At 43.8% G+C, this 72,089-nt stretch overlaps 1 long non-coding RNA gene across 1 annotated transcript; it reads right to left on the bottom strand.

The window, feature by feature from the left end:
• Positions 1-28,813: 28,813 nt before the first annotated feature.
• On the bottom strand, positions 28,814-55,980 carry LOC146079426 (uncharacterized). Its single transcript, XR_014474523.1, has 3 exons — positions 55,834-55,980; positions 34,281-34,410; positions 28,814-29,303 (listed from the first exon to the last, which is right to left on the bottom strand). It is a non-coding gene; the product is annotated as an uncharacterized LOC146079426 (long non-coding RNA).
• Positions 55,981-72,089: the final 16,109 nt, after the last annotated feature.

A 72,089-nucleotide genomic window follows, 5' to 3' on the forward strand; every position in this document is an offset into this window, starting at 1 on the left:
TGTGTACAGTAAATGTACGGTGCTACTACCGCTCGATCGGCGAAAGCACTGTTCATTTCGGACACAAAACAGGCGGCCGCCAACCGCCACCTCAGACCACCCCTACAGATACCGCATGAGAGCGGACGGCTGGGTCTGCTAATTAACGCTGATTACTACTGAAACACATACACCTGAATGTATTAAGCAATGCTGCAGCCTATTAAGTCCAAACCATTATTTCACTACCTGCAAGCCACACACAGCACTCAAACACATTGGAAGCATATCTTTCTACACTTCTCTACATGTAAAGGTTGGTTTCATTTAAGGTAAGAATCATTTTAAGACCTGCTTTGCCACCGGGAGCTCACTATCCATATTGGATATCCCCCTGACCTCGGCCACATCAATGACATCCAAGGCCTCCTGCTCCAGGGGGGTATATTCCAAGCTCTCTGGCATAGGCCCCCTCCCGGTGGACTTGCTGTGGTTGTACCGGTCAGTCATCTTCCTCTTCAGTACAGTTTTGAAGTCTGACCACCTACAAAATCAAAAATTCAAATATCAACATGACATATGTGCACCACTGTGCTTTTGAACATCATGACTACGTTACATTTCCTAGTGTGGGTGATCTTATGTTTTTGATGCATATGTTTCCCACACACACATTAATGTCTCCATTATGAGGCATTTCAGTGTCTCATCTCATTCATTAGGCCACTAAATGCACATACATATATCATTATGCAGAAATGACATAATCCATGGCCAAATTATGCACCTCCACCTGCTGTGAAACTACACATCCCACCATAGCTTGACAGTGTTGATAATATGGAGTTAGTTAACTATGGGAAGGCATGCTGGGATGTGAAGTTTCACACCAGCTACATGTGCACATTTTTTACATCCTTGTTTCAGTAGCATCATCTGGAACTTGTTACTACAACTCTTTTTCAACTACACACTTTCATCACATACTTCACATGAGCAGAACTGTGCACATAACCTCACATCACACCAATGGTGCATGTTTCAGATATAAATGTGGGTTATTAGACATGGTTGTGTTCACATGTGTCATTGAAGTGTAGCACTATCTACAAACACACCTTTCTATTATTCTCCAAACATACATGTAACATATGTACACACATATGACATTATCAGGGGGAGAAACACACTTGCCTTTTCTTCACTGATGTCAAATCTCCGACCACTGTTGACACCTGGTTCACTTCCTCTGTGATCTTCTCCCAAAGGTTTCTCCTTGCACTGGCACCCGGCTTTCTGGTAGGTAATTCTATCCATTCTCGTGCCCTGGGAACTAAAATACGCATTTCTGCCTCTAGAAATGCAGGGTTTCTTTTTTTGGTGGTGGTATCCTGCTCAGTACTCGGCCTAGATGGTGCAGGTCGATTTCTGGTGGCCCCAGTTCTCTCACCATGCAGTTGCTGGGTCACACATGTTTGGAAAGATGCAACCTCTTGTTCTGGCTGGTTGCTTGGCCCTTGTGGAGTTGCTGGCGTTGTTAGTGAGGGCCCCCCTTGCTCTTGGGCCCTCCTTCTCCGCTCCTGCTCCCTCTGCCTCAAACTTTCAAGCAGGGATTCTGCTTGTGCTCTTTGTAGGGCGTCCTCAGCTGCGGAATCATCTGAGCTAGACATGTTTGCAGCAATTATGGTCAGCATCTGACTGCAGTGGCGTAAGTTCATACCAGGTGCCCGGAGGCGACAAAGATTGCAGTGCCCCCCCCCCCCAGCATCTATTAACCGCTAACATGGGGACAGTAAGCAGTAGCTGAGACTAGGATCTCTGTCACCCACCAGCACACAACCTCCCCCCGGTCCCCGTCAGCCTGTCTGCATGTGTGCAACTGCGTACACAATATACATAAAATCACACATATATAGTCCCACATATGCATACATACACCTATGCATACATTCAGTCATATATACATAGTCAAACACCAGTATGCATACATATACAGTCACACTCCTATTCACAGACAGTCACACCCATGCACATATACAGTCACACACCTATTCACAGCCAGTCACACCAATGCACATATACAGTCACACACCTATTCACAGCCAGTCACACCCATGCACATATACAGTCACACACCTATTCACAGACAGTCACACCCATGCACATATACAGTCACACACCTATTCACAGACAGTCACACCCATGCACATATACAGTCACACACCTATTCACAGCCAGTCACACCAATGCACATATACAGTCACACACCTATTCACAGCCAGTCACACCCATGCACATATACAGTCACACACCTATTCACAGACAGTCACACCCATGCACATATACAGTCACACACCTATTCACAGACAGTCACACCCATGCACATATACAGTCACACACCTATTCACAGCCAGTCACACCAATGCACATATACAGTCACACACCTTTTCACAGACAGTCACACCCATGCACATATACAGTCACACACCTATTCACAGCCAGTCACACCAATGCACATATATAATACAATAGTTACACAGATAAATAAATACATAGAGTGCACCTTGTCACACTCACCATTCATCCTGAGGGCCTGCCGTTTGGCCCCGCCCCCTTTTCGGACTGTCCAGCTCCTCCAGAGCCTCAGCCTGCTGACTGGTTTATTAAACCCTGTGGAAAGGCTGGTGAGGGGTGTCAGGGGCTGAGAATACTAGCCCCATCTTCATCTGGCTGCCGGGTGCACGGACAGCACTACAGGGAAGAAACTGAAAATAAATGATATTGTGTTTACTTTCAGTTTCATGCCTGCAGTGAGTGCACACAGGACCCGGCTGCCGTAGCAGCAGTGACTGTAAGTGCTGCTGACTTTGATCTGGCTAGGCTCCCACAGTTTTGCCCCCCTAATTTTTGCACTTGCTCCTTCTCTCCTGCTGTGACTGCTCTGCGTTGCCGCTCACTGCAGAAGCAGAAGGACAGGAGATGCCTGGTTCTGGCTCCTCTGTGCCCCCCCTAGTGGCTAACGCCCGGCGGCCAATGTCTCCATTGCCTCCGGGAGTTACGCCACTGTCTGACTGGATATTTATATGGTAATCTCCCGCCTTGAACAAGGGGGCGTATATTTTTTACCGCAATGTAGTAGCTAATTTTCGCCGATATTTCCCACCGATATTTCCCGCCGATAATTTCCGCCGTTAATTACCGCGGAAATTACGCAGGTCTCAACGCACCTGAGCATTCACCTGTCCATGCACATACACAGGTTGTTGACCATTGTGTGCTACATGGTGAAATGTGTGCACATGTTATTCCAATGATGAGTGTTTTTAGGTGGTTTCTGTTGGCAGTACATGTATGCTTTCTTAAACAAATGTATCAACATACCAACATTACAATGCTTTCCTTACATTTGTTATGAGGATAAATTTGTCATACACCAACATGTTGTATGTGCCTTGTTATCAGCGTATGTATTAGTAGATGGTTGCGTGTATAATTTTTCGCACACTGTATATACAGTACGTCTCTCTCTACATTGAAAGCATACTGTATGTTATGGTGTGTATATCGGAACGGTCCGCAAAAGTTTATATTCGCATACATATTGTTAATGTAAGATGGATTAATAAAGTTAATACTAAAAAAACTAGATTTTAGACCAATCAGCAACCACCAAAAGTTATATATATATACCTGCAATTAATAACTGCGCCATTGCCAATATGTCTTCAACAAGGGATAACCCCTTTTCAAACGAAGAGCTGGTGGCCTTGGTAGAAATCATGGACTGGCGCCTGGGGCCCAAGGGCCCATATGTAACAAAAAGGGAGAAGCGGCGGGTGTATAATGCTGCCCGCCGCTTAATCTACGCCCGGACCGGCGTCCGCAGAAGCCTGGGGCAGGTGGAGCGGCGCTGGTCTGACCTGCGGCGGAGGCAGCCACACCTGCTATGCTCCATACGGCGCCATATTGCCCGATGTAAGTATATAATTTACAAATATTTATGCGTTTTGTAGCAATGAGTTCTGTAGTTTTAAAACATGTGTATGAGTATGTGGGTGTATATGGGGTGTATATGGGGGGTATATGGGGCATATATGGGGTGTATATGGGGGGTATAGGGGGGGTATATGGGGTGTATATGGGGTGTATATGGGGTGTATATGGGGGGTATATGGGGGGTATATGGGGTGTATATGGGGGGTATATGGGGTGTATATGGAGGGTATATGTATACCCTCTGATTTGTTAGCATGATAAATGTATTAAATATAACTGAAATGATCAATTGTAATGTTATGAGCATGACTAATGTGACTTTTTCTTTCCCCCATTTTCATGAAACCCAACCTTCGATTTCTATACCATCAACATGAACATTTCAGTACGCGCCAGGGCACGCATGGAAGCCCGGGAGGAGGCAGCCCGGGAGGAGGAAGAGGAGGAGGAGGCCGCCCAGGAGAGGGAAGAGGAGGAGGAGACATTGGGGCCTGCTGGTGCCCACCCCATATCAACGTCCCCTTCCACCAGCCACTCCCCTACCCCCACCCACACCCCTAACCCCACCCACACCCCACCCCATTTCCAACCCCCCTACAACTCCCCACCACCCACCCCCAACCCTTTCCAATCCCCACTCCAACCCACTACCTCTATCCCAACTCCAATCCCATCCCCCTTTCTCCTGACCCCCCCAACCACCAACACAGGACACCCAACCAGCGGCGAGCAGGATGTCTCCACTAGCCGTAAGTAAATAATGTGGCTAATGTTTACCTTAACATTTCTACACATAAACAATCACAAAAACCACATATGTGTATACAACATCATCATTAGTTGCAACATATCACTGCAGGTCGACCCTGAGGTGTGGCCTGTCCTTCTTCAGGAACAAGGGTCCCCTTGGTGGATTTTTTGAGTGTGGCCATGCCTCACCCCTTGAATAATTGACATAACAGTACATCCAATGACATATCCTACATTAGTGGTGTTGAAGTTATGTGGGTCCAGGTGTTGTGTAACTCCACTTCCCAGCATGATGTGCAACATTAATTTATAGATTGGTTTGTTAATAGTGTGTGAGGCCATGCGGATGCATGCTTTACAAACATAGCTGTAGGCCTATAATTTGTACAACAATGTCCTACATTTTAAATAGTACGGAGTGCTTAAGCCGCAACAATGTCATTACCCTTAAATAGCACAGCCTAATTGTGAGGTTAGAGGTGAGTTCAACAACACAAACCTACCATTTGGGATACAGCATACATTCATCCAAGAAGGAGGAATTTATTTAATGTTATGTAATATGTACAGTATGTATGTGTACAAATATTAGTTTTTAGTACTGTGTTTACAGCAGACCCATCTTCAATGTAGTTGAAAAATGTATGTGGCCTTCACACTTAACTCACAACTTGGTATTATGTAAAAATACAACAAACATTTGTGTATATTATATATATATTTTTTTTTCCCTTCACTACAGACACTGAACAGCACCAGGAGGAGGTGGCACGGATCATGAGGGATATATTCCTGACCCTCCTGTATTTAAATATACTTTATACTTCATCTCCAATATGCTCTCTTTATTTCTGTGTTATGCAAACTCTTGTATGATTTGAAAAGTTCTGATTTAATGAATTGTTTGTAATTGTTATTACTTGTTTGGGGAAGTTGTTCAGTGAAGCATAGTTTAGTGTTGCATTCTGCCTGATGTCTACTCAAACACAGTGCAAATTATCTCCTTTGACCATTTGGCCATTAGTGTTCAGGTGTAGCCTGACCTGAACAGACTCACTATATTCTTAGAATTAGTGACCTGCAGCTTTTATGAACAGTAAAAAAAATAAAAACAGACATTGAACAACATCATCAAACAGGTAATTTCAACTTTAGATTTCGATTTTGTACTGTATGAACATGGCTAGGAATAACAGATGCACAGGCAAAATTTTTAAAACTATGTGTGCAAACGCTAGAAGCCTAGGAGACAAAATTCCTGATCTAATCGCAATAATGACAAGGGATGACCTAGACCATGGGTCCTCAAACTGCGGCCCTCCAGATGTTGTGAAACTACAAATCCCAGCATGCCTTGCCATAGTTTTGCTACAAGGGAGTGTTAAAAGTGTTGCAAGGCATGCTGGGATTTGTAGTTTCACAACATCTGGAGGGCCGCAGTTTGAGGACCCATGACCTAGACATTGTGGCTATCACAGAGACATGGTGGAATGAGAACAATGGCTGGGACGTAGCTATACCAGGATACAATTTATTTAGGAAGGACAGAATGGGAAGAATCGGAGGAGGGGTAGCAATGTATGAAAAGAAAAACATAAATGCTACTTTTATACAAAACATTGAAGAAAAAACTGAGGCCCTTTGGGTGACCATAGAAATGGGGGAGAAGGACATTATTCGTACTGGGGTCATCTATAGGCCACCAGGCCAGGTGCAGGATTTGGACAGGAGCCTATTGCTTGATGTCACTAAAATGGCTTTAAAGGGAGAAGTCATAATCATGGGAGACTTTAATCTACCTGATGTGAATTGGGAGGAGTCTTTTGCAAGATCATCTACAAGTGGCAAATTTCTAAATTCCCTACAGGGAGCCTCTCTCAAGCAATTGGTGAGGGAGCCTACTCGCAAAGACTCAATATTAGATTTAATACTCACAAATGGTGACAGGATATCAGACATATATGTGGGTGAGAACCTGGGATCCAGTGATCATCAAGCAGTATGGTTTAGTATCAAGGCGGGGTCCAACTCCAGTCACACAAAAACTAAGGTGTTGGATTTTAGGAAGGCTGACTTTGCAAAAATGGGGAGATGTTTAAGCGACTCATTAGCGGATTGGATGAACTTGAAAGGAGTGCAGGAGAGGTGGAGAAAATTAAAAAGTGCAATACTAAAGGCAACGGACCTTTGTATCAAAAGGGTTAAGAAAAGTACCAGGAAAAGGAAGCCAGTGTGGTTTACAAAAGAGGTATCAACTAGTGTAAAAGCAAAAAAGATGGCCTTTAGGACATACAAGCAGACTCAAAATAATAATGACAAAGAAGTGTATCTTGCCAGACGCAAAGAGGCTAAGAAAGTGATCAGGCGTGCCAAGGCACAAGCTGAGGAGAAAATGGCTCAGTCGGTAGATAAAGGAAACAAAACTTTTTTTAAGTATATAAGTGAAAGGAGAAAATCAAATGGAGGAGTAATAAGACTGCGGACAGACACTGAGAATTTGGTGGAGGGAGACCAGGCAATTGCAGATCATCTAAATAATTACTTTTGCTCTGTATTCACTATAGAAGGAGAAGGGAAGGGACCACAGTTAAGTTGCAAGGACATTCATAAAAATAAGGTAGATGGGGGTACATTTACTAGGGAGAAAGTCCTAACAGAACTTTCAAGACTGAAAGTGGATAAATCAATGGGGCCAGACGGAGTGCATCCAAGGATACTAAAAGAACTAAAAGATGTGTTGGTAGCGCCATTAACAGATTTATTCAACCAGTCACTAGATACAGGTGCAGTTCCAGAGGACTGGAGAAAAGCAAATATAGTTCCACTGCACAAAAGCGGAAGCAAAGAAGAAGCAAGTAACTACAGACCAGTGAGCCTTACATCAGTAGTAGGGAAAATAATGGAAACACTATTAAAATAAAGAATAGTGGAATATCTTAAATTAAACAACTTACAGGATCCAAAACAGCATGGTTTTACTGCAGGGAGATCATGCCAAACAAGTCTCATTGACTTTTTTGACTCCGTGACCAAAATACTAGATGAAGGGGGGGCTGTAGATGTGGCATATCTAGACTTTAGTAAGGCATTTGACACTGTCCCACATCGCAGGCTGCTAAATAAACTTGAAAGTGTGGGATTGGATTATAAAACAATTAAATGGATAAGAACCTGGTTGCAGGATAGGAAACAGACAGTTGTCGTAAATGGAGTGCATTCTATGGAGGGACATGTTACCAGTGGAGTACCCCAGGGATCTGTACTTGGACCAGTGCTCTTTAATATCTTTGTTAGTGACATTGCAAATGGTATTGAAGGGAAAGTATGCCTTTTTGCAGATGATACAAAGATATGCAACAGAGTAGACACACCAGGTGGGGTAAATCAAATGACTGATGATCTAAATAAACTTGAGAATTGGTCAAGAGAATGGCAACTACAGTTTAATGCTAAAAAATGCAAAATTTGCACTTGGGATTCAAAAACCCAAAGGCTCAATATAGTATCAAGGGTACTATAATGGAAACTACTGAGGAGGAAAGAGATCTAGGAGTCACTATTTCAAGTGACTTAAAGGCAGGGAGGCAATGTAACAAAGCAATGAGGAAGGCTAGTCAGATGCTTGGTTGCATAGGGAGAGGAATCAGTAGCAGAAAAAAAGACGTAATACAGTAATGCCACTTTATAGGTCATTGGTACGACCTCATCTGGAATACTGTGTCCAGTTCTGGAGGCCATATCTTCAGAAGGATATAAATACATTGGAGAGTGTACAAAGAAGGGCAACTAAAATGGTTCATGGCCTACATCACAAAACTTACCTGGATAGACTAAACATGTATAGTTTGGAGCAGAGAAGGGAAAGGGGGGACATGATAGAAATCTTCAAATATATCAAGGGTTTTAACATAGTACAGGTGGGAAACTTTCTTCAAAGGAAAACAAGTAATAAAACACGAGGACATGCACTGAAACTGGAGGGAGGTAGGTTCAGGGGAAATGTTAGAAAGAATTACTTCACAGAAAGGGTAGTGGATAAGTGGAATAGCCTCCCATCAGAGGTGGTAGAGGCTAAGACAGTAGAACAATTTAAACATGCTTGGGATAGGCATATGAATATCCTTACAAAGAAATAAGGATTAAAAAGGGTTGAGTTTACCTAAAGGGTAAAAAAGGGGCAGACTAGATGGGCCAAATGGTTCTTATCTGCCGTCAAATTCTATGTTTCTATGGCCCTTATTCTGATCGGTGCGGATATATCCGCGTGCGTTCGGCCCGCCGATGTTTTGTGTCTGCGCATGTGCAGAGGCGTCTCTGCGCATGTGCGAGCGGGGCGTACGGCCAAATCCCGCATGATATGTGAACACTCCGAACAGGGGGTGGAGAGGGGCGTGAAGGGCTATTTGGGCTCATTACCATATGCATGCGCCCCGCGTTTCATGGGAGTTCCCATGAAAACGCTGGGCGTACGTATGGTAATGCGGCCGTGACGCACGTGTAGGGGGCGGACATATGACATCGCCGGATGTCAGCTGCCCGCCCAGATCCCTGCTTTTGCACGGAAAAATGTCCGTGTGGTCTGAGGTTGCGGGTGCTGGTGGAGCACACGGTCCTGCATTCGATGGTCTGCGACCATCGAATGATGGGGGAGGTTCCCTTAGATGGAGGAGGCGTATTCCGTGAAAAATACACGTGCGGTCCGTTCGGACAGCTTCTTACCGCATACGGACGGAGTTGGCGATCCGTATGGAAGGCGGGGTTTCGCACGCACGGCCCTGGCCGCATAATCGGCTCCGGCCGCACCGATCAGAATAAGGGCCTATGTTTCTATGCCCAACTTGAGGCCCTCATTTAATTTTTTTTGTTAAAGTTTTAACGTTTGTAAAAAAAAAAAAAATTGTTACAGTTAGAAGTTGCCTGTGTTGTTAATCCAAAATATGTTTGAGGGTTTGTAAGGGCAGGTACATACAGATGTGTAATTTCAGTTATATTTGTATTTTGAGGTGAGGGGTAACGATTGATGTGTGAATGTGTGTGTTTTTGAGTAAAAAAAACACAGTGAAAATGCATGAATGTTTAATGTTGTTAGATGAAATCATCACACATAACATCAGGGTAGGTATACATGTAAAAAAATCGGAACAAACTAATTATGGACATAATTCAGTACATACACACAAACAACACCATGATTTTATTTAAAAGTATAAGCAATGTGGGGACACAAATATAGTGATTAAAATGCAACATTATAACATAATAAATATACATGTAAGGAGGGGTAAAATGTATTTTTATTAGGGTGTTCATTAAAGTAGACAATTGATGTAATATAAAACAATAATTGAATAACAATTTGAATAATTCATTTCATTGTCTTAATCATAGTTGAAAGGCTAGATTAGCAGGTCCATATATGTGAAGGGTATGCCAGCGTGCATGGACGTACGCTCACTCTCACGATCGGTGACAGACACTGAGTTTTCCATTGTAAACAATAGAGAGCCACCGTGCACGGTGGCGTATGCTCAGATAGCCGCAAGATGTTGGTGGGAAAACGGACGAGAGACGTCCGTAAACGGTGGCGTACGCTCTGTTGTACGCCAGTTGTTGGAGTCTAAGCGGTGATCCGTCCGTGTACGGCGGCGTACGCTCAACTGTACGCCACTCCCCTTTGTCAGTGTTTGTGAGCGTCCGTATGCAGATGTTTTGTCGGTGGACTTTCGCTCACCGGCCGCGAACGGGTAATGTACGCTGATACGGAACGTACGTACGTTTGGCCGCCGCAACCAGAATAAGGTCCATAGTGGGGTAGCGGGTCCCATTCAGCAGGACACGCTGCGGCACAAGTTGCCTGCACACAGGCTCCTATGCAGTCGCCCACACATTAGCAACAGGGCCCTTGCCGCCAGGTCCTTCCGCAGCATGCTGCAGTTGGACCGGACAGCAGGATAACCAGATTTCAAGGTGAATACATTTAATGTATGTGTTCACACAGTGCGGCTGTTCCACACTGTGTTTTCCTTGAAATCCGGTTGGCAATGGTTGGATCCTGTTCTGCAGGATCCGGCCACCCCCCTTCTCCTTGTGACCAAGCAGGTCCCACTGAACAGGACCCATTTGACTGCATTGTGTGGCCCAAACCTAATGCAATTCCAAAGAGACAGATAAATCATATTTCCATTGACAGCTGTATGTCTCAACCAAAGATTCAAACCAATATATTATTTGGGCTGTAAACCTCTATTATACATATGTCACACTGGCCTTAGAAGATTTGTAGTCCTTAAAAACCACAAATTTTGGGTACAATTTGCAAAAGTGAAATATATATGTCCTAATGTAGCAAATTATGGCCTTATTAGAATAAAAAGGACATCGGCATATGCACCAGTCATACTGTATGAGTTTTCTACCCGGGCTGACTAATGACAAGTTTCCTATAAAGGGAACAGTTCAGCACCATGGACAGGGGCTACAATGGGAAAGACCTTACATTAGGCATGTCCAAACTATGGCCCTCCAGCTGTTGTGAAACTACACATCCCAGCATGCCTTGCCATAGTTTAGCATTCCCTGATAGCAAAACTGTGGCAAGGCATGATGGGACTTGTAGTTTTACAACAGCTGGAGGGTCGTGGTTTGGACATGCCTGCCTTACATTGTGCACTGCAGATACTACCTGCTTCATATGAAATACTGTACAATACAGTGCAGAATAATATGTCGGAGAGACTTGGGTTTATGCTGAAATACTGTAAGTTGGACCTTTTAAGTAGTAGAGCGTATTTCCAGAGTGCTAAGCATTAACCATTGTACTGAATTCAGTTTCACTATGTGAAGGATATGATTTATGATTAATTATGGTCTCTGCGAAGAAACCAGAGGGAACATGCAGCATGATGAGACCTATTTTAATCAGACTGCTCTTAAATATGCAAAAAGACTACTTAGACATTTCAGCTTCATTAAATCTCTCGAGGTGCCAGCCATTTACAAATGATGGGCGCCAAAAAAGATGCTATATCATGTTAGGAGCTGATAATAGGTAATCAAGCACTACTTGATCATTCACATGCAGATGATACGTGAACATTTAACTGGATAGGGGAAATGATTAATCCTCTCTCCAGCCTTGACAGAGTTAAAGCCCCCTTTTTTGATTACTATAATGCTTGTAGTGTCTCACATTCTTACAGTATATTCCAGATTCTCACATTGTATTACAACTTATAACACACACACACACACACACACACACACACACACACTGGGGTATTTAGATATTAGATATTTTTCTGCTGAGGGGTAAACTTACTAAACTGTGTTTTTTTTTTAACAACCACCCCCCCCCCCCCCAAAAAAAAAAAAAAACAATTCCAGTAATTTAAAAACCCAATGGAAAGCTGAACAGTTACAAGCAATTGTTATTAGTAAATAATACATCTCGCCAAATTTACTAGGCTAAAGTTTTGGTAAATTATGTAAAAAACCACCTAAGCAAAAGAAGGGTTGAGAAGGGTGAGCTGGCTTGAACTGCTGTCATTTCAGGTACTGTGTCTTGTCTTTAAAAAAAATAAAAAAATACAGTGTTGTGTTAAAACATTATATACTCCTCTTTATACGGCACTCATCCGGACTGTACCTTCTGTGTTTGTGCAGGTGTGAGAAAGAGATGTAGTTACACTCTCTGCCAGCAGATGGAAGTATTTCAGAGACTCACAAACTCTAGACATATACATATTACAGTGCGCTTACAATATTATTTATATCAGGGAAAAACATCAACTGCCCACTGATGGACTACATACAATGAAAACATCAATATCTAAAAACAATTGTTTCATTTAATTTGCAGTAACACAAGCTTTGCTTAATCAATCATACAGAATTGCTGCTGTTAGGTGTGGGAGATACAGGCGCTGGTCTTGCCTTGTGAGAACTGGTGTGTTGGGAGCTCAAAAACGTGTTTCTCCGCCTTGGGTGCTAATCGGCGGCTTCCTCAGTTTGCTAACGCATTTTTGAGCTCCCAACACACCAGTTCTCACAAGGCAAGGCCAGCGCCTGTATCTCCCACACCTAACAGCAGCAAGAGATGTGTCCAGTTATCTACTGGTAAAGGAAGGCTGAAAAGCAAAAACCCACAGAGTAAGCACTCGCTAAAGGGGACTACCTTGATCAGTCACAGCTGCAGGAGACCATTGACTGTCAGAGACTGGTAAATATATTGGATTACAAAAATGCCTTATTGAAAGGAACTGTTCTATGGACATAAGTAAATTCCAAGCCCGCAATTAAGCCTCTTGCAAATGTTCTATGTTGTTTGTCTAGTATGTGATTTTTAATATTGTGAAGTGCACTTCTTATATATATGTGAGAATATATTTTTTTTATAAATTACAGCTTTCTACCTGATTGATTGATCTATCATTGGTCCCAATAAGACTGCGCTTCTTAAAGTGACAGCGACCCAATTTGGGTCAAAGTCATTTACTATTTTGGTTTTCTGGTTTTGAGTAAGAGGCTACACATCCTCTTCTACTAAAGCAGCAGCAGTCTTGTAGGGTACACAAAGCCATTATTTTGTTATTAAATTTACCAGTAAAACACTCCAGCGCTCCTACGTGGCCCTAGGGTCACTTCCTTCTCTCTGTGCACCGCTGAGGTCCAGGGGAGAGGGGGGCATCACACACCGCTATCCCCCCTGCAAGCCGGGAGAGGCATGTGCGGTGCATGTGTGTGCGTGCATGCCTGTGCACATGCGTGATAAAGGTGGCACGCATGCACAAATGCCAGGGCCGATTCAGCGGCCCAGTCTGTTGCTGCTGCAAGGGATCCCTCACAGCAGAAATCTGGGTACTCTTTACCTAGAAGGGCGCCAGCGATTGAAATCGCGGTCGTCGGGGGTAAAAATCGCGGTCATCGCGGTCATCGCGGGCATCGCGGGTAAATCGGGATGGCCGCGATGCCCGCGATGACCGCGATGACCGCGATTTTCCCATAGGGAACAATGTTAAAACGGCAGATTGACCGCGATTTTACTGTTAAATGCCTCAATGGACCCGATTTGGGGCCAAATAGGCCAAATTAACCCTTAAATGTCCCCCCAAATTTTTAACGCCACCCCACGATCCACGCCAACCCGAAGCGTGGCGAGCGCAGCGAGCCCGCGAGGGGCGGCGGTACGCGTCCTCCGACCTTTTCATGCCCTACTATCTACTAGGGCGTGGTGTGAGAATATAATAGTGTGGCGAGCGCAGCGAGCCACCGAGCCCGAAGCGTGGCGAGCGCAGCGAGCCCCGCGAGGGGACGCGGATACCTTCACAGGTATGCGCGTCCCCTCGCGGGCTTCACAGGTGTCCGTGGCGAGGCGGACACCTGTGAAGCCCGCGAGGGGACGCGTCTACCTGTGAAGGTATCCGCGTCCCCTCGCGGGGCTCGCTGCGCTCGCCACGCTTCGGGCTGGGTGGCTCGCTGCGCTCGCCACACTATTATATTCTCACACCACGCCCTAGTGGATAGTAGGGCATGAAAAGGTCGGAGGACGCGTACCGCCGCCCCTCGCGGGCTCGATGCGCTCGCCACGCTTCGGGTTGGCGTGGATCGTGGGGTGGCGTTAAAAATTTTGGGGGACATTTAAGGGTTAATGGGCTCTGTGGCCCATTTAACATTGATTCCTATGGCCAAATCGGGTGGATTGAGCCATTTAACAGTAAAATCGGGTCCATCGCGCCTTTTAACATTGATTCCTATGGGAAATCGGGAGCATCGCGTCGCGGGCATCGCGGGTACATTTATGGACGGCCGCGACGCGACCGACACGATTTCCATGTTTAACATTGGTTTCAATGGGAAATCGCGGGCATCGCGTCGGTCGCGTCGCGGCCATACATAAATGTACCCGCGATGCCCGCGACGGGCGCCCTTCTAGGTAAAGAGTACCGAAATCTGTGATAGAAGCTCATACTCTTTTACGGGCGTAAAATGGTGTTACCCACTGCATGCAAGCCATGGAATGTACCACATTCCGGGCTTGGTGCATATGCGGACTACGGTCAAATCTCCAAAAATGTCATTTTCAGGGGTTTGGCCGTATTTTTATCTTTCGTGCATCTCGCCAAATGTAGGACAAGAACAGGGTATATACACATCTGCATCAGCAAACAAGACTGAAATACTGTAAGTATCAAGATGGCAGAAAACTGAAGGATGTGATGCTGTCAAAGGACATACGGCACGCAGACTATGGCCCTCCAGCTGTTGTGAAACTACAAATCCCATCATGCCTTGCCACAGTTTTGCTATTAGGGAAAGTTAAAACTTTGGCAAGGCATTTTGGGATGTGTAGTTTCACAACAGCTGGAGGGTCACTGTTTGGACATGCCTGACATAGGGAGTAGAACACAGTTTAAATAAGAGTAGAAAAATCACATGAGAGAAGAGGGCTCTGCTCGTGAGAGCGTACAATCTAGAGCGTACATTGTTGGTATGGTTTTGCATCTCACGGTCAGGAGATTATGCAGTTCATTGTAGATTATTTGGTACTTGTGTACTAGCACGGCGCCCATCGCATCGCTGACCATAAGGTATGCGATGCGATGTTGCGTGATGGCAGCCGATGTTATACAATTTTAAATTGTATACTATCGAATTGTATGGCATTGTATGACATTCTATTGCATATACAATGGTATGCGATTTAAAATTGTATAACCACCCTAATGGGTTTTCCCATGTTAAAAGTGGCCCCTATAACTTAATTAAACGTGTTGGGTGCTTTCTATGTTAAAAGCACCCCCAACAGCACCCCCACTATCAACGCCAACCCGAAGCGTGGCCAGCCCGCGAGGGGCGGCAGTACGCGTCCTACGACCTTTTCATACCCCCACTATCCACGTCGGTGTGGAGTTGATGTTATATAGTGTGGCGAGCACAGCGAGCCCCGCGTGGGGACGTGGAATACATGTAAAGTAATACGCGGCCGCTCGCCACGCTTTGGGCTCGGTGGTTTGCTGCGCTCGCCACACTATATAAAATCAACTCCACGCCGACATGGATAGTGGGGGTATGCAAAGGTCGTAGGATGCGTACCTCCGCCCCTCGTGGGCTCGCTGCGCTCGCCACGCTTCAGGTAGGTGTTCATAGTGGGGGTGGCGTGGGGGTGCATTTAACATTGTAAGCCCCCATTAGGGTGCTTATACAATTAAACATCGTATAGGGGACTTATACAATTTAAAATTGCATTGCATCGCTGTGCATCGGGTGTATGCCATGCGATGCGATTATATGTCGTGCGACCTAATATCGTGGGCGCCGTGCTAATACACATGTACCGATTATTCTAATAACAGCTATTGGAAGACCTTTATTCATGCAACATAGAATGTACTAGATATTTTGGATTACAATAGACAGGTATTCCGTTATCTATAACAGTCATATTTAATAGATAGTTTTGATGATAAATGACTTGTTAGAATTGAATACTGAACACATCATTTATTTCTTACACATTTGAAAAAAAATTACATTTAGTTCTGCATCATAATTACACACTATGGACTCATTTAGTAAGTGCCCTGGAGTCACAAACTTAATACAGATACACCTTGATTTATGAAGGTAAATTGTACAGCTATTCAAATGCTTGATTACAATGCTGTAATTATAGAAGTTTGGATGGAAGCACCTGACTACATATGCTGACTTATTTGGGAAGAAGATTGAACACATACTGTATATTACCTTGTAATACAGGTTGAGTATCCCCTATCCGAAATGCTCGGGACCACGAGCATTCCGGATAGGGGAATATTCCGTTTTTTAGAATAAATTGTTTTAGCCATACTTACCAGTCCCCTGATGGTGTCCGGTGGTCCCTCGGCGTCCACGCAGTCCCCGGGCGTCCACAGCAGGCCTCCGGCATCTTCTCCGGGTCTCCAGCGGTCCCAGGAATTCATTGCGCGAGTGTGCGCGCGCACCGGTGACGTCACCGGCGCGCGCGCACACTCGCGCAATGCATTCCTGGGACCGCTGGAGACCCTGGAGAAGATGCCGGAGGCCTGCTGTGGACGCCCTGGGACTTGGTAAGTATAAAAAGAGGGTTAAAAAAAAATAAAAATAAAAATTCGAATGATTCCAAAAACCACGGTTTTTGGAATAATTCGGATAATAGATATACGGATACGGGATACTCAACCTGTACCACAGATGGAACACAGATTGAATTTTGAGATTCATACTAGCGACACTACAGCAGAAAGTGGGATTATTGTATTGTTGGAGGCCATAGAAAATACAAAAAACTTTGCATTTCAGGGTAGATTTCAGTCTTCAAGTTATTGTTTAACCCCTTCACTGGTAATCCCGAGAATTTTCCGGGCTATGCCTTACTGCCCAGACTGGCAAACCCAGAAAATTCTCGGGTGCTCGGCGGCACTTCCCCTTCCCCTCCCATCTCCCTCCCCCAGTTGTGTGACAGCCTGTGACGGTACGGCGATGTCACGCCGGTTGCCGGGGGCAGGGCTAAGTTGCCGGGGGCAGGGCTGGGCAGCGGCTGATACACAGTTCAGCGGCGCTGCCCGGACATATATATCTATTATCTAATAGAAGCTGTTAATAAATAAGTAGATTCCTATTGGTTGCTAAGGGCAACAGTCCATCTCCAATAGAACTCCCATCTTAGTAAATAAACCCATATGGGTACAGCATGTGTGTGAGGCTATTGGAAGTGTGTGTGTGTGATGCTATGGGGGGCAATGTGCGTGAATGTGCACGGCAACATGAGTGTGAGGCTATGGGTTGAGTGTGTTTAATGCTATGTGGACAGTGAGTGTGTGTGAGGCTATGGGGGCAACATAACTATGTGTACAGCTATGTGGACAGTGAGGAAATGAGGGGGCAGTGTATGTATGTGAGGTTATGGGGGCAGCGATTGGTTAAGGCTATGGGGGCAGTTTGCATAAACTATCCCATCCAGTCCCATCATGCCTTACCACAGTTTTGCTACTAGGGAATGCTAAAATTATTGCAAGTCATGCTGGGATGTGTAGTTTCACAACAGCTGGAGGGCCACAGTTTGGACATGCCTGACTTAGATACTGAAGGAAAGAAAGCCGAACAAAGGAACAGCGGCAGAACTAGCAGCAGCAATTATATTTCACTGGGGTCCATAGCCGAAGATGAGTCACAGTGACTTATTAGTATGCTGCTACTCTATTGGCCGTAAGAATACGTTTTCTGGCTGGCGGAGGAGGAGGAACATGCAGGTATCAATATACAGTATTGGTACCATTGATAGTACACAAAAGCTAAAGTTCCTAAACAGGTTTATCCTAGTGACATACTATTTGCTAATTTACAAATGCTTGTAAAAGTAAACTGTGCGGATTTTGCTAATAATAACCAATCAGAATCTTTCTATCTTTTGCTAGGATGCAATCTGATTGGTTGTTATAGGAAACATCCCCTTCACTAGCCATTAGAACCATATACAGTACAATATCCACATTATATTTTGTATTCCCTGTATGCAGAGAGATGTCTCAGTACCACAGAGAATTATTCATCTTTGATTAGCATCCACAAGAGACTCTTATGTGTAAAGAGCTTTCCAATCAGCATTTTAATCTTGGCCAAGCGGAGTAACCTCTGATGTCCTGCCGCTAATCCAGCAAAATCTTATCAGTGACACAAAACTGATTCATATTTAAGTAAAGTGCAATTCATAAAAAAATGTGTACTCTACCCTTTTTATTTTACATTTAGATTTTTTAAATTTCTTTTATTTTGATGTGCAAACTTTTATTTTCAGGGTTTTTTTTTTAAATGTAGGAAATTCAATGTCATATTTATCACAGAAAGGCAATTATGAAAATATGTCCAGAATTCAGTAAGTGATTGGAACATGGGTCCTCAAACTGCGGCCCTCCACATGTTGTGAAACTACAAATCCCAGCATGCCTTGCCACAGTTTTAACACTCCCTTATAGCAAAACTGTGGAAAGGCATGCTGGGATTTGTAGTTTCGCAACATCTGGAGGGCCGCAGTTTGAGGACCCATGGATTGGAACATGCCACACAGGCTCACAATATACTTTTATATTGTATTATATTCAAGAGCACCAATAAGAATTTAAGTTCATTATCCCTAATATACATATGTAATTTGAGGGCCTTATCCATTCCAAACATAGACTTTGAGAGTTTTATTTTACAAAATAAATAAAATAAATAAGGGACCAGCGAGGGAAAGTGTAAAATGTGGTAATTAAAATACAACAGTTACAGTAAAATAAGGGACAATGTATTATTTTGTTATGGTATTATTTTGTTAATGATTTTCCTCCCATGTAACATGGGTTGCTTGTGATCAGTAACCCAACAGTCAGAATCTTAACAGCAGAAACCTGTTGGTTACAATCAGGGGTGCTTTAAGAGTGGATGGTGCCTGTGTGCATGTCTTTCACCCATTATAGATAGGCCAGTGGTCACAATGCCACAGATCCCCACCCCTCCCACAGTCTAAATGTAACCATTCTCTCCAGAAGCATGACCCTTACCCTCCCATTCTGCATGACCCTAACCCTCCTGCAAATACCTACGCCTAATCTTAAAACCAATCTTAACACTAATACCACCATGATCCGTCGGTGTTGTGACCAACAGGCCGGGATCCTGAATACATCCCTGTAAACTATATTCAAATGGTCTTTATCTACAAGAGAATGGGGGGAATTAATAGGATGAGAGAGTCAGAAAGTGAGAGATTTGGTAAGAAATCTCCAGTTTTCTTAAAGCAGCAATCGTTTACACTACATAACCAGTTTGATTTTGCAGTGTAACTGATTACCGCTTTAACAAATCTCTCACTTTCTGAATGTCTCGTCCTATTGAATTTCACCCATAGTTTCCTGAAGTACACAAATGTATTTACAGTATTTTGGAAAGTTTGGAGTACTGCATCAAGAAATACTGTATTGAAGTGAATTGAAGTAAAATGCAACGATACTTACATTAAATTAGTTAAAATGACCATTGCAATTCATTAACCCTTTGTGTGCCAACCTCTCTGTTAAGGGATGTGCGAAAGTTCCGCTAACAATTGTGAGCGTCGCTCACATTTGTTACATAAATTCAAATACAAAATGTGTCAAAAAAGATTACAGTTCCTGTATATACAGTAGGGTGAACATTACAGGCCATATAATGAATACAAATGTTTATTTGGCTATTTTCACACCTATTTTGACAAATTCACTTGGCACTCAAAGGTTTAAGGAAAGAGGAATTAGTAAAGGAAAGGTATACATTTAATGAATGTACACAAAATTAGATTTTGGATTTCAATGTACAGAAATCACTAGACTGCTGAAATCTATTATCTGATTGGTTGTTTCATACAGTATAACATTTCTCCTTCTGCGTTGATAATAAATTAAAGACTTTATTTTCTGTGTCTCATTCCCCAGTAGTGCCATTTTTGGAATACATACAGTAAGATATTTGTGCGGAATGTAATGCCACTCCAGTTTGGCAGCAGTGCGGTATGCCGGCAAAACTTAAGTTGTTTTTTTTTTAAAGGGGTAATCACTAACCAGGAATGGTTTTGCCTTGTAAGCAAGTTTAAAAAATGTCCGAGTTCGGCTGGCATACCGCACTAACGCCAGACTTGGGGGGCATTACCCATAGTCTTTAGTACAGTAGTCCAAACTCTGCCTTATAATGGTAACTAATAGTGGGTACACACGGTAAAGGGGAGTACACACACTTCGATATTAACAGGTTTTTGATTCGATTTTGCTTATAGAAGCAAAATTGAATCGGAATCAATCTGCAATTGATTCAATGTGCGTGCCCCTTTTCTCTATGTCAAAATGGAAAGTAGACAGTGCAGGCAAGGAAATATCAAATTCGATCCAGTAAATGGAATGTGTACACTTTGCCTTGAATGCAAATCTAAATCGATATTGAATGCTAAAGTACAGATCGAATGTGAAATCGAATTGAAAGAAAAGGCCAAATCGAAAGGGGGTGGAATTTGGGAAATTGAAAGCAAATCAAATCAAAATCTAATCGAAAGTAAATTGATGCATGTGTACACACCTTTAGATGTAGAATTTGCTACGATTTCGATTCAATATGCCATTCAATTTGATCTGGCATTTGATTTCTACTATATACTCTTGCCTGGCAAAACTATTTTTCTTTTCGGTTTCCCCTATACGTGAATGCGCAATGGAATTGAATCTGCATCGAATGCTGCCAAATGCATTTGATGTGCATTCGATTTTGATTCAATAGAAATAAGCCAAATCGAATAGAAAACTTGTGGAAATCTCACTGTGTGTACCCTCTATTAGAGAATTTTACTTTTAATATATAACGTAAAATAAAATCCCAAGCATGGAAGTTGGCTATAACCCCACAGAAGGAAATAAATACACTCAAATACAATTATTTTAGTTCAAAGAACACAAAGATTTCATTTTCTGAAACTAGCGCTACAGATAGCAAATAATCACTTACGGCTCTCTTGATTGATTTTAAATATGCAAATTAGTGTTCTGAATCACCTTTTCTCATAAAAGAGTCTTTGTTAGTAAAATGAGAGAATGAGACAGAAAGGAACAGAGACATCATTATAAATTATTCCAAATTATAAAGTGAATAACCAGTAATAGATGATCCACATGAGATAGAGAGATGGAAAGAGAAAATAATAAAACCGCATTAAAAAAAATCTTAAGCGTGAACAATAAATTATATTTATGAGATGTTGATAATAAGAATACATGCATTCATGTCTTTGATGTCTTCATTTTGATTACTTGACAGCAGCCGTTGTACCCAAAACTACCTCGGTAGAAAAAGTTATATTTTATACAATTTAATTTTCCAAGTTATGATCCAACAAAATACAGTTTTCTGTCCTTTTATTTGTTATTGTACGAACATGGAACATTTTTCTCCTGAAGAAAAAAAAAACGGGCTTTAATTGGTTAGCCCAATAATGACTATTTCAGGAGAAAAATGATTGGGGTTAATTGAATACCTCATAAGTGCTACCCATTGCATATTGGTCCAGCCTGAGTGCATTGGTCCTTGGTGGGCTGTAAGATGATGATATGCTGGAATGTTGACCAAGGACCAACAAGATGTGAAAGAGAAGAAAGAGAAAATATGTTAAGTCACAGGAGGCAGTTTTCATTATTTGTGCATGTATTTAATAGGGATGTGCACCGGACAGTTTTCGTGTTTTGGGTTCTGATTACGTTCAGGTTTTGGGTTCTACTGGGTTTTGCCAAAACACCCCCTCAACGTTTTGGGTTCTGATTTAAAAAAAAAAAAAAGCATAAAAACAGCTAAAATCACAGAGTTTTGGGTTTATTTTTGCTCCTACGCTATTAATAACCTCAATTATAATCATTTTTACTCATTTCCAGTCTATTCAGAACACCTGAGGTAGCTGGATAACTATGCTAAGCCACACAAATTGGCGGCACAAACACGTGGATCATCTAGGAGTGGCACTGCAGTGGCAGACAGGATGGCAGTTTTAAAAACTAGTCCCCACAAAGCACATAATGGTAAAAAAAAAAAGAGGTGCAAGATGGATCTATCCACTTTAATAAACCAATCATTTCAGCGACAGGGTCTACAAAACTGAAAAAGCAAATCATCTCTCCGTGTATAAACTGGCTCTACAGAGACAAGATGTCGTCGTCGTCACTCGCCATCCTCCTTCTCTTATTCCTCGCCCCCTTCGGTGTGTACTTCCTCATCCTCACAGATTATCAATTCCTCCCCGTTGGACTCCACAATCACAGGTCCTGTTATAATCTCTGGAGGCAATTGCTGGTCTTCATTGAAGAATCGATAATTTATTTTTATGAACATCATCTTCTCCACATTTTGTGGAAGCAACCTCCTTCGCCGCTCACTGACCAGGTTCCCCGCTGCACTAAAAACTCTTTCAGAGTGCACACTGGGGAGATAACGCAGGTAAATTAGAGCCAGTTTGTACAGGGGCCTCCAAACTGCCTTTTTTTCCTGCCAGTACAGGTATGGACTGTCTGACATGTCTACTTGGATGCTGTCACCAAAGTAATCCTCCACCATTTTTTTTAATAGTGACAGCATCCAAAGCATCAACAGTAGACATGTTAGCAATCGTTGCCAGGTCCTTTAGTCCAGACCAGATTCCAAACTCCCTCCTGCCTGCCCTGCATCCCAGCCAGCGGGTTGTGTGGGAAATCGCAGCTGTTTCCTCGCAGCCACAGGTGTGGGTTTATATACTGCGATAGGTACTGGTAGCCAGTGGCAACAGCAGACTGCAATTATATACTGCGATAGGTACTGGTAGCCAGTGTCAACAGCAGACTGGAATTATGTACTGCGATAGGTACTGTAGCCAGTGGCAACAGCAGACTGGAACTATATACTGTGATAGGTACTGTAGCCAGTGGCAACAGCAGACTGGAATTATTTACTGCAGTAGGTAGGTACTGGTAGCCAGAGGCAACAGCAGACTGGAATTATATACTGCGATAGGTACTGGCAGGCAGTGGCACAGCAGACTGGAATTATATACTGCAATAGGTACTGTAGCCAGTGGCAACAGCAGACTGGAACTACAGATGGACCCTTCTTCAACTAGCCTTGTCTGGAGAGTCATGGTGAGCCATGGCTTACCAAGGCTTATTCCCATCTATTGTTCAGTAGGGGATAGGCAGAAGATTAAGTCGGTCAGCTCTGGCTCACTTAATCCTATTAAGGGGCTAGATGAGGATGGCTCTATCTGTATATACTGCGATAGGTACTGGTAGCCAGTGGCAACAGCAGACTGGAATTACAGATGGAGTGGGTCTCATCCTTTCTACCTATGGCAACTGTACCGCCAGCTGGCCATGGCGGGCCACGGCGCCCGCCATCGCAATACATTTTAAACGCTTGGCAATTCGCCGTGGCATCTCCGGATGAGTGCAATACCAGTGATCATCCACCAGATGTCACTTTTGAAAACCTCATTGCGCATGCGTAAAATTTGTGCTGCAGTGCGTGCATGAAGCGCAGGAACTACAGTAAATAATTTATTGTCCCTGGCAAGCCTTAGTCAGCGCCTCTCTCACACCGCCGGCACGAGCATGATCCCGTCTCTTTGGAGGAGAGGATCATGCTGACGCGGGCGGAGAGGCGCTGCATTTGTTTGACACACAGGAGCGTATCTGACGCTGTAGGAATAAGACGCTCTTGCGACTGAGTTGCGCAGATGTTCCAGTAATGAGACTGAGTTGTTATTACGGCAGGGTACTACAGTAAAGTACTTTACTACTATTGTGCTGTGTCCAGCAAGTTGTACTGTTCTGTAGATAGTGTACACACTAATAAATAAAATTACATTGCATTGCGTACAGAATCATTACATTAAATTATACTGTACTGTATTGTACGTCTCATTGGTTTTGTTGAAAGGTGCTGGCCTTTGGCTAGTACAGTATTGTAGTTTTAACACACATAAAAAATTCCGGTTTACCAATAAGGCTTTCCGGGCATCTAAATTTGCATGGACGCTTGAGCGTCTACACGGGTACTACATATACTGGAGCAGCACGGACGCTAATGCGGCAGCGTCTGATACGGTCCTTTAATGGATTAGCGCTGCAGGAGATGTTGTAGTATAATGTCCTGTATTTCAGGTCAGTTCAACCCCCTCCACCCCTAAGGGGAGGGGAGGAGGCAGTTGACTTCAGCTGCATACACATTACTCCCTGGAAGAGACAATAGTGCAATGGTACTGTACTGTAGCCAAATCAAGTCCTCTTACTCTACAGTACCAACACTCCATGAACACCTACAGTAGCTGTGGCCCAGGTGTATTCGTTACTGACTGACACGTTATAAATGATCCACAGGTGGAGCTAATTACTTCACTTACAGTATGATTCTGTGAGGAGACCTGTAAAACATTAACTGTTTTATTTGTCTAGTTTTGTTAAAAATGTTACATTTAATGGTCTAGTTTTATTAAATAGCACTCTACAAAATATTCGAATAGCCGATGACTTCCAAATGATGGGGACCTGGTGGTCAGAGTAGTAAGCAGGTGTGCAGGTGCACCTGCTTACTACTCTGACCACCAGGTCCCCATCATTTGGAAATCATCGGCTAATTTCCCTGTTTATTGGATACAACTGACCACGAGGTTGCAGGTCAGACTCACAACAAACAGCCACTCCCTCGATTGGCACACAGGAATATTCATTGCCGCACAATTTGGACTCCATTCATCTTTGGGACTATTACAGTGTGGACAGTGCAGGACACATTGGCACCCCCATTTGGACTCTTCTCCCCACGTGAGATCTGGCTACAAAGCCAATTTATTGGTACAACTCCTTTTATTGTTGTATGTTTTTATGTCATTGTACAATTTTTATATGTATATTTTTGTCATTTTGCACTCAGATGCATTCTAAATATTTCAAAATCATTAAAATATATTAATTTTAAGTGGTATTCTCTCATCATTAACAAGAGCGCTGCTAAATCTTTGTGTACATACTTGTTTCTTTTGTGAGGACTGACCATCCTCACCCCAGCAGCTGCTCCATTAAGTAAAACAACACTAATCAAGCGCTCTAGAAGGACAACACTCAGTGTTGACCCTTCAACTTTGTTCTTTTTTGGAATTATATACTGTGATAGGTACTGGTTGGCAGGGCACCAGCAGACTGGAATTATATACTGCAGTGGGTAGGTACTGGAAGGCAGTTCCCCAGCAGACTAGGATTAAATATATAGGTAATAGTAGTGGTACTGGAAGGCAGTTCCCCAGCAGACTAGGATTAAATATATATCAGTAGGTAGTAGTGGTACTGGTAGGCACTGGCAGGGCACCAGCAGACTGGAATTTATTACAGCAGTGGGTAATAGGTAAGCACTGGCAGTGGCACCAGCGGACTGGAATAATACACAGTAGTTAGGTAGGTACTGGCAGCCACTAGACAGTGCAGGCACTAGCAGCACCAGTGGACTATACAGCAGAGGCAGGCCGCAGCACAAAGGAGGAGAGACAGTACACAGCAGAAGGACACAGTCATACGTGCAATGGTGATCCCACTGAGCAGAGAGAAGACACAGTACACAGCAGCACATGAGGCCCCAGCAGATACAGCACACAGCAGCAGCAGCACACCCTCTCACACCCTGCTCCTAGACTGGAGTGAAGATGGCGACGCAGGAAGCGCAATTTAGAGGTTTCCGGATCTCGTGAGAATCTGACGCCAGGCGATGACGTTTTCCCCGCATGCTTGGATCCGAATCAGGCGGGAAGCTCCGGGTGCTGCTCAGATTGCTACCTTTCATGCGGGCTCAGATCTGGGAAATCCGAGCCCGCACATCTCTAGTATTTAATGACATACATGCCGCAACTCCACTTTACAGCAACATAAGGTTCATACAAACAAACAACAGTAAAGGGTATTTGTCCAAGCAGCGCTCCTTGCCTGATTGGCCTCAGTGTCTCCGGGCACTGGCAGTCCAAGTCACTGCAATATTTATGTCTACTTGGGGGATAGATTTGGGAGCCCACCCATCTATCCCCCAAACACCCCTAAGAGACCCAGAGCGAGAGTGCTTTGTAGACAGGTAAGAGAACCTGGTTTACTTCAAAGCCAAGAATGGCTTTCAGTAAACCAGGTTCTCTTACCTGTCTGCAAAGCACTCTCTCTCTGAGGCTGGATGTCTCCTTAACCCTTTCCAGGGCAGTTGTGACCAGAAAAAAACATCGATCTCTGGTGAAACTAACCCTGTCCCTGACCACTTTATATGCCCACCCCTGCATGCATTGGCAGCATATATAATGCTACACATGATCTGTCATTTAAAAAGTATTTAGCAGGAAGCTGTGAATCTAAAGCCCCATACACACTAGGCGACCACACTAGGCCCAGCGGGGTCTGACGACATCAGTAAGTGCATACACACTTGCCTATGCCATCTACGAGGTGAGTGATGGTGAGGGAAGCGTCGTTAACAAGGAACTCCCTTTTCCGGACATGCTGGATGAGGGAAAGAGTGAGGGCACGCAACATTATCAACATCAAGTGTACATATAAGAAGATAAAGTAAAAGATATATTTCAGAAACAGGCTTAATGTGTTACAAATATACATAAAAAATATACAGCGAGAAAACAATAATAAAAATAAATGTTTGTGTCTATATATATATATATACACACACACACACACACACACACACACACACACACAGAAATACCTGAATTCTCAACTTTAATGTTAAATGTTTGGTATTAAATGTACTGACAGAAATATACCTGGATTGTGATGTAGTATGTTAACCTTTTAAATATGTTATTTTGCCAAATCAACTTCTCAACTTTTTCCTTCCCTTGCATTGTTTGCGAGACTTTAGTTCTCTGACAAAGACTGTAGTGAGGGAGAACATAAAAGCCTCAGCTTGAGCTCATTTTTCTGGGAATTATTGCTGAGGTAGTTATGGGCACAATGGCTGCTGTCAAGTAATCAAATTATAGAAAATGTAAAGGTCAAAACAGCATACATTCCGTGTCGGTGTAAAATACTATCGGGTTTTGAAACCTTCAGTCCTAGTTGGAGGTGTCAGGTGTGGATGACAAAATAACTTCATATGGTATGTGGGGGTCTCCGCGTACAAAGAAATATATATTAATAATTCCCAGAAAAGCAAAACAAGTGGTGCGACTCTTTGACAAACACAACAGTACAGCCACTTTTTTTAATTTCGGAAAATGCAACACATGTACAGGTATTACAGCATGAAAGGGAACGATATAGGAATCATGCACAAGATCGGCATTTAGGGGGTGATTCTAATTAGCGAAGCGCGCAGCTTTTAGAGCACCTGTTGCACCACCCCGCTGAATACTCATCCCCCCCACACCGTTTCCCCTTGTAATGAGGACAGATCCCCTCACATGCTACAGGAGAAATGATTGGATGGTCGCCTTCCATCGAATGATTTCTCCCGCCTTCGCAAATAAAAGTCAGTCTGAACTGAATTTTTTTTTGTGGCCGCCGGGACGAAGCTAGGGTGGGCGGATGACGTCATGTGACTTCAGACGCCCGCCCCCGTTGGTCACATGGGCCAGCATTTTTTAGGGGTGCCCATAAAATGCTGGGTGTTCCCATGGCCCAGCATTGCCACCACCCCCTTGTCCCTCCCTCCCCGATGGGAACGGCCTGGCGAATATGTAACTCGCCACAGCCGTTCCATTGAAGCAGGGGCCGAATTCGGATCTCTACGAATGATCCCGAATCGGCCCCTTAATTGTTCTGGTTCTGCTAGATCAAATGGTTATATTCTCTTTCTAGGCCTCAGGATAATCAAAATGGTTCTTGAAGTGTGAATGAATTCATTGTCTACCCATTCTGTTAGAGAACACAAGGGGCCAATTGTGAAAAGCAGAGGGGATGTGACTTGTGCTGATTGGCTGTGGCCGATGCATTGTGGGCATGTATATCTTAAGAGAACTCAATTATTCTGGTGAGTTACTGTAAGTATAGTCTATTGGCTTTATTTACTAAGATGGGAGTTGCTATGGGCAACCAATCAGATTCTATATATTATAATCTAGAAGGTGCTAAATAAATAAGCAGTAGGTTCTGATTGGTTGCCCGTGAGAGGGGACAACTCTCATGGGTTTGCCGGTGACAAATTTGAAAGAAAATAAATAAACAAGATTGGACGAAACTTTCTGGTATGCTTCACTGTACATTGGGATCACCATATATATGGACTTCATATATCAAATCTAGGCACCATACCACAATTGCATATTCTGTTGTTTTTTCTGTCCCTTAGCCCTCTGGGGACTTTGTGGTAAGGCAGCCATTGTTATAGACTCTTAATTGGATTATATACATAGCGCGTAGAGGATTATTGGGTTTCATATATATATATATATATATATATATATATATATATATATATATATCTTAAATATATATTCCTTACTTTGCAACAGTGTTACAGCACTTTAACATTGTGGGCATTGCTTTGAATGATCAGCTTCTTGCCAGGGTCGAAATGTATTTATTTGTTAACAGTTTCTTATATAGCGCAGTATATTTTGTTGCACTTGGTACAAGGTCAATTAATTTCTGGTTAATTTGGTCCTGGTGCATGCTTGTGGTTGATGTCGTAAGCTTCACCAGAGACACAACTGGTGTTATATAAAGTTGTATAAAATGTTATATAAAGTAATCTGATTGTATAGCGCAGATTGCAGGGTTCTAGAATTACTTGTACTCTTGCTTCTTGCCATGTTATTGAAAAGAACAAAGGAAGGATAATGAAAAAACAAACAAAAAACAAGTTGTCGAGAGACGGTTGGCTCACAGACTATGACAATATCTGTGCAGAGACAGTCAATAGGTCAATACCGAAAGGTCGACAATGAGAAAGGTCATCATGCATTATTTCCAGGGAGTTGATTGGCTGCATTCTCCCGAATATTGCTTTTGTTACATATAAGGGGCACCGTACATTATCTCCAAATAATTCTTCACATTATTCTGATTTAAAAAAAAAAAAAAAAAAACATTTTGAAATTACAATTATTACAGATATATATTAGGGACTTTCGTACAGTTACTGGAACATATAGCAAAATAAATAAAAAATACTAACGTTTGTTCTTTAAATGGTCACAGCCCCTTTAAATAATGGGGAACACTGAAATAACACAAAATGCTGTTTTCATTCTCCCGGGGAAGATTACATTTTGTAAGAGATTCTGGGCTACTATTTGTCAGTGAGGCGTCAATTCAACAACACATTGTGTCAAACAGTGAAATAAGGAGAAAATTAGAGAAGTCTGCCCATTAAGGTTAATTGATTTTAAAATACTCTATTATCCAAAGATGGCAACTAATTATTTCTTTCATGGACCCAGCATGTTTCTGTTAAATGCTTTAGTTGTTCAAAACTCATGATGAGCGGTAGAATCACATAATCACAAATACACATTGTTTTATTGGTAGATGCTTCATTTTAGCTGGGCTTATTTTATTAAAGGTACAGTACAGTGCCTGCACAAACAGCTTTAGCGAACTCAGAGAGGCCCTAGTTCAAGTTGGATCGGTCAGCTGTGAACATCGTAGCATACGAAGCACCTGCAGCCGGGCCAAATGAAAGCCCCTCCCCCACTCCACGCCGCCGATTCCCCTCGGTAACATGTGCAGGGATGTGTAACGAAAACACATCCCCTCGCATTCCTCCGCTGCAGGAGAAATTATTTGATGGTCACCATCCATCGGCCTCTCAACACCAGCTTATACCATCTACTCTGTATGTAACATTCTGTATAACAATCAGTTGAATAAAAAAAACAAAAAATATGATTGAGTTATTGGTTGATCTAGTGCTGGGTATTATAGAGTACAATACGTGTACACAGTGGTGCCTGGATTATGGCCCACAATGGTTCAGAAGTCCTATAACACCTTATGAGCAATTCTTGGGAGGTGGGGGGCTACAGTCAGTCACTGGGTGAGAGATAAGGGGGGAGGGGAGGAGAAAAAGTTATCGGGTGGCGGGAGAGTGGGGTGGAGACAATGCAGTGGAGGGGTGGAGAGGGTGGAGAGACACTGTCACAGTATAGGAGTGTGTGTGTGTGCGTGTGTGCATGTGTGAGTTTGGGGGGGGGGGGTGTTACAGACAGACAGCAGCCAAGTTGAAGGCTGAGACAAGCCATGGCAGCTCCTGGTTCACGGACCAGCGGAAGCACTGAAAATATTGCTGGAGCTGCTGCTTTGCTTAGACAGGTATTATACAGCAGGCAGCACACAGCTCTTTCAGCAATGGCAATGAGCAATTTCACTCCCCTCTGGCAATGAGCAATTCCCCTCCCCCTTGGCAACGAGCATCCCCCCCCCCTGCAAAGAGAAAATTCACTCCCCTTTTACAATGAGCATTTAACTCCCCCTTGACTACGAACAATTCATTCCCTCTTGGAAAGAAGCATGTATTCCCCCGTAGCAATGAGCATGAAGCCCCCTTGGCATCAAGCATGAATCCCCTGGCATCAAGCAAGAACCCCCTAGCAATGAGCATGTAGGTAAGCGGCAATTATGTGTCAAATATGTAATGGGCATTACGGTTTGTTATATAGTATGTAATGAGCATCATGATGTGTGGCACAATGTGTAATGGGCATTATGGTGTGTGGTCTTATGTGTAATTGCCATTATGGCGTGTGGCTTTATTTGTAATTGGTATTATGGAGTTTGCAAAAATGTGTAATGGGCATTACGTTGTGTGGTCTAATGTGTAATACCACGCACCTTTTTGTGATGACACACCTCCTTCCCATGAGGCCACGCCCCCTTTCACTGCGCAGCTTTGCCGTGCAAAGGTCCATCCTGCTTCACTATTTGGATATGGGACCACTCATTACCATATTTCTAGATTCGACTATGTATATAACTGGTGAGGTTGGGAGATCATTGATATATATATATATATATATATATATATATATATATATATATATATATATATATATATATACACTTGTGTCCGTGCGGATTGAGGTATGTGGGTCAGACCACCCGCAAATTTAAAGAAAGAATGGCCGCACATCGGTCGGCGATTTTCTTAACTTTAAAAGGGAAGGACATCGATCAGCCTGTGTCCAGGCACTTTAAACAAGCCGGGCACTCTTTGGAATCTTTAAAATATTTTATCATCGATGAAGTTCCTTGTAGCCCCCGTGGAGGCGATAGGGCCAAGAAGCTTCTCATTAAGGAAACTCAGTGGATTTTGCGGTTGGGGACCACCAGACCTGGTGGCCTCAATGACAAGGTCAACTGGAATAGCCTGACATAGTTATATTCCCTGATGCCTTATATTATTATTTGTGTCGACATGTCATGTCGACTAATATTATGGTGTTTTAGTTTTTCTAACGTCTGGTATTCAAGTGTACTGCTATTATGTCTGCATGCTTTCACTGTTTATTTATGGTGTTTTTTACATGTTTTTTCCTTATCTGCCCAGTGTAGGATTTGTGGTTGATCCAGCGCATTGGAGAAGCCCAGACACACATCAGGAAAGGTGGTGTAAGGCGGAAGTGGGCTGTGGAGCGCAAGTTGCGTTCCAAACTGCAACTTCCGGTATGTCACAGGAAGTACTGGACGGTGTCTTAGGGATCCCTGTGCTGCGAGGTCCGCGCTCCCGCGTCTGGACAGGTGAGTAATTAGTGTTATGCTATTTATTGTGTGGGGGGATGGGGAACACTGTTTGGTCACTTGTCTGTAAAGGGCTGTTATCCTGAAGACGGGGTGGTGTCCCCGAAAGCGCTAGATAGTGCTATGCCCAATACATCTATTTGAAACTGCTGACTGGTGTCCGTGTGCCTTTTCTCTTGTGGAACTGTATATATATATATATATATATATATATATATATATATATATATATATATATATATAATATAAGGGGTTAGGGTGAGAGGGGAGTACCTATATTATTCAAGGAGTGTGTAACTCATTGGGTGCAGGAGGAAGAGGCACACCTACAGGGTGCTACAGGATGGGACCAGTAGTTGTTGGAAGTAGGCCACAGGATTGGGACCAGTAGTTGTGGGAAGCAGGCCACAGGATGTGTCTAGAAGTTGTGGGAAGCAGGCCACAGGATGGGAGCAGTAGTAATTAGATGAAGGCCACTGGATGGGATCGGTAGTTTTGGGAAGCAGGCCACTGGATGGAATCAATAGTTTTGGGATGCAGGCCACAGGATGGGACCAGTAGTTGTGGGAAGCATGTCACAGGATGGGAGCAGTAGTTGTGGGAAGCATGTCACAGGATGGTAGCAGTAGTTGTGGGAAGAAGGCCACTGGATGGAACCAGTAGTTGTGGGATGCAGGCCACAGGATGGGACCGGTAGTTGTGGGAAGAAGGTCACAGGATGGGACCAGTAGTAGTGGGAAGAAGGTCACAGGATGGGAGCAGTAGTTGTGAAAAGAAGGTCACAGGATGGGAGCAGTAGTTGTGGGAAGAAGTTTACAGGATGGGAGCAGTATTTATGGGAAGCAGGCCACAGGATGGGACCAGTAGTTGTGTGAAGAAGATCACAGAATGGGACCAGTAGTTGTGGGAAGCAGGCTACAGGATGGGAGCAGCAGTAGTCAGATTCAGGCGGTATGATGGGAGTGGTACTGTAAAGTAGGGAGTATGAACTGAGTAGTTATGGTAAGCAGGGGACAGGATGGGAGCAGTAGAGGTTTGCATTCTGCAGTGCTAATCCCAGAAGTGTGGCAGCCAGCAGGCAGTATCCATCCAGACCGGGCCACAGTATTGGCAGGCCCAGAAGAGGGGGCATTTTCTTCTGCTTCTGTGGTCCAATCCTATGCTGCCTCATAGTGATGCAAACAGAGCTATCATGAGCCATTCCTATACCTATGAAGCCACGCCCCTTCTTGGACATGCGCCTTTAGATGCTGGCCACAACGGGTGTCAGCGACCACGATGCTGCCACTGTATCTATATATAGATCTCTGAGTTTAAACTGAGAACTAACCAGAAATATCTGTTCAAGATGATTAAGTTGCACAATAACAATATTTATGCTGAGCTCTGGAATGCCAAGTATGTCGGTAAAGACACCAAACATGACATAATTTAGTAGAGATTTAATTTTTACCGCAAGCTAATAGCATCTCAGCATGGCATTAGCTATACCCGGTAATGGCTACCAGCAAAGCTGGAGAACCTTCCCTGGCATTCTAAGGGGGTGCCCGCAGCCCAACATGTAGAGCAACATGAGTATTGTTCTCCTGATCCTGACAGCCCTTCCCTCTCTGTGTGACATTATGATGTCACCTGTTTAAGGGAGTCTAACTATTGTTTATAATTCAGGCATTGGGTAGATTTGTTACTGATTCAGAGGTGACCGCTATTGCAGCAGCAACTGTGTCTTACGGCTCAGTGCGACTGCATCTTTATACTAATGCTACAGCGTTTGGGCTTTCTAGTGATTCCGAAACGCACACCATCAGTTGGACTTGGGTTTCACCATCGGACATTGCATCATAGCAATGGAGGCGCAGAATGTCTGTCGGAACAACAGTGACCGGTGTCCATGCTTATGCTGCTTTCACACCGCAAAACTGGCTTTGACCAGGTATTTTAAAATGATTCTAAAAACAGGTCTGCCAGCTGAAACCCCTTTCACACCGCATGTCTTTAAACGGTATTTCAATGCAGTTTTTGTTCCTTCACAACACTGAACCCTTTTTAACCCATAGTGGATGAAAAAAAAACGGGTCTGAAACGGGTAGGACCCTGCTTTATTACCATTTAGAAATACCAGTTCAATAGAACCAGTAATATCACTCTGCACCTTTTAGACTGCACAAATTACCGTTTTAAAACGGTTAAAAAACGGCAAAATAACGGGTAAAAAGTGCGGTCTGAAAGGAGCATTACTGTGACACACCTGCGTCTAGGTTACCAACTGTTTATTAACCCTCAGGAATTCCCCTAAATTACCTTTATCTGTGACCAAAATCCTTCTGTGTCTCCTGTCATTCATTAACAATGGGTGCATGCTTGGTATACGCACAGGCTTACATTCGATGCCACAACAGCGCCCAAGAATGCGAATATCTTCTCTCCGCACCTATTATTAAACAATAAATAAATAAATCTCAATTACTTGATTTCTTAGAAAAACACAGAAAAAAAAAAAATATATATATATACAGTATATATATATATATATAGGTAGATGTGTGTGCGGCACACAGGAATGAAATAACAGGTAGAGAAACGGCTGGTTTGCAACGTTTCGATGTTTATTCACATCATCATCAGGCAGCAATTACTGCCTGATGACGATGTGAATAAACAACGAAACGTTGCAAACCAGCCGTTTCTCTACCTGTTATTTCATTCCTGTGTGCCGCACACACACCTACCTATCTATGTGTCACCCACAGTGGAGACTACAAGTGGAGGCACCGGGACCAGTTGAGCTGTTTTTGTGAGTGTGCTGCCATACCGGAACTATATATATATATATATATATATACATATATATATATATATATATATATATATATATATATATATATATATATATATACTCACATATATACTGGTATCCCCATTTTCTTATCAAGTGTTTGAGCCAAACCTTTTGTGTGAATTGTTAAGGTCATTTACATCGAGCCTTTCTTAATTCTGGGCCAACAAGTCAGATGTTTAAAGAGTAAATGTCAAGTTCTTTTAGGCTTTAAATGACCTTTCCAGGCAGATTGGGGATTTGTAGCTTTACACATAAAATTCCATATTTTATATGGTAGCATTTAACACATGATCAAATGCATGTCACAAAAAGATCATTATTTACAAGCTGACGTTCTATGCCTTAAAGGCAGATGTTGGATATGCCATGTGCCCACAGGATCATCACAGGACAGACGTCTGTTCTACCGTGTTCTATTAATGATAACATTCTGTGGAACACATGTGGGCGAGTCTGTCATCAGCTATGCTTTTCAGTCTATTTAAATATGCATTAACCAGTATTAGATTTGAAAGTGTAATAAATTGCATGTGACATAAAGTATATAGCTGACAAGGGCGCATATGCACCAACACAGGAGAGAGATCAAGTGCCGGCCAATCAGCTCCCTAGGCTGTTTGAAAAATCACAGGTAGAAGGCAATTGGTTATTACTTTAGTAGTTTAAGGCTTTGTAACTATCGGCTTCTACCATGGTTGCCTGCCTGACCCTCTCCTTCAGCGAGAAAATGCTCTGTTCCTGGACGTCCCTGGTAATGTATGATTGCCATCACCTGTGGGGAGCTAGGTTATTGATAAGAAAGGTGTCCCCACAGGTGATGGCAATCCTACATTAGGCAGGCAGGCAACCATGGCTCCTACCTCCAATCTCTGTCTTCACAGCTCCCTTTTCTACTGTATATTCAGGAAGTTTGAAACATATCATTTTTGTTTCACTTTCTGTAAATTTGGCCATAGTGGGCTCTAGTGGTCACTGGTGGTACCTCACCTCAAAAAAGTGAGGCGGATTTAGCCTTTTTTCCATAGGGCATAATTGCAGTTAATTGGTAAACGGCATGGATTTGTTTACAAGACTCCCCCTTGGCCCTTAATTGGGGGGGGGGGGGGGGAGAAATTGGCAGGAATAGGATGCTCAGAGTTTAATGGGCTTCCCCATAGGTACACGGATGGACAAATGCCTGCCGGAGGACATCAGCTGCTCGCCGCGTCTTCGTCCAGGTGCACACAAATAAAAGTCAGTTTTATTTTTAGTTTCGTGACTTCGATTTGCGAAGGCAGGAGAAATCGTGTGATGGTCGGCAACCACCAAATGATCTGTCCTGCAGCGGAGGCAAGAGAGGGGAGGAGTTTTCATTACACATCCCCTCGCATGTTACCAAGGGGAATCGGTGGCGGGGAGGCGGGCGTTGGGACGGGCAGCATATCAGGCACTCGCTAAGCTGCTTTCCAAGCCAACCTGAATCTGGCCCATAGGGCCTTATTCTGGTTGAGTCGGATGGCTCCGAATGTCGACGGATGGCCGATGGTTGGTGTTTGCGCATGTGCGGAGGCGTATCTGCACATGTGCAAACCCTCATACGTACAAACACGGCGTGAGTTCCGTACAGAAAATGATCACACGGAACCATCCGATCAGGGGATAGAGAGGGGCGTGAAGGGCTGTTTAGGCTCATTACCATATGCGTACACCCAGCGTTTCATGGGCGTTCCCATGACAAAACTGGGCGTATGTATGGTAATGCGACCGTGACGCACGTGTGGGGGGCGGACATATGACATAGCCAGATGTCAAATGCCCAACTATATCCCTGCTTTCATTTCGAAAAATGTCTGTGTGGTCTGGAGCACTCGGTGCTTCCTGACCATTCGGTCCATCATTCGATGGATGGCGACCATCGGAGGATGGGGGAGGTTTCCACAGATAGGGGAGGTGCTCGCATGAAACATCCGCTCGCGGTCCGTTCGGTCGGCATCTTACCTCATTCGGATGGTGTGAGCGATCCGTACGGTAGGCGGGGCTAAGAACACTCGATGGCCATCCGAAAATATGCATCCGTTTGATTCAACTAGAATAAGGGCCATAGTGAAGGTCTCTATCCTCTTCATCTCTCTCCCAGTGGTGACGCATACCCCATTGTCTTATAAATAGAAACCAGGATTTTATTTTCACTGAATCTGCAATGAACAAAAATGTTACAAATAAACGACATCTAGAAAATATAGAGTAAAAATTCCATTTAAATGAGAGATTATATTTTCACTTTTATTACTATTGATGATAATATATATTTATAGATATTTATTTTTCTCAAATACATGACCTACAGTATGACATTGGTGAGACCAGTAAGTTCACAGTGCATGAGTGAGGTAAGATGTGGCTGAATAAAATCAGTAAAAAAAAAAAAAGAAGGAAACAATAGAATACAAAATAGTGCAAATCAGATATTCTTCTCTCTTAAATCTATCATGTTCCAAACAGCATATATTGATCACTGTCACACAAATTGTGCCACTGAGACACTTTCCCACAGGACGCAAGGCAGGTAACCTGACCTCTTTGGCTGTGCGCTCCCACCTGACTCACATTATGCCCTCAATCTATAAATGTTCTTTTAAAATAAGTGACAATCATTTCGTTCTTCTGCGGCCGTTGTTGGAAAAATGATGAATGTGCAAAGCAATAAAAGGGACTGGCTGGGAATAGTTGCACTTCAGATAAACTGCTCTATATCCAGTGCCATTCTGTGAGCAATGGTTCACGCCAGCAGTTCTAATGAATAGCAGTGGACAAGTACTTTATGGATGGTGTATTGCTGTGTCCTACGTACAGTCTGTCACCCACCTTCCGGGTCATTGTAAGTTTGAAGATTTTGCTTTTTATATATATATCTACACCATGGAGGTTATTCTGGTTGAGCAGCCTTGCGAGTCCACCAGATGCCGCCCTGCGAATGCCGTTACACACGCCCCCCCTCGCACACCGCATTCACTCACACGGGCTGTGAATGGGTTACACCCACATCATTGATCATCAAGATGTCGAAGGCCCACGCACATCTAAGGTTACTCTGAGGTAACCTTAGATCTGCGTGGACAATTGGAAGGAAGTGGGCAGGCAGCTGACATTCAGTGATGTCAGCTGCTCGCCCCCCGGTGCCCACGTCATCGGACGATTTCCATGGGAATGCCCAGTGTTTTCAAATATTTCAATAAGATAAGTGGTCAGAAAAAGGTCATATCATAATTAATAATAAACACACAAACATAATAGAACCAGTACTGCACTTTCTAGGCTCACAATCTCCCACTTTATGGTAAGGCTCCTGTCTCTTCTTCCTGGCAGCTACTCTCTGGTCTATTGCAATGTTTGAGGGGAGTAAATGTGGTGGAAAAAGCTGGTACACTAGGCATGTGCAGCAACTCTGCTCTGTCCCTTACACTGCATGATGTGGTGGCAGCTCTACTGATCATATTACATACCAGTAGAGCTGGGAGAGGGAGGTTTCCAGGCAACCAGAGAATTAATTAGCAAAGAGCGACATGATAATGGCTCCTTGTTCAAATAAATCCAAACTAATGGGGCCTACACACGGGGCAATGAATTCACAAGATAGATTAGAAAACTGTTTGATTCCGTTTTTGATTTCTATTATATATATATATATGGACTATTTGACCTGCTCTGAAGTTTTTTCTACTCCTTTTTGATGTCCACTATTTTCTATTCAATTTTCTATTCGATGTCCATTTGATTTGCTATTAGATTTGCTACTAGATCAACACTGGCTTCAGGCAGAAGACGGACATCGAATCGAAGGCTGAAGTGAACACATTAGATTTGCACTATCTGTTATTAGATAGTTTGTTGTTGTTAGGTGTTATTGGATGGCACCTTAAGAACTGTATATCTAGCTGCTACCGGTGTTTATATAAGCGCATCTATTCACAAAGTCACTTTATTGTTCCTGTTATTAGATCTCCACTATATAGTCTTGGCCGCCAAGACTATTTTGCTATTCGATTTACACTACACGGGAGAACGCATTGGATGGAATCTGCATCAAATGTAGAAAAACCATTCGATGCCCATTCGATTGTCTATTCGATTTTGCTTTTATAAGAAAAATTAAATAGAAAAAAAGTGTATATGTCACCGTGGCCCTTATTCTAGTTGAATCGTCGGATGCGTATTTTCGGACAGGAACCGAGTGTTTTTAGCCTTCCGTACGGTCACACCATCCGAATGCGGTAAGACACCGACCGAACGGACCGCGAGTGGATTTTTCATGTGAACACCTCCTCCATCTGTGGGAACCTCCCCCGTTCTACGATGGTCACCGACCATGGAATGCTGGACCGAGTGGTCAGGCAGCACCGAGTGCTCCAGACCACACCGGCATTTCTCTGTGCAAAAGCAGGGATATGGGCGGGCAGCTGACATCTGGCTATGTCAGCTGTCCGCCCCCCACACGTGTGTCACGGCCGCATTACCATACGTACGCCCAGCGTTTTCATGGGAACGCCCATGAAACGTGGGGCGTACGCATATGGTAATGAGCCCAAACAGCCCTTCACGCCCCTCTCCACCCCCTGTTCGGATTGTTCCAACCGATCATTTTCTGTACAGAATTCACGCCGTGTTCGGACGTGCGCGGCATTCGCACATGCGCAGATACGCCTCTGCACATGCGCAAACATCAACCATCTACCATCCGTCCACATTCGGAGCCATCTGACTCAATCAGAATAAGGGCCCGTGTGTATGCTCTATAAGGAGTTAAATACATGGATGCAGACTCTGAGATGTGTTCAGTGTCACCGCACACAGCAACTAATAAAATGAGTGATTCTCCAGATGTATTAATTTGGTAAACTCTTTATCAGAAGGACTTATCCGAAGTTCAAATACTCCTTTATTTCTTACATTTACCTGAAAGTCATAAATAATTAAAACTCAAATGATCTTTTTTTCTCCCATCTTAGATCTCTGTAGTTGTTATAAACAGATCTGCACTTCTGTCCATCTGGAGTGCAGCAACGTCGCCCGTGTGTCACTTGTTTGGCCTTCTCACAGTAAATAGAAGAAAACATAATATTATATAGTGACGAGCATTGAATGAAACATCTGTCTCTTTGCTGGGTAATCTTTGCATAATGCTGCCGTGCGCTGTAATCTGTCAACTGCATGTTTACATTTGCGGATGTCTGTAATCTGAAGGCGCCGGCAGCATACTGTACATATGGAACATGTACACACACATGTTCTGTAACGTGGATGAAAAATATTGAATTCGCCCATTGTTACAGTTGTAGAAATAAATATATTCACTTGATTTATTTCCAGCACCCAACTGATAATAAGGGGGGCGATCAAACATTTTGATTATTTTGGCATTTTGGCATTCACTGTGACTACATCGTACCTATTTGAAACAGGCAACTGTTTTTGTGCCACCATAGATTCCCATTTATGTGAAAGGGATGTTCAGTCATAATGGGAATAGCATCAATAACATCCCTATAGGCAGAGCTGCCATTAGAAATTGTTGAGCCTGGGACTGAATTCTAGTCTGGGCCCCCCTAACTTACCATGCGGCTCTGCAGAGAAGCGCAAGGGCCCCCACATTCTCTGCTGCGCTGCCTCAGCTGAATCACACTGCTTCCGGACCGCAGCATTCTCCTCCACCTCCAGACACTTGCGGCCATTTAAAATATGGCGCTGACTTGTAAGCCAATCGGGGCTCGTGGCCCAACAGCCAATCAGAGCAGCTGCCGATACGCAAGCTCTTATTGGCTCAGTCACAAGTCAGTGCCACATTTAAAATGGTCGCCAGTATCCAGAGGTGAATGAGATGCCTGCGCACTGGGAGCAGTGGGCTTCAGTGGGGGCATCTCAGTGGAGGCAGTTGGGGGGTGCAGTGGGCAGAATGATTGTCCCAGGTTCTTCCCTTTCTGTCAGAGGGGCCGGGCCCAGGACAGCTGTGACCACAGCACCACTTGATAGCGGCCCTGCCTATGGGCCTGACACAGAGATGAACTCAAGTACATGCGCATACTTCTGAAGTGTCCAGATTTCAGCAGAACAGTCCCTATTTTGGAACCTAAGGTCACAATCTGGGCTGTATTGTCTTAATCTACCTGGGATTTCAGACCCATTTATGATGCTATGCATAGCCACTTGTGCATGAGGCATATAAAGGATGCTGCTGTAGGTCAGTGGTGTAACTAGATATTTGTAGGATATTTGTAGGCCCAATAGCAAAAATTTATAAGGGCCCCTATGTACCATACAATGCTGAAAAATGTATATAGCACATGCTACTTTGAAATGGAAGGTGGGCCCCTTTCTGCTGTGGGCACCATAGCAGTTACACTCCCTACATTATACATTCGTCACCTTATACTGTACAGAACTATGGTGTATTTTCTGTAGTAAACTGCTGTTATTACAGGGTTGCCGACTTTCAAATGCTCCTCTCCGGGAGAACCCCGAGAGGAGAATTTCATTACACGTTCGGGGGGGGGGGGGGGGGGGGGGGCTTGACTGTGATGTCATTAAGCCCCACCCCCATTTTGGGAAATAGCCGAAATCACTGATCTTCATGGAGGGCGCAGGGCTAAAATGACACGAGTGTATAGTTTTAGCTCCGCCCCCTCCTCTGAGACTCGCGGATTGCGGCATTTATATGCAGCGATCGGGGAGCTCAGTGGGGGTCCCCCTGATTCCGGGAGGGTTGCCCACCCTTCCGGGGGGCAGGGAGGAGGACCCGATTTTCGGGAGACTCCCGGTAATTCCGGGAGGGTCGGCAACCCTGTGTTATTAATATGCCACATTATCATTCACGCACTAGCATTATTTACTATTTACATTTATTAAGGGAACCAGAACATGACTGGCCACTCCCCTAAACATGGGCCCCTATCACTACATTCCCCCTGGTGGGCCCTTCATACCCCAGTCTAACACAGCCCTTTTCCTTTTAAATTCAGCTCTGAAAGCAGCAAAGATTCAACAAAAAAATATTTTTTAGCAAATGTACAGTACTATTTATTTAAATTAGTTTAAACAAATCAAACTAGCTTATATATTTCGATTAATAAATCAGCTAACAATTTCTGCCAAACCTATGTCTCCGAGTCTTTATTTCAGGTTTATTATTAAGTTAAGTTAAAGGTAAACATGCTAGAGGTACACACACATAAGGTGGTAGGATGTTTATGCTGAAGCTTGCAGAGTCCTGAGGGCTGGGGAAAGCAGCCTGACTTGGGTGAAGATAAAGCAGTGTGCCCTGAAGTGTATATCATACTTGTGACAGGATCCAGTGGCAGTGGTGAGCTCTTGCCATATCATACTTGTGAACATTCTGGACACTCATGAGTCATCTATTTAACAAGTGTGCTGAATATTAATGACATTACTGCACTACGTCCAAAATCACTACTTAACTTTTGAGGAATACACTCCATTATTACACAAAGGGTTTTATATACATACATATATCCCAAACGTCAGTACCACGTGACTATTCAACTGGGATTTGAGCATTTAAGTTATACTGAACAGTACAGTTTTAAAGGAGACTGTTGATATTTACCTAGAGTATGTTGCACTGCGAATTGTGGATATGTTCTGATTAATGCTACTTTAAAATAGTTAAGTTGTAGAGGGGGGAGATCCCAGTGGTCTGAAGGGCGGCCGCCGGAGCTTCCTCAGTGGACGGCAGGAGGGGGGAGATCCCGGCAGGCGGCTGGAGGAGACGCATACGCGTCCTGGCAGCAATGTATGTAATTCAGTGTAATGCCCCTGGGGGAGCATCACATGGTTTCCCTGCTCCCCCCGTGGCACTACGCTAATTGCGTACATTGCTGGGAATGTCATGGTGGACAGGGAGCCGAGTGCCGGAGGAGGGGAAAGCTGGTGCCGGGGACATCATTGAGGTATGTATAATGCACTACACAGGCACACAGTATACACACAGTATACACACACACACAACACCCACTAACACAATCATATCCCAACTATCCACGTCATACCCCCATTATCCACATGGGCGTGGAGTTAATTTTATAAAGTGTGGCTCGCGCAGCGAGCCACCGAGCCTGAAGCATGGCGAGTGTAGCGAGCCCCATGAAGCGGCACATATCCGCGTCCCCTCGCGGGGCTCGCAGCGCTCGCCATGCTTCAGGCTCGGTGGCTCACTGCGCTCGCCACACTTTATAAAGTTAACTCCACGTCCACGTGGATAATGGGGGTATGACGTGGATAGTGGGGATATGATCCATTATGTATTAGCACAGCTCAAGTTACATAATTAAATTAGTAGCCTACTATGGGGTAACATCATCTAGAGCTTTCTGAAGCTTGGTAAATCCAGCATGCCTTGGCACGGTTTTGCTATTAGGGAATGCTAAAACTATGGCAAGGCATGCTGGGATGTGTAGTTTCACAACAGTTGGAGGGCCACAGTTTGGACATGCCTGCTCTATAGTTTATACGGGTATACTAAATATGTGTACAAATATTTAATAATACGTACTGTAGGCCTCTAGGAGATCTTAAAGCAAAATAAATGTCTGACTACAAACAATACAAAATAATAACCAGCCACACATGGCCTAATTTATGAGAACAAACCGAGTGCTTAGTGTTAAAATAAAATAAAAAAACATAAAAAATAACTTTTAAATCAGTATAATGTTAACATAAAGTACAGTTAACTCTCATAATGTATTTGTGTATAAGTCAGTATCTTGCCATAGAATTCAGACTATCAAATACTACTACCAAAAATAACAATGAATGTTTGTAAAATGATCATAAAATAAACACGGTCTAATAATTAAAACTAATAAAATACATTTTAGGACTAAAGTTTTAATGCAAATCTACATTTTCTTTAGCATCATTAACAAACAACAGTAAAGGAAAAGTAAGTATTGATCTATTTGTTTGATGTCAACTAAAAATGATTTATTTCTTGGCCATCCTATTGATTTTCTTCATGTTTATGTATAAATGCATACATAGATGCCATGCAGGAGTATGTGGTTTCAAATGTATTTCTACAGCGCATGTAGCTGAGGGAATATTTCGTTTCACAGGTAAAAAGCAGAGTAGGAGAAAAGACGGAACACGAAGAAGAGGAACCAGTCAATAAATTGATTTTCAGCATTTCTGGCGGAAATGAAACAAAAATTCTCAAAGTGGTAAACCAGGACGGCTGACAAGAGAACTATAGCCGTGATAAAGCGTTAAGCTCAACTAACTTTCGAAATTTATTTTTCAATTTGTAACATAAAATTGCAAAATATTAATATTTATTCACAAACTCAATTTTTGGATTCATCTATGAACTTTGCTGGTATAGAAATATTGGGCATGACGTAATGGCTGCCGTGCGGGATGCCGGCCAAATTCAGACATTTTTTTAAAGGGGCAGTGACTTACAAGGCAAAACCATAACGTCTAAAAAATACATGTGTTCGGCTGGCAACCCGTATGGACACCAAAAAGTACATCCCACCCTTTCAAATTAAATTTTCAAAAAAGGTGTGAAAATTGCCAAGCAAACATTTTTATTCATCGTAATGACCTTTAATGTTTACCTTATATAGGAAATATAATTTTTTTTACACAACATTTTCAGTTTGAATTTATATAACAAATGTGAGTGATGTTGGCATTTTTAGTGGGTATTTTGCAAATCCCACAGAGATGTTGGCACTCAAAGAGTTATGACTCAGATAGAAAATGGATTGGAGTTGTTGCTCATTCTTTTCTTTATGGATATTACACCTCAGAAAAGGGCTAAGTTTTTTTTCTCTTAAACAATTCACATCAATGACTATTTATAATATTGCTGATTTTGTAGGAGACATTAAATCTAGTGTTTTAAAACGACTTACAGATAGCACAGGCCTTATGCTTGCTGGCGAATCACCAGCAGCATGCTGCTGGCGATCCGCCAGCAACACGGCGCGCCATCTGACTGAGACGCGCGTGCGTCCCCCACGCACGTGCGTCTCAGTATCCGGGCGGCCGGCGGGCGAGGCGGACGCAATACTGTCCGCCTCCCGCTCGAGGGGGGCTGGGGGGACCCGAGGAGGCTGTGGGGGGGTGCGGGCGCCCGGTGTGGGCACCGGGCGACCGAGGGCAGCACCGTCGGAAGGGGACGCGCGCGCACCTCGTGCGCGCGCGTCCCCTTCCGACACACAGATGGCGCGGGAGCAGGGAATGGCGATGGCGACGCCATCGCCATCCCCTGCAAAGATGAGCCCGGCCCCATCTGTAAAACTGATAAAACATCCAAATCTGGATCACCAAAATTGGAAATACTGTATGGACAATCATATTAATTATTAATAGTATGCTAATAATGATATGTAATAGTTTTATGAACAAAAGTCAACACAGCAGAATAAATTCATTTCCGCACTAATTTAGCTGCTTGTTGCCTCTGTGTTCTACTGGAGCTTTGGATTTTCTTGGCTTTTGATTCCACCTGGTCTGGATGGTTATGTATTTAGTTTAGTTTTAGGGTTTATCTATGCCAAAAATACAATACATAATTCTCAACACACAATAAAATGGTCTATAACACAGACGCTAAAAATGGTGATAAAATTATATTTTATAGGAAGAAAACAAAGCAAGGAGTAGACACATTAAAGAACACAAATTCAGCAGGACGACTTACACTACAGAGCATATATATATATATATATATATATATATATATATATATATATATATATATCTTGTTGAACTGTATACACAAATATATTTACTCCACAAATTATGTTGCCCAAACTATCAATTAAGAGTAGATAAGTGGGTGGGTTCAAATGGTATATATCCTAAAGTATATCCTAAAGTATATTACATGCATTAAAATCAAGGGCTTGGAGCACCATTTATCAAACATTTTAACCACTTACCACTGATATAATTCCAAGTAATTCAATGGGATAGTTATAATATTGACATATTAGTAGTAGGAACATTAATCAAATCAATTTTAAAAGAAGAATATACAGTGAAATAAGTATGTTTAGAGCGCTGTGAAATCACAGCGCTATTGGCTAAGTGCTCGGAATATGGGATACAGAAATCCAAAAGCAGAACAGTGTGGCTCATCCCTCACCAAAAGAGAGGTGGTGTGGTAGAAATAATTAAAGATAGTAAACAGGAGGATTTGTAGAACAGGAGTGTATTCTCTTCCATTGCCTTTGGTGGGTCCTCATGCAGTAAAGGAACCCAGGAATGCATAGGACAGACATATTGCTTTTGGTAAAGGTATAACAGAAAATAAAAAAAATAAACTATTATTCCATACTACCTAAAAATAAATGCTACTGAAAATAATAACCTACCCAAAAAAACTCTACTAAGTGGAACTGTAGGTTATTTTCTGCCATCAGATTCTAGTATATTGCTTCCATGGCGGTGAGCAAAATGAAGTATTAGAGTCATAGGGGGGTATTCAATCTGGGATTCCGACTGTCAAGTGGCGGATAGTCTGCAGATCGGAGAAAACGCAGATGGATTGTCAAAATACGGCCTTCAATCCGACATCCCGCATCCGTTTCTGACAAAACAGATCCAACTTCTTAAGAAGTCGGATCTGACAGCCGTCAATGCTGTCGTTAAGGGCAACATTGAATAGGTGAGTGATGATATTTCACCTGTCGGGAAATATCGACACAGATTTAATACCCCATAATCTAAAAGCACACATTACAGTATACTAGGGATGTGCAACAGCCGATTTTAGTGTTTTTTTAATATGTTTTGGATCTGTAACTCCGGCAGCCCCTTACGTGTTTCTTGTTGTGTGTTTTGGATCTGTTTTTTTTTAAACACAAAAATCGCTAAAATCACAACTTTTTTTTGCTCCTAGGCTATTATTAACCTCAATAACACAATAAAATCACAACTTTTTTTTGCTCCTAGGCTATTATTAATAACATTAATTTTTACTCATTTCCAGTCTATCCTGAATACCTAACAATGTTGTTTTTAAGACAAAAAGTTGCAGTTTGAAAAACTAGGCCCCAAAGAGCACATAATGCCAAAAAAAGAGGTGCAAGATGGAATTGTCCTTGGGCCCTCCCACCCTTATGTTGCGTAAATAGGACATGCACACTGTTTTTAACAACCACAAAAAAAGAATTCATCTCTCCCTGTACAAATCGGTTCTACAGAGGTAAGATGTCGTCCTCATCATCCCATTCCACACCCACTTCAGTCTGTACTTCCTCATCCTCACAGATTATCAATTAATCTCCGCTGGACTCCACAATTACAGGGCCCTCTGTAGTCTCTGGAGGCAATTGCTGGTCTTTGTTGAAGAATTGATAATTCCTTTTGATGAACATCATCTTCTTCACATTTTGCAGAATGCAACCTCCTATGCTGCTCACTGACCACGTATCTGACTGCACTAAAAAGTCTTTCAGAGTACACACTGGAGGGGGGGGGGCAACTTAGTTAAAATAGAGCCAGCTTGTACAGGGGCCTCTAAACTGCCTTTTTTCCTGCCAGTGCAGGTAAGGACTGTCTGACATGTCTACTTGGGTGCTGTCACCATAGGAAGCCTCCGCCATATTTTCAATGGTGACAGCATCGAATGCAGTGACAGTAGACATGTGAGCAATCATTGGCAGGTCCTTCAGTCCAGACCAGATGTCCATACTCACTCCTGCCTGCCCTGCATCTCTGCCAGTGGGTCAGGTAGGAAATTTGAGCTGTTTCCTCACAGCCATAGGTGTGGGCGAAAATGAAGGAGGAGATTTTGCCATGTCATGGTCCGCTTAAGATGACAATCTCCTGACCAGCAGGTCTTTGCACCACTGTAGACTTGTGTCTACATTGTTAAACTGAGGATCGAGCACGGTGGCCAGAATGTTTTCCTCTGATTTTAATAGAGAATCCTTGTATCCTGGCAAAGCATATGAAGGGCTTCATCCACAAGAGCTACATGCTTGCGGAATCGCAACACTTTGGCTCATCCTTCAATTTCTCCAGCTGCTTCTGCAACAGCCTGATCAGGGGAATGACCTGACCCAAGCTAGCAGTGTCGTAACTGACTTCACGTGTGGCAAGTTCAAACAGCTGGATAACCTTGCACAACACGGAAATCAATCTCCACTGCACTTGAGTCAGGTGCATCCCCGCTCTTTTGCCTATGTTGTAGGTGGTAGTGTAGGTTTGAATGGCCTTTTGCTGCTCCTCCATCCTCTGCAGCATATAGATAGAGGGTGGAGTTCCAGCGCGTCACAACCTCTTGTTTGAAGTGATGGCATGGCAGGTTGAGGAGTTTTTGATGTCGCTATTTTGGAGTTATTTATATGCTGCACAGGAGGAGGGTACCACACACACACACACACACACACACAAACACAAGCCTAAGCCTGAAAAATGGTTAAAATAACCCTTTTGTTTTGGGGTAACTTATTATTGCGGGCAGCACAGGAGAGTGTACCTGGCCTACACACACGGCAAAGCATGAACATTATACAGATTAAAAATAACCCTTATATTTTGGGGTTATTTTATTTATATGCGGCATATATGCCATGTGCACCACACACACATGGCAAAGCCTGAAAACATTAGACGGATTTAAATAACTCTTTTATTTTGGGGTTATTATATATATATATATATATATATATATATATATATATGCGGGCGGAACAGGAGAGTGTACCACACACACACATGGCAAAGCCTGAAAAAATTTGATGGATTAAAATAAGCCTTTTTTTTTTCAGAGTGTACACTGGACTGTCATTGGATTTATACAGCAGTACCACCGGACTTAACGGCAGTACCACTGGACTAACAGTACCACTGGACTAACTGGACTAACAGTTTCACTGGACTTAACAACTGTACCACTGGACTTAACGGCAGCACTAGACAGCACAGTACCACTGGAGGAGGGTACCACACACACACAAGCCAAAGCCTGAAAAATGGTTAAAATAACCCTTTTGTTTTGGGGTAACTTATTATTGCGGGCAGCACAGGAGAGTGTACCTGGCCTACACACACGGCAAAGCATGAAAATTATACAGATTAAAAATAACCCTTAACTTAACGGCAGCACTAGACAGCACAGAACCACTGCCTTGGAATTAGACAGCAGCACAAGCCATGAGCACCAGCAGCAGACAGCACAGTACCACAGGACTGGACTGCACTGGACTGAACAGGACACCACAGGACACCACCACTGTGACCTCCATACCAAATTCCCAGAGAGACACCCAGAGACACAACCGGTTGTGGGGGACTGATATAGAGTTTGGATCTTGTGAGAATACGATGCCATGATGATGATGTTTTGCCTCGTCCTGCATGCCGAGCTTGGTGGGAATTAACAAACAACGCTCGGTTCTCTGTTCTGATCCTTGACGTCCAGTAGCTTCCGAGTGCCGCACCAACCCAAGTCTACATTTCCATTTGTGTGGGCACCGGAGCAAGTAAAGTTTCTTGTTTGGAGTGCCGGACCCACGTTGTTTATATACTAATATATATATATATATATATATATATATATATATATAGCCAGGGAGTTCAGCACTCACATCCAAAAGTGTTGAAGATAGGGGTGCACAACAAGGGTCATCCAAGCCAGATGGCCAAATAATAAATGCAGGTGCTTAATGAAAAGCGGAGGCACTCACCAAAATGCAGAAGAGTCAGTCACTTTTATTCAGTGGTCATATCATAAGTCGACGTTTCGACCCATATAGGGCCTTTGTCAAGACAGAGCAAAAAAGATCCATGGGTACACCAAGAGAGAGGCAGTAATACTGACACACATGGCAAAGCATCTATATATACACACTACCTCCCTTCATTAACGCTGCAGCACATCAGCTGTGCAGGAAGCATGCTGATAGGTCAATAACAATGAGCCCATAATTAAGCTACTGGGTACTAGAAAAAACAGTACAAAGGGAACTTTACAGTTTTAGAAAAATAATAATACCGTTGGTACTTACTAGAAAAGTTATAACAGTAGCGCTGCTGTAGGGAGAAAGCTGGTAAAGAACACAACAGTGCGCCTCCGAAACCGGAAGTGCGCGTGCGTGTCACCTCACATGACGGTGACACGCATACACAGCAGCATGGCTAATGGAGTCCCAACAAAACGAAAAAAAAAACGTCAGTGTGACGCGCCAATACGCGTCACACGCAAGCGCCTGTTACCAAGAAAGCAAATGGTAACCAGGCTGCGCCTCCGATACCGGAAGTGCGCGTGCGTTCCAGAGACACGAAGTGGAACGCACAGGGGCTATATGCTCAAGCGCTTAGATTAACCAAACAAGCGGAGGCTAGAAGGAAATACCAGTAAAGAATTTAGACAAAATAGTATGCAGCGTTAGGAGGGGAGGAGTCTGTAAGATGCATTTTAAGATAAAAACGTATATGATGATAACATATATAACAAAAGAAAAAAACAAAGAGACACCAATAACAAACACAAAACATGTAGCAAATAAAGACATAAGACAACAATAAAATTACCAATGGGGCAAAGTCCCATAGTCATTGCTAACACCAGTGGCGATAGAAAAAATCCCGGTAGTATATGTGCCAAGCAAGAAAAAATTAGTTTTTAGCACTAGGTCTGATAGGAGCTTATTGTAAAAATATACCAAGGTGGTTATATTCATTTAACCCTTTTGGGTCAATGGTGTTTAGTCGTGCTATCCACCTTGCTTCCAGTTTCTTGAGTTTTAATTCTCTGTTCCCACCACGTGGGTCCTTTGGGACATGGTCGATGAGCATGCACTGTAGAGTGGATATCTGATGGCCCAATTTTAGGAAGTGCCTAGCCACCGGTTTGTCCGAACTACCCGTGGCATAGGCAGCACGTATGGATGTACGTATGGCCAACCACCGTACATCCATACGTGCTGCCTATGCCACGGGTAGTTCAGACAAACCGGTGGCTAGGCACTTCCTAAAATTGGGCCATCAGATATCCACTCTACGGTGCATGCTCATCGACCATGTCCCAAAGGACCCACGTGGTGGGAACAGAGAATTAAAACTCAAGAAACTGGAAGCAAGGTGGATAGCACGACTAAACACCATTGACCCAAAAGGGTTAAATGAATATAACCACCTTGGTATATTTTTACAATAAGCTCCTATCAGACCTAGTGCTAAAAACTAATTTTTTCTTGCTTGGCACATATACTACCGGGATTTTTTCTATCGCCACTGGTGTTAGCAATGACTATGGGACTTTGCCCCATTGGTCATTTTATTGTTGTCTTATGTCTTTATCTGCTACATGTTTTGTGTTTGTTATTGGTGTCTCTTTGTTTTTTTCTTTTGTTATATATGTTATCATCATATACGTTTTTATCTTAAAATGCATCTTACAGACTCCTCCCCTCCTAACGCTGCATACTATTTTGTCTAAATTCTTTACTGGTATTTCCTTCTAGCCTCCGCTTGTTTGGTTAATCTAAGCGCTTGAGCATATAGCCCCTGTACGTTCCACTTCGTGTCTCTGGAACGCACGCGCACTTCCGGTATCGGAGGCGCAGCCTGGTTACCATTTGCTTTCTTGGTAACAGGCGCTTGCGTGTGACGCGTATTGGCGCGTCACACTGACGTTTTTTTTCGTTTTGTTGGGACTCCATTAGCCATGCTGCTGTGTATGCGTGTCACCGTCATGTGAGGTGACACGCACGCGCACTTCCGGTTTCGGAGGCGCACTGTTGTGTTCTTTACCAGCTTTCTCCCTACAGCAGCGCTACTGTTATAACTTTTCTAGTAAGTACCAACGGTATTATTATTTTTCTAAAACTGTAAAGTTCCCTTTGTACTGTTTTTTCTAGTACCCAGTAGCTTAATTATGGGCTCATTGTTATTGACCTATCAGCATGCTTCCTGCACAGCTGATGTGCTGCAGCGTTAATGAAGGGAGGTAGTGTGTATATATAGATGCTTTGCCATGTGTGTCAGTATTACTGCCTCTCTCTTGGTGTACCCATGGATCTTTTTTGCTCTGTCTTGACAAAGGCCCTATATGGGCCGAAACGTCGACTTATGATACTGTATGACCACTGAATAAAAGTGACTGACTCTTCTGCATTTTGGTGAGTGCCTCCGCTTTTCATTAAGCACCTGCATTTATATATATATATATATATATATATATATATATATATATATATATATATATATATATATATATATATAAAAGAAGTCAGTCGACAAAACGGTTGGGTGTTTTTCCTGCCTGCTGCTACCTCATAAGATAAGCTTTCCTTTTACCTATTGTACATCCAGTACATTTACCACGAAAAACTTTTGTCCCTAAAAATGTACACCTTTTATATATTTATGTCCCCCTTTTACGATTAATAAATGTATCTAACCTTTACTCTGCTTCTTTTAATTTCCTCCTAATTTAATAGCCATTGGAGATTTTGTACATTTCTATGGTTTTAGCATTCTCACAGAAGGGTATTTTAGCAATATATATATATATATCTCTATACATATATATCTCTATACATTGTGTATATATATATATATCTCATTCATTTATTCAAATAAGCTCTGTGCGCTCACGCTGTGTTCTTTGATAACTACTTATCTGCTGCAAGCATAATGATAAGAACGTTTCCATGTGTAGGAATTTCCTATATTGTTTGCACCGGTATCACATTGAGATTTGCTTGATACAAATTGCTTCGGTAGAGGGAGAGATGCCAAGTAAAGCACAGAGACATCTGTCCGCAGCAGTTATAAAAATCGTGTTAAGGTTTTCTGCACCTGTGTAAACAAAAACTTTATTTCCAAGAAGAATCACTGCAGCTGGGACTCATTTCAGGAGTTGCCAGATACGATGCTTTTATTAAAGTGTATGGCGTAAAAACACAAATTATGATCCATTTATGAGTTAGCAAAGGCACATAGGAGACAGCGTACAGAGAGCACTAGCAACACAGATGTCTGTTTTCCAAAGTATTTCACCGACACCAAAGTCACCTAATTTGCGAGCATTGATACATTATTAATAATAATATAAACATATTAAATAATATGGAGGAATTGGTACAGAAGTGATGCCAGCCACACTAAGCAAAGATTAACTTTAATCATCCTAATTGGACTAATTATTTCAAGGGCTTTATGTGTCAATTGGTAGTATTAAAAGCTGGCTATTTTCTGTGGTTTTACCTTGGGATTTAGAGTACAGTTGTGCTTTTCTGTAACAGTAATACTGTATATGCTATGTTATGTCTTTGCAGAATTGGTGCTCTCACCTGTAGGGGTCATCACTAAAGGCCCCCATACCAATTTGCCCTTGAGAGCCCCCCGGCAGGCTCGCTTACGATTTGGCATTTGATGTGCCACTTTTATATTCAATAAGTCACAAGGGATTTATTGCATGTAATATCCACCGGGGAGCTGCAGCAGCGACTGGGGGCCGGGCAGCAAACATATTTTGAAAAGACTGGCCTGAATCTATCAACCAATCAGCGTCCGGCCAGTCTTTTCAAAATGTTTTTCAAAATCATCAGTGCTTCCCGCTTCGCCACCCAGCAAATACCGCTACTAGCTCCCAGCCGGATGATCGGAATTGTAAGCAGTGTTACAGTTCTGGGGCTGGTCATCTGATCTGTGTCGGTGTTCAGACTGCCGGCATCCCGAACAGCTGTATGCCGAACGCATCACATTTTATGCAAATGTTTGTTTTTGCTGGTAAATTATTCTGAAACACACAAGAGCTGTTCTTGGTCCTCTCTAGGGCCCTTATTCAGATCTGTGCGGCCGGAGCCGCACACGGTGCTCCGGCCGCACAAACCAATCCCCGCCCACGATACGGATCGCCACGGCCGTCCGTACACGGACGGCTGGCGATCCGCAAGAAAATGGTGGGGCGTACGCCTCCACCATGGTGGGAGCTGCCCCCTGCATTCGATGGTCGGCGACCATCGAAGGCAGGGCCGCACGCCCCACCAGGTCCCGCAAGCTGAGACCACACGGACAATCGTCCGTGTGATAGCTTGTATGGGGGCTGAGAGCTGACATCCGGCGACGTCAGCTTTCCGCCCCCATCACTGGCGTCATACCCTCATTAGCATGCATACGCCCCGCGTTTGCATGGGAACGCCCATGAAACGCGGGGCGTATGCATAGGTAAATGAGGGTATGAAGCCCCTCACGCCCCTATACGCCCCCTTTGCGGCGGACGAACTACGTCTGCGGCGAATTGGGCTGCACATGCGCAGATTGACCTCTGCGCATGTGCAGACTGAAAACATCGGCGGTACGGCCGCACGCGGGCCGTACCGCACGATTCAGAATAAGGGCCACGGTGAGCTCACTCGCTTATTTGGCTTCCAATATCACCTCTATGATGATGATATGCAAATCTACCTCTCCTCTCTTGATCTCTCTCCCTCTCTCTTTACTGGTATTTCCAACTGTCTCTCTGCTTTATCTTCTTTAGATGTCCCAGCGAGATCTTATAAACTCATCAAAGACTGAGCTGATCATCTTCCCATCCTCCTGCATAACCTCACCACCCACAATCTCATTATTTATTGGTGGAACAACTATCTCCTCTAGCCCCCGAGTATGCTTCTTTCGCGTTATTCTTGATTTCTCCTTTAAAACACACATTCAACATATCTCACAGTCCTGCCATTTACACCTTAAAAATTATTTCCAGGATCAGACCCTTTCTCATCCAGGATGCTACAAAGACCCTCATCCATTCAATGGTCATCTCCAGATTGGACTTCTGTATTCTCCTCCTATCTGGCCTCCCTAACAAATGCCTATCTCTCTACTCCAATCTACGTTCAATTCTGCTGCCTGGCTCATCTTACTTTCCAAATGTACCTTGTCCACCTCTTCTCTCTTACAAGCCCAACACTGGCTCCTCTTCCTCTACAGGATACAATTCAAGCTCCTCACACTCACTTACAAAGCCATCACCCATTCCTCTCTGACCTACAGATAGAGCCAGGTTCTTCTTGACTAAGTTTATGCACCTAGGCGCAGAAAACGCTTCCTTTCATCTATTGTTCTCAGCTGCAATACAATAGAGAGAACAATACAGCAAGGGGATTAAAAGGGGATTAGTGTGACTGGTCTTTCTCAGTTAATCCTATTAAAGGCCAAGAAGAAAGAGGCTCCATCTGTGCATATCTGACCTTATCTCTCTTTACACTCCCACCTGCCCTCTTCGTTCTTCAAATACACACCGCTTCTTCTTCCAACTGGTTACATCCTCCCATTCCTGCCTGCATGATTTTGTCCATTATACTGCTTATCTCTGGAATTCTCTACCCCTCCCTATCAGACTCCACCTCACTACAAAACGTTAAATGGGCTTCCAAGACCCACCTCTTCATTACCTAGCCATACTATATCTCCTCCTAGCCTTCTGTTTATGCTTACTTCTACCTCTCCTGTATCACTTTTGTCTATCTGCACCTCATATTCAGAATGCAAGATCTGACGAGCAGGGTCCTCTCTCCTCATGTGCTTTTTCCTCTCTTAGAGTATATTTAAATTTATTTTAACTTTTTTTTTTTTTTACTCATTACTCCCTTCAACGGCACCTCAGCTTAGGTCTCTGCCACCCTAATAATTACTTCAGTGCCCTGTCCCCTGATATAACCATCCTTAGTTACCATGTTCGTGTCCTAAATTGCCTTGTACCGTAAGTCGTAGTTTTCTTGTTTTGCTCATTTATGTATTGTTAGGCGCTGCGGAACCCTAGTGGCGCCATATATATAAATGATGAAAATAACAATAATAATAATAATATACAATAGTTAACATCATATAACAGGAACCAATGAAAAATGTTACAATAATGTGATAACAATGGCGCATTTTGCATTTATTAATATTTACCTCAAAATGACAAAAGTTTTTTATTTTCGGGCAATTATAGAAATTCAATTGTTTGCTTATGTAAAGATCCTGAGATGATCTCAACTCTGTACTTACATGGAACACGATCTGAAAATGCTACACATGATTTGCTTGGCACCAGTAAAACAGAACATCATTTACACCACAGTAAATCCAGATTGTTACAGTGGATATACAGCTCTAGGCAAATCCATCACATCTGGTCCGGCCGTACAAGAGTGCAGATTACTACAGAAAAAAACATACAGCGTAATGAGCAGGACTCTAATACTGTCGTATTTTCAGCATGACAGCTAATAAAGAAATAAAGGAGACACAACATAAGGTATATGTGTATACTATTACAGTACCTTATGTATATACCTAAGGTATATAGGGTTATATATTATAGAAAACAATTTCATTCCAGATGGAGCAGACTTGGTACCATTGTACCATTAAGGCACTTTTTGAATTTACTACAGTGCTGTAGTCTAAAGGCTACAGCACTGTAAATTACTTGCATGCATTGTTTTGACTGTTGTCACTGTGTCATTATGGTGAAACTGAAATGCAAGTGCCAGTCTCCTGACATACTGTAGGTGTACTGCTGCCTAATGCATTTTATCTATGCGCACATTATCTTTATTGTAATAGCAGTCGACTTTTATGCGTTACATATTTCTATGATGCCGCGGTCTGAACGAGAGCACTTCATATACTCAACTAAAAGTCTTGGTGCCTAATTCAGTTTTTTTGTCACAGCATTGTGGGGGCCGCCTCTTCATTTCCTGGACTCTACTAAGGCCCAGCTTATTGGTATCCTCCCTCTCTGCACCACTGGCACGGGGCAGTATGTACTATAGATCAGGGCTTAAAGTGGATCTGGAGAGGTGGTTGGAACTCATGACCCCTTGAGTACCAGGAGGGTCGTACCGCAGGTGGACGAGAACCATGGAACCATCAGGTCTGGAGGAGGGGGAAGTGGTTCCAGCTTGATATGGCTAGTGCCACCTGCATCATCCATTGATGTGGTTGGCGGGGCATGCTTTTCTGTTGGAATTACTGTGAAGGGCCATAGTGGAGATGGAACTAGTTCCGTCTTAAATTACAGGTGGTGGAATTCAGTTCCTCCTCACTTTAGCCCCTGCTGTAGATGCTTAATAAACACTTCTAGTGGGGAGACATATGAGTGGTGGACCCAGGTACAAAAATATAATTTGGGCCTCCCTCTTCCACCCCAACCCCAGATCGCAATATGGACCATGGCATTGGGTGACAGGGAGAGGCAGGGGGAGGCAGTGTGTGACAGGGAAAAATATTGAGTGACAGGAAGAGGGTGACAGGGGCAGCAGTGGGCTCCATTAGTCCTCAGGGTCCCAGTGCACTGCACCTGCTGCACTAATCTCTAAATGAAAGGTACTGGCACCAGTGGCGTAAGTTCGTCCCAGTAGCCCGGAGGCAGGATAAATATTGGTGCCCCCCAAATAGCTCAATCAGTAAGGTGTCTGTCTCCAGTTAGACAGGTCATAGGTTCTAATACAGAGTGAGACACTTGCAAAAATGATGTTAGGAGGGGGAGTCAGCCACAGAAGTGATATCAACAGGTTTCAAATAACAGATTCAAACTTGCAGGGGAGGAGAGGTGCCCCCTTGGGAGCAGGAGCCCGGCGGCAGATGACTCCATTGCCTCCCAGAGTTACTCCACTGACTGGCACTAATGGTCGAATAGCTAACTACCCCTGAAATGCGAGGACTATTTCTTCCTTAGTTTGTCATGAAAAATAGCTTCCAGTGAATTCCTGTGTATTCTAATGTGTTCTATTACAGGATATCTACCATACACAATATAAGAGCATGCCAACATTAATTATACTCCTCAACTGTGTTAGTGTGCTCGACAGACTGACCAATGAGCTTTTTATCAGGCTTGAGAATTTCCTGTAGTGCAAGTAACTCTTCGATCAGCGCCTAATTACACTCCAGATGCACCGTCTTACTTTCACATCATTAACCAATACTCAAAACTATAAGCAATGTAGTGTGCAGTGTTGGAGGGAGGAGACCGATGTTCTCTTCTGTTCACAGTATCCCCACTGTACAACCAAGGCTGGGAATAAAACACACGGCTTGCAATGCAAACTGAATATAATTTACACACGGGTCCGATGATATTCTGATATGGCTTAGAGCTATGCTATAATATAAAAGCGACTGTTAGCATGGAAAAACCTCTCTGAAAATAAGATCCTTTCTCATAACTGTCATTGATTCAGTAATTAATCGTTTTCCATATGACCGGTGAGTGGGTATCATTAAAGATCCCACACTTGTATTTTTATTTCACTTAGAAGCCACAGCTGCATCCCTCTCCGTTGAATTCTACATTGTCTATGTGTCTCTGCTGCCGGAACTCCTGTCTGCTGTAAACCTTTTCACGGTGGTCATCCCAGCACTTAGCCATTATTAGTTCTGTAGTCTAATCAAAATGTTTCCGCAATCACCAGAACTTTATTCTTCTTGCCTTCTTCCTATTTCAATCTGACAACTATTCCAGATGATATAAAACACAGAATCCCCCCTTTCCTCCCTCACACTGTAGTTTTATTACACTGAGTTATGCAACTTTTTGTTTCGATGCTTCGGGAGACCCAGGGAGGTCCTGGTGGTGTGGACAGCAAAATCAACATACAGTATATAGCAATTCATGGGTGAGGGGCCTTGATGTCACAATCTAACAAGTTTCTAGTGAATTGGTTGGAATTCTGGATTGTTGTCTGTTCTTCCAGTAGCCCAGGTCAAAAAATTCACAAAATTCAGAAAGTTCAGAAAGTTAGCGAGCTCTTAGTAAGTTACCTTGTTTCCTGGTGCGTTTGATCTTCTTTCTTTTATTTTTGCTCCCAAAAAAACTTTACAAATTTTTAGAACCATTTTTTCCCCTAAAGCTACACGTGTATTTTCTTTCTGTTTCCTATTCTTTCCATTATATATAATAATCATTATCCCTCTAGAATGCAGAACACATTACAATTATATATATATATATATATATATATATATATATATATATATATATATATATATATATATATATATATATAGATAATATACCTACAAATCACCAAAGCAGATGACAGTCCTCTCCTGAATGCTTGGATAGTCACCCGTTTATCCACCAGGGTATTTGTTTCCTAGCACGGTGCCCACGATTTTCAGTCGTATGGCATCTTATGCATTGTATCGCAGCGCATGCCATATAGCCGCATGCGATGCAATGCGATTTTGGCCCCTTATACGATTTTTAATTGTATAAGCACCCTAATGGGTGCTTACAATGTTAAATGCACCCCCACGCCATCCCCACTATGAATGCCAACCCAAAGCATGGCGAGTGCAGCGAGCCTGCTAAGGGCGGCGGTACGCGTCCTCCGACCTTTTCATACCCCCACTATCCACGTCGGCATGGAGCTGATTTTAGATAGTGTGGCGAGCGCAGCGAGCCACCGAGCCCAAAGCGTGGCGAGCACAGCGTGCCCCACGTGGGGACGCGTACTACTTTACATGTATTCCGCGTCCCCTCGCGGGGCTTGCTGCGCTCGCCACACTATCTAAAATCAACTCCATGCCAACGTGGATAATGGGGCTATGAAAAGGTCAGAGGACGCGTACCACCGCCCCTCGCGGGCTCGCTGCGCTCTCCACGCTTCGGGTTGGCGTTGATACTGGGGCTGGCGTGGGGGTGCTTTTAACATTGTAAGCGCCCCTTACGGTGCTTACACAATTAATAATCTTATAGGGGGGCCATTTAACATTGAAAATACCCATTAGGGTGCTTATACAATTTAAAATCGTACCATAGTATATAGCATACAATGGCATACAATGCGATGGTATACTATTTTAAATTGTATAACATCGGGTGCCATCGCGTAACATCGCATCGCATACCATTGTAAGGCTTATGGTATGCGATGCGATGGGCGCCGTGCTAGGAAACAAGTACCTCCACCAGTGCTGGGGAAGTCCATCCAAGTTGTATGGATATAAGTTGAATTGGCAGTTTCCTGCGGAATGGAATTACTCTCACTTCTTGAAAATGGAACCGGTTCCTTAGGAGGTGGCGTTCTTCCAGAAAATCTCTGAGCCATGGCGAGTGAAGGAAAGATGGTGCCTCTGGTACAATGTTGCCGAGGGTTAAGTCCGCTGAGTTATAGTGGGTGGCAAATAATTCAATGCAGTGGGTGCTGTATCCAAATTGGTTAAAAAATTGGGGTGCAAGTACCTACGCGTTTCACCGCTAAATGAGGCTTTTTCAAGTACTGGTGGATAAACGGGTGACTATCCAAGCATTCAGGTCATTGTACCAATTTATTTCACCATTGACATTTTAATCATTCCTTTTATTATTGATTTTTTATGTGCATTGTTCAGCCATTTTATTATTGAACCTATTGTCATACATCTAGCGCAGTTATCCATCTTCCTGTATTTGCTTGTCTAAGATTGGGAGTGACTATCCCTTTTTCCTAACTGCTGCTCCAAGCAAAGCACACACATCATAGCGCCTATCCCGATATCTTGATATCAACCCTCCGACAGTCCTCTCCTCCCTCACTGCGTGTGCCTCACTCCCTAATGGCCGGGTACTGGCAGTCTCCTCCTCTCAGTGCTGCTCCCAAATCCCGGCCACCAGACACGTGATGATGTACACACGCAGGTGCTGCGTGTTTCCTGTTCCCCCTGCATGCAGGGCAGCACGGGAAAGCTGGACCGGACTTTCACTGGCAGCAGCGGTAAATGCCGGAGCCCGGCCAGGGGGGGCGGCAGTAGCCGGAGGTGGGGTGCGGTGTGAGTGCGGATAATTTTGTTGTCACCCCGCACTGACGCCCATCAAAGCTGCCGCCCCTAGGCATAGGCAATTGCCTAGCGTGCCTATGCCTGGGGCCGGCCCTGTACCCCACTGTGTATGCGGCTCTCTGACTGCTGTCTGTACCCCACCATGTATACAGTTCTGTGACTGCTGGCCATACCCCCAATGTGTATACAGTACTGTGACTGCTGTCTGTACCCCACTGTGTATACGGTTTTGTGACTTCTGCCTGTACCCCACTTTGTATACGGTACTGTGACTGCTGCCTGGTTTCTGTTAGATATAGCTATAGATATGGAGGACAAACAAATTTGTTAGCTGTGCAGTGGTCTAAATCTACTGAAAATTAGTTGAAATGATTGTAATTGAGGTAAATAATACCTAAGAGACAAAAACAAGCAAACATTCAGTGTTTTTATGATCAAAAAATAAAAATACAGATCCAAAACCTAAACCAACAAGGGCAGTTTTGACAAAACCAAATCCAGAACTGGAGGGAGATACAGATCCAGAATCCAAAACCAAAACTGAAAAAAATCTCTACTAAGAACCTCATCCTCACTGTAACATCCAGTTAATAAAATCAGTTACTATCTTTGGGCATAATTCACTGATAGACGCTAATGCATTTGCAGCAGCAATCCCATACGTAGCTGATGTGTGAGAACATGCTGATGCGGTTTGCTCCGTGAGTAACCCTAAGGCCCGCAGAATGGGCACATGGAATGAGATGCTGACCTCAGGTTTCTTCATATGGGATCGCAGTTGTAGACAATGCCCCTGCATTTTTGACACCACTCCTGATTACCATCCCCACACGGTCCCTGACTATCATTCGCCTTGAGAGTAAATCCTCAATTTGAGCGGCATCACACAGGTAGCTTGGAGTGTGTGCAGTGCGACCCTGATGAGCATACAGTTGGCCAATATTCGCTCAAATTTCGACTCTGAATCAGGCCCAAAGTATCAAAAATGTATCATGGATTTCACTGCAGCAATGCAGCCTTTGTACACAGCACCGATATTTACAATGAGGAGTGTCCACCCCACCCACCCCTGCTACGGGACCCGACTTATACTGGTGACCCTGCCCATTTCCACCATTTATTATTTCTAGATCAGCATGCCATACCTTGTGACTAAAACTTATAAACATATAATAAGCTATTTAAAAACTCATGACTTAGTTGAACATTAATTTAAATTAGTTTTCAATTCTTTGGGTGATAACATAACAGATCCAGGGAAAAACCTCCAGATCCAAATGTTATCCTAAAAAAATGGGTCTCTAGTGCTGGCTATAGAGGTTAATTGGATAGCCACTGGGAGAATCAGACATAGTCCTTCCCTGAAGTGCTTGGTTTGTTAAACTGTCCATATCCTTCATAAAAGTGGGCATGAGGGCCCAAGGACAATTCCGTCTTGCGCCTCTTTTCTTTTCATAATGGGCTGTATTTTTGGTAGGCATTGGGGACAATTTTAAACAGATATAAATGCCGTGTGTTTGTGCCGCTGCTTTGTTGCTTAGTTTTTCCAGCCACCAAATGAAAGTTATTGAGGGTAATAATACGGAAGGAACAAAAGAGTTATTACTGTATCACTATAGGGCTTCACACTCTTTAGACAGAAAGCAAGTTTTTTATCAAACTGGTACCATTGATAGTTAACCTCGATGATATTAAACCATCTGCAAATGAACTTCCAATGGTTTCACTGACCGATAACCCTCCTTGCTTTTCTATTCAAGAGGCTGTGGGCAATCACAGCCTATAGGTAGAGTTTTGCAGGGGCCGTGCTATGCTCCATGCCCTGTTACCTCATAGGAAAACTAAAAAAACCTGATGGTTCTTTACCATCGATTGCAGAAAACCATTTGGGTCTTCCTCATCGATGGCAAAAGTAGTTAACACCAGGCATAGAACATCGACAATATGTTATTATCCACGGTCGATGGACATTCCTTCTCAGGAGAGGTGGAGCCTGCTAGGAAAGTAATTGTGGGTCACGGCGGTCGAGCTTGCCCGTTCTCGGTCAGCTAGACCGAGAACATGGAGGCGGGATTCAATGTCCCGCCTGCAGGGGAGTGAGAAGAGGGCGTGGCATCTCGTCACCGGCAGCTCGTCACTTCCCGGCCGTTCTCGGCAGAACGAGCCCGACAGCTAGTGAAGTCGGACTCGTTCTGCCGAAAAACCCTGCTCAATGCTGTCGGGGAAGACAGCATTGAATAGGGCCCGGCGACCATCTCCCCCGTGGGGATTGAATACCCCCCTTAATGTAGACCTACAACACCAACCATATCATATCGGCCATACTAAAATTTAATTTTCAAAGTTATCTTTGGATAAATTTATCATTATCTGTATAATGTTGGTATTTACCAATCGGAATCAAAATAAACATACTGTGTTTTTACCCACCAGCAAGGACGGGCATAAAATGAATCAGGTCTCACTATGGCTGAAAAATTGGGGAAAATTGACACGTCTTCATCTGCATGTCTCATCAAAAGTGTCCATGCTATTTAGTTATAAAACCCCGGAGGCTATTCCTCTGCACAGATTCTTATAATACTTCAATTAAGGGACACCAAGCTGCCAAACAGACAGCAGAGCATTTATTTCTTGATGACTCTTTAAGTTGTGCCACAGGCCTATCATTAAGAGAATATTTTTCACAGCAGGCTGTGAAGATTCTTATGCCATTAAATGGAATTGAAAAAGCATCAATTTGTTTTTTTCCACCTAACACAGATATTTTTCATTGCTAGAGCATCCATTAAAAACAATCTGTTTTATTGCAACCCGAAAAGATCAGATGAAGTGCAAAACGTGATTTATTGAAAGTATAACAAGTATTAAACCCTTATGAACAGGCGGCAGCTGGGAAAAATATTTAGGCAAAGTACTGAGAGAAACAACCCCAAACTGTTTCATTCGCAGCTGAATTGGGCTTGTTGGCATTTCTAAAAATATTGGTTACCTTACCCCATAGTATTGGCCGCAAAATGACATTGACATGCTAAAAATGAAAACATACAACAAAAATAACATGATATGTCAATCAGCTGCTGTGTATAATTGTATTTTATATTCCATTACACATGTTACGTCAGTGCTGATTGGTTGCCCTGGGCCACTTCTCCTATAGCTCACTCTTGCTCCCTTATCACTGCTTCATACATCTACCCCTGAGTCCGCCCCCGGATGTGTGACGTTTATGCAGGAACCGTATTAAATCATGACATTCTAATTGTCGACACTTCTTAATATACCACACCCCATTGAAGGTTTAAGCCTGTACTTTAGTGGCTATACATGGCAATATCCGATAGAATTGGAAACTTAGGTCAAAGTGGGCAGAGGAAGTGCGTGTGAGTCTGCACCAAACACTAATAATGATTGTAAACAGCCGCAGAGACTGCCTAGCAGTGGCTTTCCGTTTGAAGTGCTCCCTGGTAATCACATGATAGACAGACAGGCACAAGGGGGAGATATACTTAGCCATGGAAAAAGATACAGTTGAGAGAGATAAAGTACTAACGAATCAGCTCCTAACTGCCATGTTATGGGCTGTGTTGACACATATCTCTTACCTCTTTATGACTCTCCGAGGCTTACTACATCTCTATTTCTTACTTTTCCGGCTCCTACTGGCTTAAACAGATATAGGGGAGGATGCACTAATGCAAAAATGTGGTAAAAACCCTGTTATCTGGGTTTTTACCGCATTTTGGGAAGCACTAAAGCCCCACATCCGGGTCGACCTAATGACCGTATACCATGTGTGCTATGTGATCTGGACTGTACACTGGGTGTGATTTGAACTACACTAGATTTTTGAATGCACAACAACACAGGGTGCATGCGATAGTTGAAAAATATATGCATGCGCATACCAGTGGCGCACGCAGGGGGGTTTCTGAATACCCAGAAACCCCCCCAGGAGTCTAAGGGCCCTAGGCTAAAAGCTGAGGGTCCCCTCTTTCCATGGGTACAAGAATTTTAAAAATCGGCCCTTGGGAACCGGAGATATCTGACTTCAAAGCAGTGGTCCCCATCCAAGCCTGTTGATTGATCTTTCCAGTCAGATATTTCAGGTTCTGTCTGACTTGGAGTTTTTCTGAGGCTATATTCCAAAAGCTGGGACTCTCCCCCTTTATCAGCCTTCCAGCAGCTGGTTACTGCTCCAGCTCCACACACCTGGTGTGAGGTTTTATATGCTCGTTGGCAGATTGCTCTGCCTCCTGAACTCTGATCCCCTAGTCCCCAATACCATTTGGTAGGTGGGATTCTCTAGATTTTAATTCCATTAAAAACTGGAGATATCTGCAGTCAAGCAAGCTGTCCTCCCACCAGAAAATTATGAATAATAAGCCCACTCCACTATACACCCCTCCTGTGCATATTAAACATCCTCTACCACCCTGGAAGTTATGTATCAGGGCCCCTTCATTCAGCCCAATGCCCCTTTCTCCCACCCCATCTCCCACCATCTGTGCAGTAAAGGGGTAATTAGTTTAAATTACTGATCCAGGCCCTACATGCTGAGCGGTTGATATAATACCCCCTACCACCCGCGGGACATCAAAGCTTCCCCCACCCCTACCGCTGGAGGATCAGTAGGGGCCCCAATACATTGCTATGCCCAGGGGTCTACACTGTTGTTGACGCCCCTGTATGTATATATATGTATGTATATGTATGTATATATATATATTTGTTTTTTATTATTATTTATATACATTTGGTCTCTCTATAATTCTTTAACTGACCTGGCATATACTGGGTCACCTAAGTGTCCATCTCCGTGCTTTGCTCCGCCCCTCTGGAAACCCCCTTCTGAAAATCCTGCGTTTGCCCCTGCATACTTTTTTGCCTTGCAATATGAACTACACTGGAGCGCGCATCACATCACAAATACACACGGTGAGATTTGAACTAGACGCAATGCAATTTAACCTAAGAAGATAATCAAATTGTCTGCGATAATTGCACCGTGTGTGGGCACCATAACTGATGTATATGTGCACATATTCCTTATAACATTGGGGAAAAGTATACTAATTACATTTTCCCAACCAATAGCAATGATGCCATTTGTATTAATGGACTATTTCCAGTACTCTACAGGGAGTATCAACCCAACAGTTTGCAGTTACAAAGAAGAAACAGCAGGTGGGCAAGAAAAGTGACTATGGGCAATAGCTAAAGGTTCTAAAAAATTGTGGTTATCTACAAGTAACTTCTTCAGTTTCTGCTGTAAATTGCTTTGTAAACAATGCAATTCACCCAGTTTAAAAAATCCAATCCTACATCTTATTAGAATATCATATATATATATATATATATATATATATATATATATATATATATATATATATATATATATATATATATATATATATAGTGTACCCAGAGCTGAGATGGACCAAGATGATGGCAGAAAGTATGACCAGGGACCAAGGCCACATGCTCCCTACAGAAAACAATGCGCAGCGGGGGTTTGACACCATTCTGGGGAACATGGTTATGCTTATCTGGCAATTTTGGAACCCCAGAGGGGCCAGGTACTTTGTACCCACTCCACCCCTGTCAAGGCACCCCTGTTGAGACTAATAAGTAAGAAACACACACATATAGAGGGCCTGATACTGAGTCAGATGGGGTGACCGTGTAGCATGTGGGCTTGACCGTCGGGATTCCGATGGTCAGTATACCAACAATCATTATACCTGAATGCTGGTACCCCGACAGGTAGGTGAGCACAAAGAAGTCCCTTGTGGGCCCGCTGCACTCGCCAGGCTGCGGGCTTGGTGGCTCGCTGTGCTTGTCACAGGTTCTATTCCTTCTCTATGGGGGTTGTGGACTGCAATGAGTAAGAATAGCCCCTGTCAATCGGGATCTCGACTGTTGGGCATTCAAACAGTCGGGATTCCAATGTCGGTAAACTGACCATCGGAATCCTGCCTTCTGGGACATCATCGGCACCCATCAGATGCAGCCACATCTGTGTTTGCATCTTTTGCTGCTGTCGGGTCTGTTATATTATGCTAATACAATTATAAGCCTTTACCTTTAACACACGTGCATTTGTGCAAATATAGATGTATATGGCATATGAAATGTGGGAGGTGCATGTTGTATATGTGCGCCAATGACTTTTATTGGTTGACTTTAGCCCAGTGGCATAACTATATGTTCCTTGGCCCCATAGCAAAAGTGTATAAGGGCCCCAATGTAACACCCAAAGGGTGAAATTATATATAACACATGTAACTGTGAGAGGGAAGGTGGCCCCTCTCAGCTCTGGGCCCCATAGAGGCTGCACCCCTGGCAACTATGGTAGTTATGCCCATGTGTATAATACATGTTATACCTTTTTCACACCAGCCTAAATTCCCAGGTTGGGCCTGGGAACAACCCGCGACTAGCGCTGGTGTGAAAGGTTCTCGGGCCAAAATCCCAGGAAAATTTACTGGGAATTCATCCCTGCTAGGGAGCAGGGTTGTTTCCAGGTTCCTGGCCGGTGTGAAAAGGGTAGGGGTACTCACCCTAGTTGCCGGTCCTCGGTGCGTGCGGTCAGGCGGGGGATCCACACAGGCGGCGGATGAAGAAGATGCAGCTCTCCAGCGCCTGTGTAGATCTCTGACCTGCACCGAGGATCGGCAACCCGGGGTGAGTACTGTCCACTTCCTCCACCTCCATCCCACCTCCTGCCTCCTTCCCACACCAGAAAATGCAGGGACTTTTCTGGTGTGAAATCGGCCAACCTGGAAAATGCCCGGCATGATCCCTGGGCCATATTCCATTTTCTGGTGTGAAAGGGGTATAACTGTGACAGGGAAGGTGTCCCCCTCTCGGCTCTGGGCCCCATAGCAGCTGAACTCCCTGCACATATGGCAGTTATGCCCTTGCTTTAGCAATTATAGAGATAATACTGTGCCATTGTTGACAGCATAGAATCAGTAATTTACTAATTGAGGGACACAACAAGTACATATAGTTCATAGAAATGAATCTTGCTGAAGTCCAATCTCCCATATTCTCCAATGAGGACAGTCTCCCACTTATGCAATTTACATGCTGTATCAAACGCTGCATTTCAGCCATCTCACTAAATTGCATTTTCTCATTTAGAACAATGTAATAGATTTCTCAGCACAGTGATTTATCATGTAACAATTAAGAGCCCTAGGGAAAAGATGACCATTTTACATTTTATCAGCATGTTTCAATAAACTGTTAATGTGACCTTAATGTCCGGGAAACACTTGTACATAATCAGATTCCGATTCATGAATCCGCTGACATTGACCGCTATCTCATTAATCACTGCTTCACGGGCTTTTTACCTTTATCCAATTTTATTAAGTTATTTCCTAGCAGTAAAAATCAGCATTACAAAAGATATTTAAATAAGGGAATTCCTACTGTAACTCGTACACAGGGCAGCAGAAAACATACAGCTACACTTAGCCCTAAGCCGGTAACAGGGAATTCATTTATTTAGTGCACCTGAAGCTGAGCCACCTGCAGTCATCATTAGACTATAAGGTGAAAATAACTATGATGGGGGTGTGTGGATTATTAGCAGTGGCGTAACTACCTGATTTGCACCCCCCCCCCGCAGCAAATTTTTAGGCGCCACCCTCCCACTCTCCTCGGCGCCCCCCCTTGCCCGTACCTGCCCGGCCGCATCTGCGCTCACGGTCCCGTCTCTCCCGGCGCCGGCTCCTGCTACTATAATGAAAAGTGACTCTTTTAGAGGAGGCGCCGGCCTCCTGTAGCATTCTTAAAAACCGTCTGCAGTATGGGGGCAGCCATATTCTAAGAGTCACTTTTCATTATAGCAGCAGGAGCCGGCACCGGGAGAGACGGGACCGTGACGGCAGGCCAGCTACCGGCAGACAGCAGCGGGTAACTATAGCCCCACAGACCCCCGGCACCCACATTTCTGTGAACCTCCCCACCACCGCGGGGGCTGCGGAGCTATAGTTACGCCACTGATTATTAGATTCACAGGGGCAAATTAACTAAGATGGGAGTTCTATTTCACACGGGATATTTCTGAGGGCAACCCATCTGAATTTGCTTCTTATTTATATAGCACCTTCTAGAAAATAATTGACAGTATCTGATTGATTGCCCATAGCAACATCCCATGTGAAATAGAACTCCCATCTTAGTGATACCCCTTTCGGACATACGTAAAAATCCCAGGATTTTTACCGTGCACGCGCATCATCCCTGGACTAGCGTATGTCTGAAAGGCTATTCCTGAGATTTTAGTACAGGTTGAGTACCCCGTATCTGGATATCCGTTATCCGAATTACTCCATTCTCCCCCCCCCCCTTTTTTATACTTGCCTAGTCCCCGGGCGTCTCCAGCGGTCCCAGGAATGAATTGCGTGAGTTCCCAGGCGCGCCGGTGTCTTCACCGGCGCGCCTGGGAACTGGCGCAATGCACTCCTGGGACCGCTGGAGACACCGGAGATAAAGCTGAAGGCCTGCCATGGACGCCGGAGGACTCCATGGATGCCAAGGGACCATCGGGGACCCACCAGGGGACAGGTAAGTATGTAAAAAAAATATTCCAAAAACTGTAAAAATCCCTTATCCGGATTGCTCGTGGTCCCGAGCATTGCTCCGGCGCATCTGCAATTGAACCGGGATTTTGAAAAACATGAGGTTTTTTTTAAATAACTGTCGACATGGACACCTGATTGGTGTAACGAGTCCCCTCGCATGGCTTGCTTCACTGTTATACACTCCTTCTAGGCTGACATGGATGGTGAAGTAAGAACATGCCAGTTTAAAAAAAAAATATGAAAAACTAATGTTGAACCTTGTCATGTTTCTACCTTTTTTATGTCGACAGTTTGACACTGTCGACCTACTGCATGTCAACCTTTTTCATATCGATCTTTTGTCTCTGTCGACTTTTTTGGGAGTTCTATTTCACTTGGGATGTTGCTATGGGCAACCAATCAGAATCTACTTTTTTATTTAGCACCTCCTAGAAGATAATAGATAGTATCTGATTGGTTGCCCATAGCAACATCCCATCTGAAATAGAACTCCCATCTTAGGTAGACATGCAATAGGTAGACATTGACTGTCTATCTAGACACTATAGCTCTATCAACGGGAACCAATGATGGAGCCTGGTTAATAAGTGCACCTTCTTTCATTATGCTCATAGGGGATGCCCCTGCATCCTAGAAGTGTGCCACAGGGCCTGATTCACTGCCAATGTTAATGTGGTTGCGCGTCATTGTGCCACTGCGTGTGCATGCATTGCACAAGGGTGCTAGAACTGGCTTGGAAAAGTGATGGGCGTTCCAGGGCCGTGACGGGGAATTGTCTCACACAGATATAGCCCATCTGGATTCAGTATTGAATCCCGGCGGTCGGGATCCCGGCGTTCAGAATCCCGACGCCGGAATCCCGACAGCCGAAATGCCGACAAGGGGGGGACGTGGATCGCCCCCCCTTGCGGGCTCGCTGCGCTCGCCACGCAGCGGGCCCGGTGCCTCGCTACGCTCGGCACACTAATTTATTCTCCCTCCAGGGGTGTCGTGGACATCCCAGGAGGGAGAAAGTGTCGGCATTTCGGCCGTCGGGATTCTGAACGCCGGGATCCTGACCGCCGGGATCGTAACTGCATCCCAGCCCATCTTATGGGCATGTAGGTGAAAGAGGTTGCGTACACAGTAAGTGAAGGAAATACTTGGACAGGGAAACGACATTTGCCACAGGACTTAAGATGCACCACTTGGTATACATCTATGGATGCTGACAGTGGGTATCTCAGTCCTTGCACATTCGGATTCATGGTTGGTAACCCGGGAAGGATTGGTGCCAGATGACTCACCGACAGTCGGGAATCCGGCGGTCATATCTCCGACATCGGAATCCCAAGTCCCAGTCCATGACCCACCTAGAGGGGGAATAGAATAGGAGCCCGCAGCACGTCGAGTGCACTGAGCCCACAAGGGGCTTGAATGCGTTCTCCCCCCTGTTGGGCTCCTGACAGTTAGAATTAGATGTCAGAAAAATGGCCGTTGGAAGCCCAACTATCGGAGGGTTATACCTTACTCAGAAGGACTTTATAGTGGCATTTGCATAAGGATAAAGACCAACAACCACCAATAAATGCAGTCATTTTTGCTTCTGATTCCTTCTCTGAATAAGTCCCTCAGTGTGTGGCGATGTACAAAAATCACTAGGCAAAAGTTTAAATCATGTCCAGAATAAGGCTGGTGTTAACCTAGGGGCAATGAAGGTGTGGGGCCTCATTACTAAAATTACTGACACACACTTAAATATTTATTTATTTACAGTTTCTTATATAGCACAGCAGATTCCATTACGCTTTACAGTTGTAGACAGAGATAGAACAAACTGGGTAACAAGACAGACTTGGAGGTAAGAGGGCCCTGCTGCAAGCTTACAATCTATAGGGATACAGGAGGGAAACACAAGGACTGGCACCAGTAATAGCATAGCAGTCCTACCAAGATACAAGTCCAGAAGGGAAGCAGGGAAGACACTGGGAAATTATATGTTGCTCAAAGGACATTACAGACATTACAAGTAAAGTACATTGGTACTCTTTACCTAGAAGGGCGCCCATCGCGGGCATCGCATGTACATCACATGCCATTATAATGGCATGCGATGCGACCGATGCGATGCCCGCGATTTTACATAGAAATACATGTAAAAATGTAAATCGCGTCGGTCGCATCGCATGCGACAAAAAAATTGCATGCGATGCGACCGACGCGATTACCGCGATTTCACATAGGGAACAATGTTAAATGTCCCAATTGACCCGATTTTACATAGAAAACAATGTTAAATGGCCCACAGAGGCCAAATTGCCACCCTGAAGTGTGAAATGACCCCCCCAATTGTTAACGTCACCCCACGATCAACGTCAACCCAAAGCGTGGCGAGCGCAGCGAGCCCGCGAGGGGCGGCGGTACGTGTTGTACGACCTTTTCATACCCCCACTATCCACGTCGGCGTGGAGCTAAGAATAGAAAGTGTGGCGAGCGCAGCAAGCCACCGAGCCCGAAGCGTGGTGAGCGGACATGGATACCGTCACAGGTATACGCGTCCCCTCGCGGGCTTCACAGGTGTCCGCGTCCCCTCGCCACGCTTCGGGCTCGGTGGCTTGCTGCGCTCGCCACACTTTCTATTCTCAACTCCACGCCGTCGTGGATAGTGGGGGTATGAATAGGTCGTAGGACGCGTACCGCCGCCCCTCGCGGGCTCGCTGCGCTCGCCACGCTTCGGGTTGACGTTGATCGTGGGGTGGTGTTAACAATTGAGGGGGCCATTTCACACTTCAGGGTGCCTATTTGGCCTCTGTGGGCCATTTAACATTGTTTTCTATGTAAAATCGGGTCAATTGGGACATTTAACATTGTTCCCTATGTGAAATCGCGGTAATCGCGTCGGTCGCATCGCATGTG

Source organism: Crinia signifera, chromosome 5 (assembly GCF_055691185.1).
Source record: "Crinia signifera chromosome 5, ASM5569118v1, whole genome shotgun sequence".
NCBI lineage: Eukaryota > Metazoa > Chordata > Amphibia > Anura > Myobatrachidae > Crinia > Crinia signifera.